The 72,089-nt window shown below is 40.0% G+C and overlaps 1 protein-coding gene across 1 annotated transcript; it reads left to right on the top strand.

Annotated features, from left to right (window-relative positions):
• Positions 1-52,166: 52,166 nt before the first annotated feature.
• On the top strand, positions 52,167-71,102 carry LOC148038120 (subtilisin-like protease SBT2.5). The gene is made up of 10 exons (XM_087669167.1): positions 52,167-52,761; positions 52,920-53,070; positions 54,988-55,385; positions 55,748-55,873; positions 56,976-57,045; positions 59,251-59,530; positions 68,327-68,643; positions 68,951-69,230; positions 69,482-69,763; positions 70,277-71,102. The coding sequence occupies exons 1-10, from the start codon at positions 52,493-52,495 to the stop codon at positions 70,690-70,692; spliced, it is 2,589 nt and encodes an 862-aa protein (XP_087525293.1). The 5' UTR covers positions 52,167-52,492; the 3' UTR covers positions 70,693-71,102.
• Positions 71,103-72,089: the final 987 nt, after the last annotated feature.

Raw genomic sequence — 72,089 nt, 5'->3', positions numbered from 1 at the left:
CACCAAAGCCTGGCTTCACCGGTGAGCTTTAGCTTGGCGAGCATAGCCTGGTTGGCAGGTGCAGGTCCGACTGCTTCAAAGTAATCCTCCATGGATTCAATCCAAATTTCAGTATATGTTTGGATGGACCTGCCTCTCCCATCAAATTCGGGCAGCTTAATCTTCTTGAGAAGAAACTTATTCTCCTGGATTACAGCAGTACTTGATATAGGAGGCAAACTGGGATTCTGTACTTGGGGTTGTGCCTGGATAAAGGTTTCTTTAACGTTATTATATGATAAACGTTGTGATTTACATTTCATCTCCATTTCAGCTATCAACCAAGCAATTTGACCACTTTACTTATTATCAATTCTCATGAACAAAAGAGACATTGATAAAAAGAAGTCTTATTGCATTTATATGGGCATAGCCCTTTCGGAATACAACATCTCTTGGTATGGCAGAGTGGCTGATACATTTAGTTCGGGGAGAATAGTGTTGTATTATATTTATCTATGGGAACTAGATAATAGTATGGTTTCGGGTCATGGATCTTCAGGAATGGGTAAGTCATTGGAAGATCAGGGTATCCTTTCCTTTGGAACCCATTCTTCTCATGGCGCCCCAACACTTTGATCCTGTCGGCGGGGATTACACGGGTCACTTCCTCATAGACATATGAGTTCAGCTCAACCCTTCGACCTTGAATATGTAAAGTTGAGTTTACGTGAGCCTCCACAAAAATGAACAGTTTCACGACTTTCAGGTCTTCCAACCACTTGATCCTCTTTAGGTTGGTTTGAAGGTATGCAAACCGGTGGGCAGCTATATAGTAGATTCCTGAGGCACCATCCATCTTCGTTCCATGTACAAAGGCGATGGATTATAAATACGCTCTAGGATGTTCATCATCCCAACCCTTTGTCGATAATCCGAGGAATGCATCGCAATCATAAACATGACACGAAACACTAAGAACCTATCCCACGCTTCATAATTCTGCAAGACAGCATTGAAAGTAAGGAAATGTTTGGAACAACAACATTTGCTTTACTTCATCTTATCAAGACTTCATAAAAACAAATCCTTCGTTGGCTCACTCTGATACTAACTGTAACATGTCCGCCTGTAATCTTCAGGACACGTCTTAGCAGTCCATTGGAAAGGATGTCTAGAAAGCTTTGCCCGACACTCCTATGGAATGTCACGAGGTTTGTGATCTAGGACTTTCCGCATCTGCCACGTAGCAGAAGTATTTTGGCCGTTCCCACTTAGGACCAACCTGAATCAGGGTTTTTCCCTAATGGTCATTTCCTAAATGGCAACTAGCGCTGAACCCGAGTGAACTACTTTACGCAGAAACGCCAGGTCCGAAGCAGATTCACGCTGCACTTGGTTCAAGGAGAATGGGAAACAAGAGGGCAAAGCTCAACCTCTCTACCATAAGGCATAGTCCCATACCATTCCCCTAAAACAATGTAAATCGGGATCATTATAACTTAGACTCCAGGTCAATGCCCTTTTTCTGTTCATATCCTTTGAAACAATCTTCTTGCTATCCATCGTGATTGAGAAAAGTTCACGGCCAACCAGGACCACCCATTCGTAGGACGGACCCATGGCCACATCCACCGCACTTTCCTCAGGTTGTTTTAGTTATCTAATTACCTACCACATTTAGTTGGACATGCATCAAACAACTTCCTTAATTATTCCGTTAGGCACCGGTTCCTTCATGTAATCATAGCGCTTGACATAGAAAAGCAATGTCAAACAAGTTCCTTTTCAACATGTTATCATATTTATCTTTGAAATACATAAAGTCCAGCCCGTAGGCTTGTTCATAATCCGCCCGAAGGCTATCCAACAATCCACAGGGATTACTAATCCAAGATTCCGCCCATAGACTAGTATGCGAGCCTCGAGATCCAATCCAGAGTCACGTTGGTCTCTTGTGTAGGGCCCAGAAGGTGAGGGATTTATGGCCAAAGCCCCCTCTAGCACCCAAGCATCCTCCTGCTCCAAGTAGCGCTCAATGGAGAGACCTCTCACGGCAGGTTCAGTCCACCTTCCCGGCACGGTTAACAACCCCCTTTGTTAGGGTCAAGCAAGCAGTCGAGGGTAACTGAAGCTGCCTCTCCCTTCAGACCTTCAACCTGAAGCATTAGATATCCATTTATCCTTTAATTCTTTGAGCAAACAAAGCAAAACAGTGCTCTCTAAATTGTCACCAGCACAATCATTTCCAGTGGTCGTTATTTTTTGCCAACTCCTAAGGAGCGAATCCTTCTTTCCGAATACATCCAGCACTCGATCCGGGATCAATTGTGACTTGGCAAGATCCCCAAGGGTTTGTTTGTTAATCCTATATCCTTGGGTTAGGGTTATATCCTATTAATCCGATTTAATCAATACCTTAAATTCAATTAGCAGTACATATGTTATTCCAATTTACTGATTGGTCCTTTGCTTCCAAGCAAATATCTAATCCCCGTATCTTGGTTACTTTACCCAAGAAAGGTATTATATCAGGACAATTATTCATCCTCTTGTAAGATAAACTTGCGTAAGAATCTGCCAATCTCATTCCGAGGAATTGGCCATTCCCTTGTGATCAAATCACAAGATCATGCGATACTGCAACTTGTTGCACGAGTGTCGCATCTAATCCATGGGCTAATTTACCCTTCAACGGCATCTTCTAATCACGGTATCATGATTAGATAGGAAACAGGGTTAGGGTGTTTTCATAACAATCAAATCCTGATTGCACTAGGCTGACATTGTTGGTCCTAAAGTTCCAAATTCAAACTGAGTTTCATCCTGTTAGCGAGTGATCCTTAGGGTAAAAAACCCTAGATCGTTTCTCACAAGTATGTTCTATTGTCCCTACATTCCGTGAATGTGGGAAAGTTTTTAGGGTATAAGGGTTTCAGCTTTGGCAACAAGAGCAATTAGGTCATGTCCTCAACGTGCTAAATCCCAGTTAGCACTTGGGATATGTTGCATTGATTTATCCATTCCTAAACGAGTCCCTCGAGGTTTAGGTGTTTAGGTTAAACCAATTTACTTGTCTATTCTTGAATATATTTATGATACCATTTTCATAACCACATGATTCATTGCCTACGTATAAGTTGATTTACAAACCCTAATTTTTTGGGTTAAGATAAAAGCATATGTTAAGTTATAGCATAATTCCAATTGATGCTTTTATAACATGCATTCAAGATTCATGTTACTAAACTTTAGGGTTTTATGATTGAACCATGCAGCTTTTTCTAACTTCTTTTCTAAATGAGATATTCGTACGCTGAATGAGCATCACACAACCTCTCATAACTATTTACTTAGTTGATTGAGATTTAAGTCAATTGTCTAGGGTTTAATCTACTTCATGCAGCTCAAGAACTATTTCCATGCCTTCCAAGTTCCTATGGATTATTAGCAATCTTCTTTTAATGAATCATTCGAAGAAAAGATGCCTAATAATGTGACATGCAATTTATTCTTTCCATACACAATTGAAGTGTACAGTAATAATTTTGACTTTATAAAGATGATCTTTAATTGATCTAAATTCGTTACTTGTAATACCTATAATTAAATTGTTAAGAATGCATAGACGTCTTAGGTCCTTACATTTGTTCCATACAAATGACCAATTCCTTGATTGTAAGCTATTTCCTTTTAATTTATCCAAAGTATTTCAATCGAAAAAGTGCATCCTAATTTTTGTAAATGATCCATGAACAATCGAAATATTACGACATTTAATCAAATTTAGGAAGAAAAACTTGGACTTGTGTTGAAATGTCCACATGGATGCTAGGAGATGATCCTCTTGCGTTTGCGCCTTGTGCCTTCTTAGGAGCCATCATGAATTCGGTCTTTTCGTCTTGGACGCAGATTTATGATCTTGGCTGATCTTCTTGGAACGCGAAACTCCCTTTGTGACCGCTTGCACCATCTTTCGGAGTCGGCTTTAGAAGGCTTTATAGGTTTCCTCCTTAAACTCGGCTAATGGGAACTTGTGGGGAACCTAAGGGGGGAAAGGGGTTATTTCTTGGAGTAAATGGGCTTTTAAACCCACTAGAGAGGGCAATAACAAAGGCCCATGGGAAGGGTTTTTGAAATGGGGCTAGTGGAAGCTTGTGGGGACCTAAGGGGGAAAAGGGTTTAATGAGCCTTTTTAAAGGCTTCAGATAGGACTTCGCGGAAAAGGGGGTGCTAAATGGACTTTAGGGGATTGAAAAAAAAGGGCAAAGGGTGTAAAAGACCTTCTAGATGGATTTTTGTGGGGGAGGGAAGAAACCCACAGGGAGGAGTTTAAAATCACGGGGAGTGGAAAAGAGGTTATAAAAACCTTCAAAAGGAAGGCTTAATAAAGCCACAGGAAGGGAGGCTTAGCTCCTCCCCCTAGAAGCTTCCAAGAAGCTTCTTGGAAGCTTCCAAGAAGCTTCTTGGAAGCTTCTGTGGTCTCAGAAGCCACGTGGGGAAAGAGGATGGAGGCGGCAGATGGGTTTGTTGGCGGCAGTTGACGGTTTCGACGGTGCTAAGTGACTCCTCCCTCCTCCAGCAATCACACGGCCCTCCTTCAACGACAGCAAGCATTGCCTTCAGCTCTTCCTCTCTCACAGCATCGATTATCACAGCCTCCCCTCCTCACAATCCAGCCTTACGCCCTCTCTCATAGCCCTCGACTGCAACCTCAGGCGGCGTTACGTTGTTTCCTTCTACTTTAACGGCGGCATCTCATCCTGTCTCACAGTCTCCCCTCCTTCCTCTAAACTTCACGCAGAGTTATGCTCCGTTCTCCCCCACTCCCATGGCACAAGGCTTATATAGGTGAGGGGAGGGGAACCTCCCTCCCCCACGCGGCCTTACGCATGCCTTCACCCCCTCCATGGCATCCAGCAAGGATGCTTAGTCATCCCGCCTTCCCTCCCTCTCCTCCAGCACGACAATCGGCTGGGGGAAGGAGGGGATAAATTTTTTTTTAAAAATCCATAAATTTTAAATTATTATCCTCATGGCCTCCTATTAAGAGGAGGTTCTTATGAAGAATGTGGGAGGAATCGGAAATATTACAATAAGGGTCTCGAAATTGGTCTTGAATACACGTGATAGTATTGTTTTAATATAGTAACCTCATGTTTGCAAATTCAAGTATAAATTGAGCCTCTAAGAAGTCTTAGGCTTTAGTTTAAGATTGAGCCTTAAGAAAGGGGCATGAGTCGGCCTCTTAAAATCTAATTTCTTGAAACTAAGCCTAAGGAGATATGACCTACAATCCATGGAGAGACTCAATTTTGGAATTGAAGCTTAGGAAAAAGGAATTACAAACGACCTACACTATTCTTAAATTTAACCTAACAAAGGAGATATTTGCTAACTCGGAGAGAATTGCTAACTCAATCTTCAATAGTAACTAATAACTCTATCTAAAATTTGAGCCCAAGAAGAGGAAAGTCAGATGTTGAATTTAGAAATTGAGCTTCAAAAGGGAGGATTACAAAGCCCAATTTTGACGTTGAACTTCTTAGAGACTCAATTTAAAAATGGAGCTTGAGCGCAAAGATAGGCTAGGTGCTCCCTTAGAGGCTCAATTTCAAAATTCAGCCTTAGGATTTGGGATCTTTGACAAGCTTTCTTAAGCTAGAGGAGTCACAAATTGTTTGTACTAAATTTTATAATTTGGGCTAGCAAAGAAGAGATTTTCTTGCTCAATCATAAAATTGAGTACAAAGAAGAGTAACTAGAGCTTAATCCCAAAGTTGAGCCGCTTAAGAAGAGGAAAGTTGGAGGATCAATTATGAAATTGAGCTTTAGGAGGGAATTAGAGAGTGCAATTTTTAAATTGAGCCTAATATTCTTAGAGAATCAATTTTGAAATTGAGCTTGAGGAGAGATAGGTTAGATACCTCTTAGAGGCTCTTGAAATAGATCATGAGGCTTCTTAGAGGCTCAATTTGAAAGTTGAGCCTAAGGAGTGATAGGTTAGATGCCTTAGGAGTTGGAGACCTTAGAGAGGCTTTCCTCACATAAGAGAAGCACAAATTTATTATACTAAATTTTAGAATTCAACCTACCAAAGGAGAGACATTAGCTCAATCACAAAATTGAGCAGAAGAAGAGTAACTAGAGCTCAATCTCAAAGTTGAGCTTAATACAAGGAAAGTTTCAAACTCAATTTCAAAATTGATCTTTAGGAGGGAGGAGTGGAGAGCCCAAATTTGAAATTCTATATGAGGAGTTATAGGTTGGATGCCTCTTAGTTTATCAATTTCAAAATTGAGCATAAGGAGATAGAGATCTTTGAGAGGCTCTCCTCAAGCTCAATTTTGAAATAGATCTTAAGGAATTAGAGATATTTAGAGGTTTTTATTAGTCTAAATTAAGCCTCCAACAAGATTCTAGTCTCTTGTTCTTGAAGCTTAATTTTGAATTTGAGGCTACAAGAGGGTATGTGCGCATATTTTGCATTGTTTTGCTAACCCTTCTATCATATTTAGGATTATAATATTTAAATTTTAAATGTTATAAATGTGACAAACTTTCATGTTCTATGATTTATATATGACTTTTCTTGTATATTTCATTAGTGTAATAGAAACTTTATATTCTAGGTGTATAAATATTTACATACATGTATATGGTCTCATTAAGGTTATGATGACATCTTATATGCATGGAGATATACAAATGTGCATGTAATACTTGTGTATCATGGATAGGATGTCACACACACACACACACATGTAGAAAGGGTAGAAATGAACCTTATATTCCATAGGAAACACATGGACTTGATGTTCTTCATGTATGCTACTAAGGTTGCTACAAAGGAAAGAAGATTCAATGCAAAAAAACCAAACTATGAGGGTCTCAGGCTCACTTTTGAAATTGAGGTGTCAAAAGCTCTTTTTGAGAAATGGATTTTGGAGGACTCAATTTCAAACATGATCCCCAATTGAGATTGAGAGAGATAAATATGAAACTACTTTGGAGTCCTTAGTTTGATCCCAAGCTAAAGATATACCTTGGTTGACCTTATTTATGTATCTTGTCAATAATGAGTTACAAACTAGTAATGAAAGTGTTGCTATGTTGTTTGAAGATTTTCATGGCTTTTTTTATTTTCTTCTTATAAACATTTCCATGAGTACATAACTATATCTAGACTAGATTTGGTCCAATGATTTATAACTTGATGTCACCCATCAAGTTTATCTCATCAAAATTTGAAGATGGACATGGATGCCTCACCCTAAAAAGCAAGCCGCAATTATGAAATTTGGATGAGCCTCGAAGACCATGTTTAGGAATTGGATAACCCTAAGAGCTAATAGCCCTCATCTTGCACACTTGGAAAGATAGTAAACATTATCAATAAAATTTGCAAATGTAGTCCAAGAAATTAGTCATTTAAAGTGAATGTTTTTCCCCATTGTTCCAATAGACTCACTCTAATGGTGCCTCCTTGTACTATGCAAATGTTATATAAGATTGAGTCTCATACCAAAATAACCTTGCACTTACAATGTACCGTCATACTATACAATCTAGGCCACATGAAGTAATTAGCATGTGATTATATAGTAGTGCCTATGAATCCCAAGTACTTTCCATATTCTAGATCACAATGAAGTGATATTCTTGTCCTCACTATCTTCACTTATGACCTCTTGGGGACCTTTAGAAGAAGTTCCAAGATCACCATCTTGGTGAAAGACTCAAGATAGAGACTTGAGAATTGTCATCTCTTGAGTATGACATGCAACCTTTTGAGATGTCAAGTTCATTCGAAACAAATTCTATATTATATAGATATATATATATATATATATTGAAACCCAAGCTTAACATTTCATGAAGAGAGTTGATCACACTAAAGTTCCACTCAATCTCACTAAAAAGAATGGTATCAAAATCTTGAATTTATGCCAATATTTTAATATTGATTTTTTAGTGCAAACTTGGTCAAATTGATCCATGAATCCCATGCATGTTGCACATCATGAGAGAAGTGTCTTAAGTAGGTCTCAAGCCACTTATTCACCCTCTCTATTTACCCATTAATTTGGGGATGATATGATGTCATTGGAGCTAATTTTGTCCCCATCAGTGAAAAACCACTTGTCCAAATTTGCTCATAGATTGTCATGAACTATGACCTATGGTAGCCCATGTAACATAAACTCATACTCATAAATAGATTGTCTACTTGGGATGTTGCAAAGTGGATCTTTGTGAGGAAAAACTCAAATGCTTTAGTGAGTCTATCCATCACCACATAAATATTATTCCATCCCTTCTTGGTTGTAGGCAAGTCAATAACGCCATATTGAGGAATATGGAAATTTCCCATAAGTTTGGGACATGTGGTCAAATCTTTGGATTTGTCATAACTTGAACATTATAACTCCAAATCGAGCGCTTTATAGCTCAATAGATTCCATTTTTCAAGTGTTTTCCAATGATAGGTCACATCATATGGTTTTGAGAAACTTATGGGCATGTTATCTGTGTGCCACCTTTTCAATATTCAAAAAATGAGAATTGGGAGATTCCCAAACTCACTAATATTGTGCTCAATGATAAAATCCATTGTTATATGCATCCATTTGCCCCCACATATAGGTAATGGGTCTAATAAACCTCATGGCTTAAGAGTTATGTCCTTATTTTGCTAGCATGGCATACATCTAGAAAAAACATACTTGACATCCTTTTATAAGTGTTTCTAGTTTAACAAATTTGGAGATTTTGTTATAGTTGCTAAACATATCTAGATGGCAATAGGCAAAGAATGCATCTTCTCCATTATCTTTTGCTTGAAGTAGATAGCATTGGGATTACAATCTTACCATAAAACCAAATAATATTATTATTGAGCTAAAATTGAGAGTTTTCCTCCATTCATTCTTACTGTACTTTTTGGAATATATGACTCAATTCTTCATCTAACAAATAGGCCTCTTGGATCTCTTCAATCCAATCATTATGAAGCTCAATTATAGATGAAACCTTGCATGTCTACATTCTTGAAAGAAAATCATCCATAATATTATACTTACTCATAGTATGAGTAATATCAAAATGATAATTTTGCAAAGTAGCCATCTAGCTTTATTGCTTAGGAGTAAGACTAGATTGTGAGAGAAAGTACTTAAGAACTCTATGATGACTATTCAACCTAAATGCTATTATAAAGGTAGTAGTGTCATTTCTTGATCACATGAAGAATAACAAACATTTCTTGGTCATACACATTCATTTCCATCTTCTTTTTTGTAAGTTGTGACTGTCGAATGACTCCATACTCCTGAAGTAAAAGTGCACCTATGTCCCATCTAGTTGCATTGTACTAAATACTGAACTCATTTGAAAAGTCAAACTTTTATTTACTAGTTGAAATGGCACTCTTTCCATATGTTCTTATGGTTTCTCTGTATTTTTCTTTTTCTTCATTTAAATTTATTTTTTTCATTTAAATTTATTTTCCTTCATTTGAAGTTCTATCCATTTGGCAAATTGATCTACATGTCTATCGATAGATGATTGAGTTTAATTTATTGCATCCATCAATTGTTCATTCCTTGAGGAGTGTCAAGTTTCATGCTCACATTAAGTAGTATTCAATTGACTAATCTTCCTATACATTTGGGCATCATACATGGATCCTTGGGTATCATTCTCCAAAAGGGAATCACTAAATTGAAGTGCATGCTCTTAGGAATCCTTATTTTTACCATTATGCCATATCACTATGGTGCAATCCTACAATATATGTTGTCACTAAAACAGTAATAGCTTTTTCTCTAAAACTCTAATTAACAAAGTTATTCATTCAAATTGAAGCCTACTTTTCCTTGTTTGAAAAAAATACTTAAGCTTGCAATTTGGTTTTTAAAAAAATTTAAATCTAGCTACTCAAAGTTGGCTAATAGATATTGTCCTAGACATGTCCCTATCTGAATAAACCTGTGGGTAATCTGTATACTTGATTTCAACCATGTCTAACTCGTAAGATCACTATATGGATTGTAGGCACATTATAGAATAGTAAAATACCTATATATTACCTATAGTAAGCTCAAAATGACCTATAACAACTAACATGCCCTATTTCTCACTATGACATTTGTAATAACTCGTATAAACTCATAATGATCTAAGAAATGCCCTATAGATCATTATAGGAGTTAAGAACTCCCTTTATTTCTCAATTATGACTCTATTTTTAGCCCTCCATAGCACAGCACATGTGTGAGGGATGAAATGGTATTCTTGGCTCCCTACATGGGCTTCGAGACTTCAGGGGTGTGTAGAGTTTTTTGTAAAGATGGGTTGTGCACCCTTTCGAGATTGTCAATAGAGGGGAGGGTCACCTCTCTTTTGCTCCATATCTCACTCGATATCCACTTTTTCCCTGTGGGTATTTCAATATGGTAGCTCAATTCTAGGTGAATCAGATAGTGATTATATCTATGGATTGAATCCACGGCTTTTAGCTTTCCATGAGGTGCATAAAAATAGATGATTCAATGAGTAGAGATAGAGATTACCTTCAGCAATCAATGATCATTGAGAATTTCCTACTTATACATCACACTTTTTGGATTAATAGTGATCAAGTAGATACCCAAGATTAGGAATTAAGCAATCTATGAAGTTAAACTAATTTAAAGTATGCATTTAGGTAGATGCTACTATGAATAGTTCTATGAGTTCATGATATCAATCAATATAGCTATTTCAACTCATGAAGAATCAAGAACAAGGTTTAAAATGGATTAATCTCTTTGAAACCAAGTGGATTTAGGCTTGAACAAGTGGATTAAGAGAGATTAGAATGGAAATGTCAAAGATTTCCTTTGATTTGATGAGTTGAAATATTAAATGTAACAAATAGAGCCAATGCTTAAGTCTCCTAGGTATATTGCTTGAAGAATACTTCCAAAGAACTCCTACAATCATCATTGACAAGAAAGTTTATCTTTGTATGAAAGAATGGGCTGAAATCAATATTTCCTCAAATCTATAGCTTGATGTAGTCAATCTTGAATCAATAATTCTAGGTGTGAAAGAATGGGCTGAAATTAGTATTTTCTCAAATCTACAACTCTATGTAGTCAACTCAATCTTGAATCAATAATTCCAAGTGAACTTGCAATCTTGAAGGTGTCCCCTTCAATGTCCACTAGAAATGGTTCCTTTGCCCAAATTTGAAGGTCTTCTTGATTAATCTTCAAGACTTCGTGATGAAGAATTCACAAACACCTTGCTATTTATAGAATATTTGGAAAAGAATGGAGTTCAAAAGAAGGGACAAATAGCTCAATCTTTGTATGAATGGATGCCACATGAGTATTAGATTAACCTTGGAGCCTTGGAACATATACTTCCCCTTCAAATCCTTGAGATTTCAACCATCAAACAAGGCTACCAAGATGCTACCATATCTAGGATGTATGAGATATAATATCCAAGAAAGACATGAGGTTTGAGGTTTGCATTATTCATAGCCTAGTGCAATGCTTGTGGCTTCGCCTTCCTAAGCTTAAGCTCGACTAGAATCATGGATATTTCATTTGTTGTCCAAGCTTGTGAGCTAGTGCAAACACCTTACTGTTTATAGAGCATTTGGAAAAGAATTGAGTTCAAAAGAAGGGACAAATGGCTCAATCTTTGCATGAATGGATGCCATATGAGTATTAGATTAACTTTGGAGCCTTTGAGCATATAATTCCCCTTCAAAACCTTGAGATTTCGACCATGAAACAAGGCTATCAAGATGCTACCATTTCTAGGATGTATGAGATATTATATCCAAGAAAGAGATGAAGTTTGAGGCAGCTAGTGCAAACAACATTGAAACATCTTGAAGTTCTATGAGACTATGTGTAGTATATACCATTCATAGTGGTAGTCTTCTTGCTCCATACACCATGTAGAGCCAAGCTAGAGGGGCTATAAAAGCTATGAAAGCTAAAATCAATCAGGTCTCCTAACAGCCATCTAGCGTCAGTAATTTGAGTTCCCACTTCTTCTAGGATCACTCGAACTGAAGTGGACTTGTCATTGCACTTGGTTCAAAAAGAATGGGAGACAAAGGGGAGTGTGGTACTTCAACCCTCCTGCCCATAAGGCAAAATCTTCCGGCCCCCTAAAACAATGCAAGTCAGTTCTACCTAGCAATAGTTGGTCAATTTATCATTTCCCTATTTCTATCACCAATTTAGAAAAGCTCCCAGCTAACTGAGACCAACCTACCATTGGATAACCCATCGAGGGTCACACCCACCCGCTTTCCTTCAGTGACGGTATCATCTTTAGTTTTTTAATTGCCTATAGTACATTTATTGAAACATATATAACCAGATTTCTTGATTAGTCTGTTAAATCATAGGTTCCTTCACGTAACACACATACAATTTAAATAAACCTTTAGTAAAATAAATTTCTTTATTATATTGGAAGTTTTTTAAAATTTTCCATCTTTTTGACCTTGCTACGGAAGATATACAAAATTCCACGAGGGTATTCTGCCTACCAAAATTCCACCCTTGTAACAACTATTAGGATTCTAGGATCCTATCCTGGGTCATGAAGGGGCTCATCAAATTATAGGAGTAATGTAGAATTTATAGTCAGAACCCCCCTTGGCATCCATATTTCCTATTCCCTGAGACTATCCATATGAACAAACCTTTCTACTACAGGGCTGCTGGTCTAAGCCTCTCGAACCAATAACCATGACCCCCTTAGAGTAGGGTTTCACAACTAGCTTGGGGATAGCCTAGCACAATCTTTCCTTTTATCCTATTTTTCAATGTTTTTAATCAGAGATCTAGATTCCAGCAAACACAAACAATCCTTTCAAACATATATCAATTATGCAATGACAATCACACCATCATGCAACTCACAACTTCACATAGCCAAGACCATCATGCAACTTGCAGCTTCACATAGCCAAGGTAGACCTTAACCTAAGGTAACCTTACAATCTAATGAGGATTCTCCTCCCCATAAAGAAGTGTTGAGGACATCTCTTTCAACTTTGTTATGCAAGGCATGAATTTCCGACTTAGGGCTAACATACCCAACATAAGAAATACCGTTACATAAATTATTTTTTACTCTAACTAATCTCTAGTGTGCATATAGTCCTTTACTCATTTTATGCAATGCAACTAGAAATTCTTTTTGTGTGCTAACTAATGCATAGCTTGTAGTTCTATTCTTTCTCATAGATCGTTTCATAATACTAAGTTCTTTGTTTATGCAACCATCTACACAACTACCTAATAGTTTAGTATCTAATGTAGTTTTTCTACTTCATAACCTATGCAATATCCACCTACAACTATTTCTATCATGATTCTATGGATTATAATCTTAACTAATCTAACTACAAATCCTGGGTAGCAGTTATCAATTTATGCATGTACTAATACACATTCTAGACAAAAGCTATCATTTCGTGTAAGTATAAATATGGAAGCTAATATTTTATGTAATTAATTTTTATATGGATGATGTCCATGCAATCTAACAAGTTAATGCCCAGGGTTCACCACACCCGATATTCCATTGGTAGTGGCAACTCTAGCAACCTCGGGCACTCTCGTATCTCTAGCAATGCCCAATCATTGGCCGGTTGCGGTAGTTCTCATTGTCTTTACACCTTGTTGCTTTGGAGCCATCGTCAAGAGTGGGTTTGAGAGATAAAGAAGGAGAATAAACTCGAGATGGGAGAGCATGAGAGAAGATTTCCTAGTTGATGATCGAGAGGGGGGTTGAGTTAACTCTCTCTATCACTAACTCTCTATTCCCACTAACTCCTCTCTCTCTCTCTCTCTCTCTCTCTCTCTCTCTCTCTCTCTCTCTCTCAGTAACTTCCTACTTCATTTTTTAGTATAGGACATGCCTTTATATAGGCAGAAGAGAGTGTATGCTACCTCTCCCTTCCCTTCTCTTTCTCCTTTTTCTTTTGCCACAATAGCTCCTTCACTCTTACTTTTAGAGTGGGAGCTTTTTTCTTTTTTTCTTTAACATGTCATAGATGATGACATTGATGATGATGCTGCTAATGATGATGATGATGATGATCACAGCCTGATCATTCAGGAGGTGGCACCCTTTTATGAAAACAATGGCCAGTCAGTTCAATGATTTTCTTCTGTTTAACATTAGTTATAACATTAATAAGTAACTTATATATTATATAAGCTATATAATGTTAATAGTAACTTTACTAACTTATTAAAACTACTAACTAGCGTATAAACTAACTAACTTGTAACCTTATAAACTAACTATCTTATTAACTAGCTTACTAACTTATAAACTAACTCACTAACTTAGTACCAACTAACATTTTTGTCTTAACTAACCAAAAATTATTCGTGTGGAGGTGTGGGACTATTACAAGCTAGTATTTTTTTTCAGATTATTATTTCGCTAAACTAGTGTCTTTGTTTTTGTCCTAGAGAGAGCCACTTGCTCAACCATTTGATCTATCTTAGATATTAGTTCATGATGTCGAACTACATGATAGGTTTCATGGTTTCAAAGAGTAGCATTTAGCGCATTATGTGTTCCATGTTTTTGTAAATCTTATTATTGATCCTCTTGAGTGTTTTCAAGTAGCATTGAGTCCTTGATTTGTTACTATAGGTCCTCATTTAGGGTTTGTGCCCTTTTTAATTTTAGGGTTTCCATAACTATATATCAGGGTTTGCATCCTCTTTTGGATATCCTACCCACTTTGTGGGATCTAGGTTGGTCCATGTTTGAAGTATGCTTTCATGGTATGCTTGATAGACCTACCCTACACTATTGCAATTATATTTCCATATGTACCACCCACACAATAGTTAGTGTCAAGTTTATTTGGACTCTTGAATGTGAAGAAGCTTTCAACACCCTAAAACGGTGCTTGATTAAAGCATGAAGCTTGCATTTCATTGACTAGACTAAGGAATTCCATGTGCACATTGATGCATCAATAGAAGGGCTAGGCATATTTTTATGTGAGAAAGGGTCTTCAAAGCTGATCAACCAATCTATTATGAAAGATACAAAATCATTGCTAGAGAAAGAAATTATACAATTAGATTATTAGAGCTTTTGTCTATAGTATTTAGATTAGAGAAGTATTGGCATTGCCTTCTATCAACCCATTTCAAGTTCTATGTGGATCATGAGGCTGGCTAAGAAGGCTCTCCTTGCATGGTACTAGTGGCATACATTGCATAAAGATACCCTTGATTACTCCAAGCTTTGTGATGTATGCCAACAAATGGCAAAGCCTACTAAAACCAATGACATGCTATTGCAAGCCATCCTTCCTTTAAAGTTGTTTAAGAAGTGGAGCATAAACCTTGTAGGGGCCATCAATGCTACAAAAATTATATGGCACAGTGGACAAAATTTGAGTAAGAAGTAGTGAACACGCATTAAATATGAGAAGAACCAAAACTGCTTTAATTTCAAATGCATTCATACAAAGATGGCTCTATCCACCCATTCAATTCCACTATGAAGCTTAGATGGCGATCGAGACAGATGATAAGGGAAGAGCTTAAGGATAGTTGGAAGAACTCTGACTGGGTGAAAGATAGATTGATGATGGCATTGGAAGAGTCTTCTTTTTATAGCTCAAAAAGGTAGTCTAGTCAACCTATACAACCATATTATGAGTCTTCCCTAGTTGGCAAGGGAATATTCTAGATAATATTCCTTTTACCGTCGGGCCAGAGGCGTTGCCCCAAGACCCTCGTCAAGGGGGGCCCCTTGAGACTCCCAAGTCGGGAGGGCTACAAAATTTCATAGTGCTTGGACCTCAAAATAGAGGCCCCTAGTAAATCCCACACTACGCAACTTGATGCATTGTGTCTCGAGTTGCTACCAACATAATAGTTTATCTAACCCAAGGTTGGAGTGGATCCACAAAGCTCACCTTTTGCCATCAAATCAAATAGACCTCATCTGACATACAAGTCAGGACCCAACACTCACATAGGGCTTCTCCTCATAATGGGAGCCTTACAACTTAGAGCACCATGGATCATTAATAGCACCTTAGAAGGGTGGAGCATTGAGCATATCTAACAAACCCCCTCAATGTCCACCCATATGTGAACTACATCCTCAGCCCAATGTTGAGTCTCTAAAGATGAACTCAAAATAGATCCTTCATAAGAGCCTTGGTGAAGATATCTGCTCCATTCTCCTCCGTTGATCATCTCTAATATCCCATCCTTGATCAAGTCACACACATAGTGATACTTGATCTCAATGTGTTCAGTACATACATGAAAAACTAGATTTTTTGCAATGGTGATGCAACTCTATTGAGAGATAAACATGTGAACCCTATGTATGCAAGGGTGGATAAGGGTAGATAGGTGTGAATGAATTGGAAGGTAGGGGAAAGCCTAACCCTAGCCATCCACGGGATATTTAAATAGCCTAGAGGTCACTCTCAAAGAGTGAGAGAGTGTACCAATGGTACTTGTGAACAACTCATTAAGCAAGATCTTCTTCTTGTACTTGATCTCTCTCTCCCTCTTGTGCACACCTTCTCATACTCTCACTCTAATATTGCAACATGGTATCATATCCATCTCTGATCCAAAAAGTTTTCTTCAACTTTAGATTTCACTAAGTGCACATGAGCATGTCATTTTCTCAACCTATCCCTTTTTTCACCATAGCCAACAGTCCAAACCCACCTCCATTATTGGAGAAGCTAGTGTGATCAAAGGAAGCCATATCTTCCTTTTGGAGATATCTTCCTCAACTTGTAACATAGCATCATGGCACATAAAACCCTGACATTGTTGGCACAGTAGCAAGCATGCGGTTTATCCCAAATCTGGTGCAGTTTTGATAGCAACATGGTTCCAAGAGCAGCAGGTCAGCAATTTTAGCAACGACATGGTTTCAACAATAGCGTGGATAACAGTTTTAGCAATGACATGGTTCTAGCAACAGCCCGGGCAGCATAGGGTATAATTCCTAGTACTTTCATGGGGCATTTGTAGCCCCATAAGTGAGCTATCTATATCTAAGAGGGTTCAAAGAAATTCATTCTCTATTTCCCATAATAAACAAAATTCTAACCGTGATTTTCTATGGCAACCATAGCCCAAGCTTTAAAGCTTGGTTTTTTGAAATTTTCCACTCACACTAAAGTTATCAATTGTGATTTTAATCACTGATTTAAGTCCTGTGGAGTTTGTTGCAAAGCTAAAAGCTCTAAACTCAAAGCATCCTCAACCAAAGGTGACTTCTCAAGCTAGTTACAATTGGGTTAATAATAAGTACTTCACCTATGCTTCTGGCAATGAGTGCTTCTTAGCACTAATGATAAATTTGTCTAGTACTTCCTACTAATTATTTTCAATAATTTGAAAAGTTCTAGACCTTAAGCATGAATCAATAAGTGCTTAAGTATCATTATATTTTTTATCATTGTAAGGCTATGTGTAGGTTATAAATACATAGACCATTGTCTACATCCCTTATCTCATCTTGTAGAACATCACATTTGAGCCTACTACACTTATTAATCATTTCATTTGCTTCTACACTTATTGTATGTTATGTAAAGGACTAGACACTACCATTGTCTAATGCAATCGGTGAGATCTTCTTATCATGGCCATGGCCTATATTGATGTTAGACATTAGGTCCATAAGTTCAATGGAAAATAATTTCATCCATGGTAGGTATTAGATAGTGAAGTACAAGATGATGGAGTGGGGCTACTGGCCCTTCATCAAAGGGACCAAATTTCTTTATCCATCATACCCACTTGATGTAGAAGATGATGAAAGAGCCCAAGCCATAATCATGCTTCATATAGATGATCTTTGATTCATCACATTGAATTGACTAACTCTCCATTGGCGAGAAATGGGATGAGCTTGAAAAGCTTTATGGGGCTAGAGGAAAGAAGTCTAAAATTTTCTCTTGAATTATGGGGCTATTGCAATTCAAGCTCTAATTCATGATGAAGATGCTATTGCAATTCTCTTGAAAGTTATAAAAAAGGTATTTCCAACCCTTGCAACTACTCTTACAAATATCCCAAATCCAACCTTAAAAAGCACCATCCAATATTGTTTGGACGAGGAAAAAAGAAATCAAAACGAATGTAGTACTAGTGATGTCAGTCATCTACTTCAATTGCCCATGAGCATTTCTTGGTTCATACTGTCTCTACTAAATGCTCCTTTTGCAACAATAAAAAGGGATATCTTGTAAGCAATTGTTCGAAAAATTTATCATGACAAGAAGTGCAACAAATATAAGAAGACAGGACATATCACTAGTAAATGCCCTACCACCCCTAAAGTACCAAAAGAATTAGAGGTCAACTTTATCTCCAAAACACCTAATGATCGACTCTTCTAAATCTATAAATCATCTACCTGTAAGCACTCTTGTAGCCTGATTTATAAAGGCATCCCATTTGGTTGGGGAAGGGGGGTGTTGAGAGATAGGCACATGAACCCTATGTATGCAAGGGTGGATAAGGATAGATGGGTGTGAATAGACTGGAGGAGGGTAGGGAGAAACCCTAACTTGGGTGGTCCCGATTAGCCGGGAACTTTTCTTAAAAATCTCAAAGAACAGCGGGATGATCATCATCATCAAAACGAATAACGAGAGGGATGACCTAGAGTTACGTCTTACCCGATTTACGTTGTTTTAGGGGAACGGAATGGGAGTATGCCTTATGGCAGAGAGGTTGAGCCTTGCATCCCTCTCGTTTCCCATTCTCCTTGAACCAAGTGCAGCGTGAATCCACTTCGGACCTAGTGTTTCTGCTTAAAGTAGTTCGCTCGGGTCTGACGCTAGTTGCTGTTAGCTAATGACCAATCAGGAAAACCCTAATTCCGGTCGATCCTAAGTGGGAACGGCCAGGATACTTCCGCTACGTGGCAGACGCGGGAAGACCTAGATCGCAAAACCCGTAACATTCCATGGGAGTGCCGGGCGGAGTTTTCTAGACATCGTTTCCGATGGACTGCTAAGACGTGTCCTGGATGATACTAGTGGACACGTTACAGTTGGTATCAGAGCCGACCAACAACGGAATTGTTTTTATGAGATCTCAATAAAATGAAGTAAAGAAATTGTTGCTGTCCAAACATTTTCTCACCTTCAATGCTGTCTTGCAGAATTATGAAGCGTGGAACAAGTTTTTAGTATTTCGGGTCATGTTTATGACTGCAATGCATTCTCCCCTTTATAGACAAAGAATTGGGATGATGAACATCCTGGAGCAGATTTATAATCCATCACCTTTATACATAGAACGAAGATGGACGGGGTCTTCAGGAATCTACTATATAGCCGCCCACCGGTTTGCTTATCTACAGACCAACCTAAAGAGGATCAAGTGGTTGGAAGACTTGAAAGTCGTGAAGCTGTTCATTTTTGTGGAAGCTCACGTAAATTTGACTTTACATATTCAAGGTCGGAGGGTTGAAATAAACTCATATGTATATGAGGAAGTAACCCGTGTAATCCCAGCCGACAGGATTAAAGTGTTGGGCCACCATGAGAAGTATGGATTCCAACGGAAAGGGTATCCTGAACTTCCAATGAACTATCGATTCCTAAAGATCCATGACCCAAAACCCTACTATTACACAATTCCTGTAGACAAATGCAATACAATGTTGTTCTCCCCAGACTGAATGTAATGATTGGCTTATCATCACACGAAACGTTGTATTCAAAAAGGCTATGCCCATGTAAATACAAATAAAGACTTCTTTTTATCAATATCTGGCTGTGCATAAGAGTTGTTAAAAAAATTAAGTAGCTACATTGTTTACGAGATAGCTGAACTAAAAATGAAAGATAAGCTAACGTCGATTATCATATAATAATACCAGGCACAACCCTAGGTATAGGTTCCAAATTCGCCTCCTACATCAAGTACTGCTATGACCCAGGAGAAGAAGTTCCTCCTCAAGGAGATAAAGCCACCCGAATTTGACGGAAGAGGCAGATTTGTCCAGGCTGATGCTGAAATTTGGATTGAATCCATGGAGGATTACTTTGAAGCAGCTGATACTACACCTACCAATCAGGCCATGCTCGCCAAGTTAAAGCTCACCGGCGAAGCCAAACTTTGGTGGAAGCAATGGTGCAGGGATCAAGGGATTTCAGAGGGGTCTGTTACCTGGGAGAAGTTGAAGAAAGCCGTGCAGGGAAGATATTTACCACCTGCATATCGTACGCAGAAAATGAATGAGTTCTATGAGCAAAAACAGCTAGGACTCACTCTTGGCGCATACTACTCTAAATTCGTCTCACTTTTAAAGTATGCGCCATAGATGGACATGACACAGCAGGTGTCCAAATTTTGTGCGGGCTTAAATCCACCCGTAAATACCCGTCTCGAATCTATGCGTCCATCAGATCTTCAGGATGCACTCATTCGAGCGGCGCCTATAATTCAGGAGGTGCAAGCTAGACCAAGGGGTAATAAAACTTGGTCCTATAGTGACCCAAACAGAGGAGCATTCAGACCTCAAATGAAGAGAGTTCAAGGTCATAATCAGGGACGAAGAAAGAAAGCAAGGACAAATAACGTCAACAACTTTGTTCCTACTCAAAGTAATGGCCGAAACCTCCGTTGTTTCCACTGTAACGAACCCAGTCACTTCAAGAGGCAATGTCCCAAGCTCAGTGGAGGACATTGTCAAACGCCTTTCCAAGGAGCAGGCCGCGGTCAAGGAGCCGTTACCCGTGGAAGAGGAAGAACCGCTTGCATTGCCAATAGGCAAAGATGCGAAGAAGAAGAAGAGGAAGATCCGACTATGGAAGCTGAATTCGAAAAAGTGACAATCCATGCCGCTTTACACAAGAAAAGGCCGAATCGCCAGTTCTCGGTGATTCAGACACCGTCTGACTATCAAGGTAAAGGTTTCAAAACCTTGATTGATTGTGGCAGTACACATTCCTTTATCTCACCAGCATGTGCAAAAAGTTTAGGAATAACCACAGTAGAAGCACCTACCCTGCTTGTGGAGTTGGCAAACGGTCGTGAGGTAACTTGTACCAGGCAAACTGCTAAGGTGGAATTATTTCTGGGAGGAAAGAAAACTTCAGTCAAATTCAGAGTCATGAATTTAGGTATCAATGAGTGTCTACTCGGGATGGATTGGCTTAAACCCAACGACGCCCACATCCACTGTGGAAAGAGTCAAGTTTCCTTTCGAAACTCTGAAAGGGAATTTGTCACAACTCAAGGTGAGGCAGGAGTGCCAAGAATCCAATTAGCCAAAGTATCTCGGATCATAAAAGGAGTTAGAAAAGGATTACCCGTTTACCTGATCAAACTCAACAAGTTAGATCAAAAGCAAGAGTCTCATGAAGGACCTTCTTGGCTAAAGGAATACGCTGACGTATTCCCTGAGGAATTGATTGAACTTTCGCCTCAAAGAGAACTAGATCATGAGATTAGGCTAGTGCCTGGAGCTGCACCAATTGCAAAGAGACCTTATAGAATGTCCATACCTGAAGCAATTGAGTTGAAGGAACAACTCAAGCAACTATTAGATCAGGGTTACATCCGGCCTAGCAACTCACCGTGGGGAGCTCCAGTACTATTCCAGAAAAAGAAAGATGGGACACTTTGACTATGTATTGATTACCGAGGGTTGAATTAATCAACAGTCAAGAACAAGTATCCTATTCCTAGAATAGATGAGCTTCTTGATTGCCTTCAAGGTGCAAAGATCTTCTCCAAGATTGATCTCAGGTCAGGTTACTATCAGATAAGGATCAAGGAAGAAGATATTCTAAAGATGGCCTTCAATACAAGATATGGGCACTTTGAGTTCCTGGTTATGTCATTCGGGCTTACAAATGCACCTGCCACCTTCAATAGATTAATGCAAGATATCTTTAGACCATATCTTGATGATTTCGTACTTGTCTTCTTCGATAACACTTTAGTCTATTCTAAACAGGAAGAAGATCATGAACCTCAACTTCGGATTGTCCTTGAGACAATGAGGTCTCATAAGTTGTATGCAAAAATGAAGAAGTGTGCATTCTTCAAGCGTCAGATTGAATATCTGGGATTCATAGTATCATCAGAAGGAATATCAGTAGACCCAGCCAAGGTCAGAGATGTGCTTGAATGGCCAATACCAGTATTCGTCAAAGAGATACGTAGCTTTCTTGGATTGACAGGATGGTATAGGGTCTTCATAAAAAACTATGCTTTGATTGCAGCACCTCTTACAGACTTACTAAAGAAGCAGACTTCCATTACATGGTCAACTTCCGAACAAAATAGCTTCGACAAATTGAAGCAAAGTTTGGTATCAGCACCTATCCTAAAACTTCCTGACCTCAATAAGGAGTTCGAGGTAGTAACTGATGCTAGCATTCTTGCCTTGGGGTGTGTACTTATGCAGGAAGGTCATCCAGTAGCATACTCTTCAAGGAAATTGAAGAGTCATGAAAAGAATTATGCCACGCATGATCTGGAATTACTAGCTGTCATCCATGCTCTAAAGCTTTGGAGACACTACCTGTTGGGTAACAAGTTTACTCTAGTAACCGATCATAAGAGTCTCAAATGGATTTTTACCCAGAACGAGCTCAACATGAGGCAACGTCGGTGGATTGAAGTATTGGAGGAATATGATTTTGAAATCAAGTACCGACCAGGGAAAGAGAATGTAGTTGCCGATGCACTCAGTCGCAAGGCATTCCTAAACTCCCTAATCTTGCAGAATCCATCAACAGCCAGATCTCTGGCTACAAAAGTATCTATGCCAAACAACCCTATACTTGAACTAGCTAGAGAGGAAGCATGCCATGATTTGGCCTACCAAACAATGATAAAGGAAATATCTACCAAGGAGCAGAATCAGAAGTTGCAAGCTAAGTATCAGGAATTTTCCATTGATAATGGACTTGTCTACTACAGAACAAGGCTGTGTATACTAGCAAGCCAGTCACTTAAGCAGAAGATATTATGGGAAGCTCATGATTCTCCTTTCGCAGGACATCCTGGCTATACTAAGACTCTTAATGCAGTTAGGAAGAGCTACCATTGGGAGAGGCTTAAAGGTGACATTCTCAAATATGTCACTGAGTGTTTGTCTTGCCAACGTATCAAAGCCGAACATGTCATGATGCCAGGGAAACTGCAACCGCTTGACATTCCCCAAATGAAATGGGAATTCATCAGTATGGATTTTGTTGTGGACCTACCCCAAGTCCAAGGAGGATACAATTCCATTATGGTTGTGGTTGACATGCTTACCAAGGTTGCACACCTGATTCCAGTAAAGACAAACTATAAAGCCTCCGACATTGCAAGATTGTTTATCAAGGAGATATTCAAGCTACATGGGTTACCTAGAAGAATCATTAGTGATCGAGATTCTCTCTTCACATCACACTTCTGGAGAGCTATCTTTGAAGCTATTGGGACTCAACTCTGTTTTAGCACCGCTTACCATCCCCAAACGGATGGCCAAACAGAGCGAGTAAATCAAATCATCGAAGATATGCTTAGGGCATACTGCTGTCGAGAGCCAAAGAGGTGGATTCTATACTTTCCATTAGTTGAATTTGCCTACAATGCTTCTTACCAGCAGAGCATTCTGATGACTCCTTTCCAGGCATTGTATGGTCATGATTGTCGAAGTCCCCTAAACTTTTCTGATCCAACCCTAAGAGTTGAAGCGTCAAGACAGATGTTGGAAGACATGGATAATCAAATAAAGTCAATAAGACAAGACATACAAGCGGCCAAGGATAGACAAAAAGCATACGCGGATTTGAAGCGTCAAGATAGAATCTTCGAAGAAGGAGACATGGTCTTCATTCTCATACGCCCTAAAAAGAGTTCCCTATCCTTAGGAGATTGCAAGAAGCTAAGTCCAAGGTATTGTGGACCGTACAAAATCCTCAAGTGCCTAGGACCTAATGCTTATAAATTGCAACTCCCAGAAAACCTAAAGGTTCACAATGTATTCCATATCAGCCTATTGAAAAAGTATGTACCAAATCCTAACCATGTACTTGATTATCAACAAGTTGTAATGCCTAGTCAAGGAGTCCTTGAACTAAGGCCTGACAGGATCTTAGATGCTAGAGAGAGACAATTAAAATCCAGGACCCTGAGAGAATGCCTCGTCCAGTGGAAAGATTATCCCGAAGAGGATGCCACTTGGGTAGATGAAGGCACTCTCAACCATCAATATCCCCAGTTTATCTCGAGATGAGGACATCTCGATTCCTCCAAGGGGGAGAGAATGTAATATTCCGATTTGCTAAAAAAACACACGCATGAACCACCTCTAGAAGGGGAGGCCAAAAGGATAAGTCATGAGGATGATTAATGACAAAAAAATTTTCATAATCCCTCTCTCCTCCAGCCGACTGTCATGTTGGAGGAGAAGGGAATAGCAAGGGGTGAGCAAGCTCCTTGCTGGAGCTTGCTAAAGGAAGGAGGCCATGCACTATGGCCGAATGGGGGCGGGAAGAATCCCCTCCCTCAGCTATAAATGCCATGAAAGGAAGCGCCAGGGGAGACACGGCCGTCGAGAGAGAAGCCGACACACTAATATTGCTATTGAGGAGTGTGAGAGGGCCAGATTGCTGTCGTGTGTGTGAAGTAAAGCGAGGAGGGTGGTCCCGGCCGTGGAGCGAGAGTGGGAAGCCATCAAACTATCTATACGTTGCCATAGAAGAGGAGAGGGCCGTGAGAGAGGAAGAGTGGAAGCCAGACTTGCTGCCGTGAAGGAGCAGGCCGTCGGACTGTCAACACTGCCGTCGAGAGGGAGGGGCCAAGCATTACTGTCTTCCTTCAGCCGTCGCCACAGGGAGAAATGCCGTCGTGATTTGTTGCCATTCCTTTTCACCACGTGGGCTTCCACGTTTCTTTTCAGAAGATTTAGAGCTTCTTAGGAAGCTTCTAAAGCCTCCTAAGAAGCCCCCCTTCATGTGGGCTCTTTAAGCCCCTTCCCCCCCCCCCCCCCCACACACACACACACACAACAACTCCTCTTTAAGCCCCTTTGCCCACCCACATAAAATCCCCTTTTTAAGGGCTTATACACCCTTGTTTCCCCCCTTTTTCCCGTAGGGTCTCGGCAGACCTTGTAAAAGGCCATTAAGCCCTTTCCCATGGCTTTACTAAGCCTCACCCCTCGAAAGGGTTAAAACCCCCCCACCCCCGAGATTTAAAATCCTCCTCGTGGGTTTTTCCCAACCTTGGAATTCAAAGCCCCTTTTCCTGTTGTCCCATCTAAGTTTTTATAAGCCCCATTAAGTTTTTTTTCCCCTCACATTCTTACACAAGGTTTCATCTTAACCTCGGGGTCCCTTAGAACCCCCTTCCTATTGACCTTCGAAAAACACCCTCTTTTCCCCCTTTTTGGCATACCACAAATGTACTTTCTTTTTTCTCTTTCTGTGTATACAATTTGCACCGGAGCTTCTACGAAAGGAATGAGAAAATTTCATAAAGATCAGTGGAATTCCTAGGAGGAGTTGTAGAGCTGCTTCCACATTCGAAAAACTACAATTGCGATGCCTCCTAAGAAAGTCCAAGGCCTAGCCACGGGAGGGTCATCTCCCGGTATCCATGTGGATATCTCACCCCAAAACCAGGTTTTTCTTCTTGGCTTTAATTCGGTTTTAAGTCGATCATGCAAATAGAAATTGTTAGGGATAGGATATATTTGTCCGAGTTATTTGTAATGAAGGAGTTTAGCTTATTTGAATGAATGATAATGTATAGAACTTAGTTTCCTTCGAATTGCATCAAGCATTATAAATTACGAGCAAGATTATCCATTTACTATAGTAGTATATTTTAGTTAAATCCTAAAGGTATAGAAATTATATCTTGCACCATTAGTCTTATTCCTTTCGCAACGAATCATTGTAAATGATTAAATTCATGAAAGGTTTCTCTCGTTGCTCAAATTACTAGGAAGTTATCATTGCTAATTGTACATCTTAGCAAGGGAAATGTTTGTTATTTGGCATGAGTTCATCTCCAAGGAAAAAGGAAGTTTAAATTGGACTATATTGACTGAAAAGTAAATTGTCACAAGGGTAGCAAAACTGTGACAAGACGATTAATATTACCTTCCAAAAGATATCCAAACCAATCTAAACATAGAAATATTCATACCCTAAGCACTTGACTACTTTCCTTATTGTAGGGTCAAAAAAATTCGTAAAGATAAAGAACTAGGGTTGTCCTCGAGATCCTTAAAAAGAAACCCTAGGCCCGACATACGTCAGCTTAAAGGATCTAAAACGGATTATTCCATCGCAGGACTTGCGCAGCAAGTACGAAATCATTTAGTCTTGAGATTGATTCACAAGGAGGAAGGGTAAAAACCCTCAATAAGGATGGCAGATCCCTACGCAAGTTATCTTGCAAAAGGACGTATTTTTGGATATCCTTCTAAATAAGGAAAGTTGTAAACCAGAAACTAGCATATCTAAGGAACTTTAGGGTTGACCAAGTTGGGTTAATAAGGTACGCCCTACACCGGAATGTAAAGGATCTTGCCAATTTACAAGACACCTTGGGAACGAGTGCTGATACACTCAAAAAGGAAAGAACACTTCCTTAGCAGTTTGCCAAACAACATGGTTGATTAATGGAAATGTTTGTGCTTGCTAGAGATTTTAGGGCTCTGTTTGAATTATGAATTACAAATTAAATGAGTACCTATACTTCAGGTTAAAGGCTGAAGGAAGAGGCAGTTTCAGTTACCCCCGACTACCTGCCTAACCCTAACCAAGGGGGTTGTTCACCGCGCCGGGAACGTGGACCGAACCCCCCGTGAGAGGTCTTTCCGTTGAGCTCTACTTGGAGTAGGAGGACGCTTGGGTGCCAAGGGGGGCTCTGGCCATAAATCCCTCGCCTTCCGGGTCCTGCACAAGAGGCTAACGTGACTCGGGATTGGATCTCGAGGCCCACATACTAGTTTACGGGCGAAAGCTTGGAATAGTGAGGGATCACTGGATAGTCTTCGGGCGGATTATGGACAAGCCTACGGGCGGAACTCCTTGTATTTCAAAGATAAAATGATGAAATGTTAAAAAAAGAGAGAACTTGCTTGATATTGTTTTTCTATGTCACGTGATAAGATTACGTGAAGGAACTAGTGCTTAACAGGATTAATTAAAGAAGCTGATTGTTATATGTCAAATTAATGTGTTAGATAATTACATAACTAAAACAAACCGAGGAAAGTGCGGAGGATGGGCCATGGGTCCGTCCTACGGTTGGGTAGTCCCGGTTAGCCGGGAACTTTTCTCAAAGATCTCGAAGAACAGCGGGATGATCATTATCATCAAAACGAATAACGAGAGGGATGACCTAGAGTTACGTCTTACCCGATTTACGCTCTTTTAGGGGAACGGAATGGGACTATGCCTTATGGCAGAGAGGTTGAGCCTTGCATCCCTCTCGTTTCCCATTCTCCTTGAACCAAGTGCAGCGTGAATCCGCTTCGGACCTGGCGTTTCTGCGTAAAGTAGTTCGCTCGGGTCTGACGCTAGTTACTGTTAGCTAATGACCAATCAGGAAAACCCTAATTCCGGTCGATCCTAAGTGGGAACGGCCAGGATACTTCCGCTACGTGGCAGACGCGGGAAGACCTAGATCGCAAAACCCATAACATTCCATGGGAGTGCCGGGCGGAGTTTTCTAGACATCCTTTCCGATGGACTGCTAAGACGTATCCTGGATGATACTAGTGGACACGTTACACCTAAGGGGGGTTAGTTAGAGTAAGGTTAGGTTAAGGAGACTAGGGTTAGTTTAACTAGACTAGGGTTAGTTTAACTAGGGTAGGGTTAGGGTAACTGAACTAGGGTTAGTTTAACTAACTAACCTAGGGTTAACTAACTCAACTAGGGTTAGTGTAACTAACTTAGGGTTAGATTAACCGAAGTAGGGTTAGGTTAACTGAATTAAAGTTAGTTAACTTAAGTGTGGTTAGTGAACTTAATAGTGGTTAATTAACCTAATAGTGGTTAGTTAACTAACCTGTAGACACAGTTAGGAGGAGGAGGAGGATACATCTACAGTTAGTCCTTGGTCTTGTAGACAAAGGAGTAGCCCCATATCTTCAAGTGGATATACACATATTGTAAGTAAATAAAAAGAGAAGTAAAAATTATTGGATGATAATAATGCATCTACTAGTCATTTAGGATTTGATGGAGATTCTAGTGGTTCAAAGAGTTTGGTAAAGGCTCCACTAAGTGAGCTAATGTTATGTAGGTCTAGTAGGGTCAGATGCCCTATTAGAAGATTTGGTTTTGAAGGTTATGCAGCTCACCATTATGCTTATATAATAAAGGTGATTAAGGATATCAACCCCACTTGTTTTGAGGATGCTCTTGGTCAGGGGAGGAGGAGGAGGAGGGAGGAAGGAGAGGGGGGAAACGGCGAGGGCGGCGGCGCGGCTGGGGAGCAGCGACGCGTGGAGCGGCGGCGCAGAAGGACCTGGCGGGGAGGACGCCCGGTGGCGCAAGAGGACCTGGCGGGGATGACGACCGGTGGCGTAGGAGGGGCAGAGGAGGCGCCGACGATGGAGGGTGAGAGGGAGGAGAAATAGGGGGGAGGGTGCAGGAGGAGGATGAATGGGGGGGCAGGAGGAGCAGAAGGAGGAGGAGCAATGGGGGGGCAGGAGGAGCAGAAGGAGGAAGAATGGGGGAAGGGTGGAGGGAGGAGGTGAGAGGGTGGGGGAGATGGTGGGGGAGGATCAGGGAGAGAGAAAGAGGGGTAGGAGAGAGAAAGAAGAAAGAAGAAGAAGACAGGGGGGGTTGGTTGGGACGCGGGCAAGTCCCCTGGGATTTTTTTGAAAAAAAAAATAAAATTAATTAATTAATTAATTAAGAGAAAGAAAAGAGAGGGAAAGTGTGCACGCCCCCGTCCCGCGCACATGCGCGGGGCAGGGGTAAAAAAATTTGCGTTGGTGGGACCTGACGGGGCGGGGACGTCAACACACAAGTCCCGGACGTGACGGGGGCGTCTCGAGATAAGGAAAAACGAAAATGCGTGCGTTCACGCGCAAGGCGAGGCACGCGAGAACACGAAAAAACAAAGAAAAATTAATAACTCAGAAACCGTTCGTCGAAACGAAAATTCGTAAAAGGAAAAAATGGGCCGAGAGAGGAGGGGAAAATGAGGGAAAAGTAAGATGGGGTGTCCGGAGGAAAATGAGGGCGTTCACATGGGAAAAATGAAAGAAAAACAGGCCCGAAAACACATACAGGGATTAATATCGAAAAATCCGCTTGCTAGAATGCAAGGCGTAAAGAAGGAAAAAGGTGCAAAAGAACGTGTCCAACAACCTTATCGCATCAAAACACAGTTTCGACCGAGATAGGACGCGTTCACATGGGGAAAACGGAAAAATTGCATCAAAAAATGAGATCGAAAATTAATAACAAAAAATAGATTCACCGGAACATAGGGTAGAAAAAAGGAAAAATGTGTGAGGAAAGGGGTGGCACAAGGCTGTCACATCAAAACTGAGTTCTGGGAGAATGAGAAGGGGTTCACATGCAAAAAACACGAAAAATAGACCCGAAAACACATGGAAAAAGTAATAACTAAAAATCCGGCGAGAAAAATAGGGGGGAAAAAGAAGGAAAAATGTGAGAAAAGGTGGATAAAACACGACCGTCACATCAAACGGGAATTCCGATGAAAATGCGATATGTTCACATGGAAAAATATAAAAAAGACGCACAAAAATGGTCCCGAAAACTCGGAAAAATTAATAACGGATGAACTGTGCATCAGAATGATAAGGACTAAAAAGGAAAAGTGTTAAGGGGAAGGTGTAGGTCAGGGCTATCACATCATATCACCGTTCCGAAGCAATAAAGGTGCGTGCATATGGAAAACCGGCCAAGTTACGCAAAATACTTCAACAATTAATAACTTTAGAACCATTTGTTAGAACAAGGGTCGGTAAAAAGGAAAAATGATCAGTTCAAATGGATGAACAAGGTTATAAGTTTGGATTGGGATTTCGGGAAATGTAGGGTGCGTTCACATGGAAGGACAACAAAATCAGGGAATGAAGGAAAACTGCAAGGAAATGGCCCCAAGGGTGGGTTAAAAATGGACGGGTGGGTGGGGAAGGGACCCCATCAGGGTAAAAGCAGGGCAGGCATAGATGCATTATCATGTTAAGGCAAATGTAGGGGGTATGCAATGTAGACGCGCAGGGACGTGTCCCCACACTTAAAATCTTAACGGATAGGGTTGACCGAGCAACAGGGACCTAGTACCACAAAACAAACCAACCGCTAATGTCCCCACACTTAAAACATAACCGTCACTGACAACAGAAGGTGTAGGGTTAGAAAAACTTGGCCCATATTGTCGAGAATCAAGGTTGACTGTCGATGGCACGTCCACTGTCGTTGTTGGCTGCAGGAGGTACCAAGGTATCTTCACAGTACACATTCTTCGTGGCAGGGACCACGCGGCAGTACCCAGGGAGGTAGCTGGTTGAAGGAATTGCAGGAAATTCGTCGATGGCGAGGGATATTACACTCAACTCACAATCACTCATATGGAATGAAAGAGCAGTCACTCGCCCCATGACTAATATCACTCGAGGAAATCAGGATGAAAACCCATATCTCACACCCGATTTAGGAATCGACAAAGGAATGGTGCAGAGGGAGTATGCCAGGGTGCACAATTGATGGTGCATTGGTGCGTTCAACCCATCTGGCATAGGTGCAAAGAGAAAGGCCAGGAAGCCTTGTAGTGCAGTGTATAGTACAGAATGATGTGTCATGTGTTGATGGCAGAAACCCAGCCCATGGGTGCATAGGGAAATGGGAACGTACCTGACTCCAAAGATCGTAACGTCCCTCAATCCTCACCTCTTGATAATTGATTGAAAAAACTCCAGTTACACTCAGCCCACCCTCTATCTCACGCTCTATTGAAAGATACAGAGGGTAGCCATGTCCTGAAACCCATTGATGTAATCCTCACGGTCACTTGTACAAAGCTTGTATGCCTTGTGCGCATTTGATGGTGCAACTGTACATCCCACCCTGTGTCGGCATACAGTGCAAGAAGAAAGGCCAGGGAGCCTTATGGTGCAGTGCACAGGAACAGATCGTGCTTTGTGCATTGAGAGGCCCATCCTGTGCATGCAACACTCCATTCACACATCTCACCTCTCATTTGATTTAAAGGGAAAGACTAGCACTGACCCCACCCTCTGTCTCACTCTCTAATAGATACAGAGGGCAGCCCATGCTCACATCCCCATCCTGTTAGGATGAAAGCTCACATCACTCAAGGGGTTGGTGATGAAGATCATGTCGACTGTTGGTGTCATCAGGATCGTGAGGACGAGGCATACCCAAGGAGACAGCCTACAAATCCTGTACTTCAATGATTTGTAAGAAGAATCGTCTGTTAAGAAGGGCAAACGGATTGATATTGTAGAGACAGCGCACCAAGGGAGGTGCCGTCAAATTGCTTACTGAAGAGGTTCTGCTGGTAAATCAGCTATCCTGAACTGTGGGGTGTTACCACCTTTTCCACAGTCAGCTTCTCTCCCAAGGGTGTTTCCACCTTTTCTTGAAACGAGGCCTGTTATGACAAGGAATTTCTTCATTTTCTCCCATAACAATTTTGTTTGTTTTGTTTCTTTTTTTTTTCTTTTGTTTTGTTTTGTTTTCTTTTTCATTTAGAAAGAGAATGGCAGAAATACCATATATCAGGACCAACCTCGCCACCGTTGTTGGATCAGACGAGAAGAGGACAATGTCGGATTGAGATGTTTCTACGAGGGGGTAGTAGAACGAGACTGCCTCATGAGGAGAATCATAAGGGCTATCAGAAGCACAATAACAAGGACAGTGCGACGCCCAAAAGGGAAAGGGTAGGTCGACTATGATTGTCAAGATCCCTAGGGAGAAAAGTACTTCTTCAGGCGATATCCATTAATCAGGAAAGGATCATCAGAGGCATCAACAGTCTGCACCTGAACAGAGCCATTAGGATTGACGGCCAGTACCTCATACGGGCCTATCCACCATTATTGGAGCTTGCCAGGAAACTTGCCAAATCTCGAATCATAGGCTAGAACAAGATCACCTTCTTTGAACTCCTTGTGCTTGATGAAATTGTCATGATAGGCCTTGCGTCGCGCTTGAGTGGTTTCCATGCACTGTAGGGCTATCCGCCGTATCTCGTCCAAGCATTCCAAGTGCAAGAGACGACGTTGCAGTGACTCACTATTTCCCAAGCGTTCTTCAACTACCACTCGCAAAGAGGGCAATTCCAGCTCAACAGGAAAGACAGCTTCTGTACCATACACTAGTTGGAAAGGGGTCTGTTGTTGCCTTATAAGAAGTTCTGTACGCCTAGAGGGCCTTTGTAAGCCAATCGTCCCAATCGCGACGATGTGCGGCAATCGTTCTTGTCAGAATCGAGCAAATGATGCGATTGGTGATTTCAACTTGGCCATTGGCTCTAGGGTAATAGGGAGTGGACTTACGATGGCGGATCTTATACAGTTCAATCAACTCCTCCATGATTTTGTTAAGGAAATGAGTACCTCTGTCACTTACCAGCTCGAGGGGACTGCCAAAACAGGTGATAATATTCTCGTACATGAACAGTGCGACACTATTACCATCGTCCCACTTTAGGGCTTTAGCTTCACACCACTTTGTGACATAATCCATACATACTAGGATGTATCTGTTCTGCTTCCATCTGGTAGGTGGATCAATGGGACCCACGAAATCAATCCCCCCAAACGGCTTTAGGGGAAGAATGGGTTGCAATGGCATGGCACTTGTTTTGGTGGGTTTCCCCATTCGTTGACAAGCATCACATCTTTTACAATAATCATATGCATCCTTGTGGAGGGTCGGCCACCAGTATCCTGCTAATAGAGCCTTCCTGGATGTCGCTTCTCCTGCGAAGTGTCCACCACATAGTTCGTCATGGCATGCTTTCAATACTATGCCGATTTCATCCCCTACAACACATCTTCGCAGCACTTCATCTTTGCCTTTCTTGTATAGTGTACCACCTAGCAAAGTGTAGGGGGCTGATTCTAACAAAAGCTTCTTCCTCTCACGACTTGAGATGCTAGGAGGATATCATTGAGTTGCCAAGAGGTTGGCTATGTCTGCATACCAAGGAGTAACTGTTTCAACTAGAAACAAGGAAGCATCAGGAAGGTCTGTATCATCCTGTTCCTCTTTTTATGTTTGAGGGATCCGTGATAGATGATCAACTAGGACATGGGAGCAGCCAAGCTTAGTGACTACTTCAAAGTCGAACTCCTGGAATAGGAGCGACCATCTCATCAGTCGTCCTTTAACATCTGCTTTGTTCATCAAGAAGGACAGGGCTTCATGATCCACATAGAACTTGAAATGTGTGGACAATAGGTAGTGTTGAAACTTCTCTAGTACAAATACCATTGCCAAGCACTCAAGCTCTGTCACTGTATAGTTCCATTCCCTATCAGTGATCTTTTGGCTTGCATAATATATCGGTTGATCTAATCTAGAGGGGCCCTTTTGACATAGGACAGTACCTAGCCCTTCAACGGATGCATCAATGTGCACGTGGAACTCCTTCGTCCAATCAGGAGGCTGTAAAATAGGTGCTTGGATCAGGCACTTTTTTAGGGTATTAAAGGCCTCTTCACAGTCATTAGTCCAAAGGAAATCACCTTCTTTCCTTAGGAGCTTGTACAGAGGGGCTACCTTAGTTGCAAAATGTGCAATAAGTCTTCTGTAATAGCCCACGTGGCCAAGAAATCCTCTCAATTGCTTGAGATTTTTTGGTGCTGTTAAGGCGGCAATCTTTTCAATCTTTGCTGGGTCTGTTTCAATTCCTTGTGCAGAGACAATATGACCTAAAAGAACTCCTGAGGAGACGCCAAAGACACATTTGTCGGGATTGAGAGAAATCCCATACTCTCGGCATCTGTCAAAACATTGCTCTAGGTGTCCCCAGTGCTCACGGATCAAACTATAGACGCAGAAGTCATCAAGATACACCTCAATGAAATCATGTAGATGATTCTGGAAGGCAACCATCATTACTCGTTGAAAGGTGGCAGGAGCATTACAGAGTCCGAATGGCATCACTCTGTAAGCATAGGTTCCCCATTCTGTGGTGAAGGTTGTTTTAGATTGGTCCTCTTCTGCGATTTGGACTTGGTTATATCCGTTGAATCCATCCAAGAGGAAATAAAGCTCATGGCCTGCCACTGTGTCCAACAGTTGGTCTGTAAAAGGGATAGGGAAATGATCCTTCTTCATCTTCGAATTGAGCTTTTGAAAGTCGACACATATTCGAAGTTTCTTGTTCTTCTTGGATACTACCACAATGGGCGAAACCCATTCACTATTAGCCACGGGATAAATGAACTCAGCTTCAAGCAGTTTCAATAATTCGGCCTTCACTAGAGCAGAATAATTAGGAATCTGTCTTTGTCTTTGCCTTACAGGTTTGGCATCGAGCTCTAGGTCAATGTGATGTTGACATACTATGGGATCAATCCCCTTTAGGTCTTTATATGACCAAGCAAACATATCTAAGTTCTCCTTGAGTAGGTCTCGCAGGACCCCACTAGTTCTTCTTTTGGAAGATTGAGACCCACTTTCAGGTGACGTTCGGTTCCTTCAGCATCAAGGAACGTTACTTGTCTTTCACCTTCCACTTCGCGGATAAATATCCCACGGATTGCTTCTGGGTAGAGGTTTGACTCTTTCAAGAGAGTCGTATCCTCGTCTGATGCCCCACTAGAACCAGTGTCCTCCTTCTGAACAGATGACTCATTCATCTGTTTAGGTTGCTGGAAGGGTATCAGAGCTTTATTTGTTTCGATGGGAGTGGTGATTTCTTCAGGACTCAGGGATTCATCTTCAGAGGATGCATCCAGAAATGCACATAGCACGGACCTAGTAGAGGCCGGGGCTCTGAGGGATCTAGCTTCTATTGGTAGGGGGCATCATCATCATCTTTTCTTTGAACTGAATAGTCAGGGCGACAGGAACCATTGGTGAACTTAATCTTTATACTTTTTCCAATGCTTATACAAAGTCTGCATACTTTTGGTCCATTGATCAACCCAAATGGAACCATAGTCATTCCATCCAATACCCTGAGATATTCGGCCTCTGAGGTCTCTATAGGGACATCAACAAGATCATCCTCTATCAGAGGAAATTCTTCATCTGCACTTTCATAGCCTACTTCATTTTCTTTCTCATCAATTTCATCCTTTTCCTATGAAGGCTCTGTCTCTGCTTCTGTAGAGGCTCTATAGGAGAAGAACAGATCTTCTGCCTCTACATGCGCTTCTGCTTATGTCACCAGCTCTGACTCTGCTTCTGCCTCTGGCTCTGGCTCTGGCTCTGGCTCTGTATTTGTTACTGTCTCTGTAACTGTCTCTGTATCCGCTCTGTCTCTATTCTGTATCCGCTCTGTATCTGCTCTGCCTTTGTACTGTCTCTGCTCTGTAATTGTACTGTCTCTGTATTGACTCTGCTCTGTCTCTGTAACTGTCATGTAACAGGGAAAACAATACATCCATGCTTCTATTTCACTATCAGAGGTGATTTCAGAAGTTAATTCTAATTGAGGTAGGAGATATTCTCCCATGGACAAGGATTTTACTTCCCTTGGCAGTTGGCTTACAGTGCCCACTGTTAGGGACTGTGCCTCTGTTTTCTTAGGAAAGATTTGCTTAACAGCTTCTTCATCTCCTAATGTATCTGTTGCCTCGTTAGAGGAGTCAGTTATGACTTCAATGGATGTGGATCCATTGCCTTTTTGCGATCCATACAGCTTTAACACCGCTTTATTGGGTCCTCTTCCTAGGGTTAGGGTTCCTTTGAACTAGTCCATCCTGGCTCTTGCCTCAAAAAGCCAAGGTCTTCCCAACAGCAGAGGGTATGAAGTCCCATAAGAATTTAGTTTGACCACCAAATATGTCAGCCAATAATCTCTTCCTACAAGGGTTGTTTTTACATATGGGAGGATGCCCAACAGTTTGACTCTACTTTGGTCTGCCAATCTAATAAGCCACTATGTAGGTTGAATTCCTTGCAACCCTAAGTCCTTCATTGTGACATCCGTCATTATGTTCACTGACGATCCTCCATCAATCAATGCATTTGAAATGAAGCATCCTTCTATCCATACACTAATCTCTAGGGTTCCAGGATCTAGAAAGGCATTAGCTACATCTACTTCCTTTACAGGCTCCGGGGCCTTATTGGTCTTGGCTACTGTTGAAGGAGCGATCCTTAGTCCATGCCTTCTTGTCAATATGCTTTTGAATCTCTTTTGACAGCTGGGAGACAGCATCAGTAATTGCCGAAATGTTAAGTTTGGTTTAAAAGTGTCTAGGTCCTTGACCAAGTCATAATCTTTAATAGGATCCACAGGCTTCTCTGGCTGGCTGGGGAATGGGACTACACCCATTTTCATCCTTCCTTTTTTTGCTAACAATTACTGCATCGACACTTCTTCTATTTCTGGAAGTGCTTCTGTATCATCTATCTCTTGGGCCTCTAGTCCTATCTCTGGGATTGTCTCTGTAGCCTTCTATGGCACTGTAGTGCTTTGTACTGTACTATTCTATTCTGTACTGCTCTGTCTCTCTATAGGTAGGTTGAACTTCACAGTCTTGGCAGGAGAGTCATTTCCATTCTGAACCACTGGTTCCTTCTTCTTAGTGTGTATAACAGTGGCAACTTCCAACTCGACCAAATTGGAAGCAGGTTCTTGTACATTCTGTTGGCTATCAATGGCATTGGCCTTTACAGGGGCTGCAGTCCTTTGCAGTATGGCCTTCTCCTTTGCATCGGCTGCATAAGGGCTTGTAATCCACTGTTCTTCTAGGGTTTGGACAATTTGGGGAGATATGTCCCTTTTCTCCACACCTATAACATTCCACCTCTGATCTCTGACCACCGTCGGACTATCGTCCTCTGTAACTTTGAGAGGGAAACCTCCTTGGACCGAAATTAGAACCAAATTCCCTAGGCTTTAATCCAATATCCTGTGTTGTCATTTTGGATTCTAGCAAGTTGAATCTTGCATTTTCATCCTTTTGTCTTCGTTCATGCATCTCTTTCAGAGAGCAAATATCCTTTGTATGGTTCTTCCGCAAATAGTAAGAACAGAAGGCTCCAGGAATGGTTGGTTTTCGGGTACATTCAGTGGCTAAATGTCCCGCTTGATGACGCTTCCCACACCATGTATTAGAGCGCATCACATCTCTTCCAGCTCCCGCAGGAGTGGATATATTGGCGGTATTCACCTTCAGCGTCTGTAGCTGCTCTGTAATCACATCCAGAAGCTCTTTCTTGATACTTGCAACTGAGTTGGATAAGTAGTCCTTTAGATTTTCACCTCCTGAAGTGCTTGTTGTGGAATTTTGGAAAGTGTCTGTAATTACTGCATAAACTGGTTGTGTTGATCCAGAAGGTCCTCTGTTCTGGCTCTGATTCAGAGCTCCTGTTGAGACTTGGGGTTGTTGATTGCAGTTGGTAGGGTTCCACTGTTGTTGAGTCGCCATTGGAGGGACTGTTTGAGGCCACTATTGTTGTGGTTGAATCATCATTTGAGGCACTGTCGTCTATGATGACCACACTGGATTAGGTGCATTATACTGCGGCATTGTTTGCATCTGGGGATAAGGGTAGGGAACTGTCCCTAGGATTGCATTTGGTGGATACAGCATTCCAAGCATAGGAGGTGGTAAGACTCCCCTTCTTGGATTCATTGACATCCTTGGTTCAACTTCGTCATACAATCTTGCACCTTCCACTGCAGCTTGCAGATTGACTGGTCTTCTCAATTCCATGAACTTGTGAATTTCTAGTTGTAGGCCTCTGAGAAACACTCATTTCTGGATTCCTTCATCCAAATGATGGTTGGTCCATCTCTTCAGGATGGATTCCATTCGCGAGACATAAGCTTCTACTCTTTCTCCAGAGGATTGACTTAGGGTCATGAACTCCTCTCGCATCCGCTCTTCAAAACTTTCACGCCTAAATTTAGGGAGGAAGGCCAACTTCAAGTCGTCCCATGTGCCAAAAGTTCCTGCTGCTTGTCTCTCATACCACTGAAATGCTATGCCCTTGAAAGTGGTGGGGAAGATTGCTAACCAATACTCAAGGGTTTTGGAATTGTTAGCCACACATGCTACCATAAACTCTGCTACATGAAGATCAGGGTCTTCATTGTATTCTCCCTTAAAAACTGGCAATGGGACTACATTTGCTGGTCTGTCATCAATATTTCCAGGAAGAATTTGACTAGGAAGGGACCTTGAGTCGCCATAGGGACTTCTGTAAAGAGTGCTTTTAGGGCGTCAAAGGAGTCCTCAGCTTTGATTTTTTCCTTCTCTCTTCTCACGTACCTCTGGACTCGTTCCAATGCTTGCCTCTTTATTGCATCATTCATCAGGGGGTTGGCTTCAACCAGTTGGTCTGGACTCAACAGGATGGCTTTAGTCTCTGATGGATTCTCTGGCCAAAATCTCCTCTACTTCCTTCTTTTCAACATCTCTGAATTTAGCTTTCAAACCACTACAGAGGGGGAGATATTCTGCTGAAAGTATCAAAACTCATTCTCCTTAGGATTTTGTTGCATCATTATAATAATGCCAGCTTCTGAGGGTTTCAACAGTGTATGTTGTGAAAAACACTCTGTCTACCAACTTCCAGTGGGTTACTAATTGAACAAACAGAAGATTATCAGTGTACCAAGCATCCCATGTATCTTGTTGTTGAGCATCCACGAACAAATTCCAACTCATTTCCTGCTTGTCTTCGTGAACCTCCACAGACCAAGACTCTTGAAGCTTCTTCACAATCTCCCACTTGATGATGTCTAGAAACTTCTCAATGAATGCCAAATCTTCCATGGATGGTCATTCTCTTTGTTTCTGCTCTTCAATTTGTTTCCAAACAGTTTGCCATGAAGATGCAAGTTTCTGTTGCTTCAACAGGAAGAGGAAACAGTCCACCACATAGAGCATGCATCATGATGGTGATATGCTTCCGCCATTGTGGGATGAAATTCTTGTGGAAAGTGGCTTTGATTATGAGAAATTCCAACTCTTCAATGGAAGAAGGAACTTTACAAACATCCATTGAATTCTTCTCTTCTTGGCAATGCTATTTCCTTCATTTTCAACCTCTTCTAGTGCTTGTTGATGGCAAGTTTTCCTAGCTGCGCACCAAAAACATGGAGCCCCAAGAGGAACACCAAGGAAAAGGGAATTCTCTTGCAAGAAAATCTATCTTGTAATATCAACAAGCTTTTATTTCATTCTTTTGATCATCAAAACAAAGAAAACACCAATTCTTCACGCAGCATCATAGTAGATTTCTCCCACGGATTTAATAGAATCAACCGTATTCTTCAATATCTTTACAAAATCCATCAATAGAACAAAGAACACAAAAGAATACACCATCTTTTAATGGAAATCAATCACATATTATCCATCTTCAATGTCTTCATAGTTCTCTCTCTCAATCTCTCATATATACAGTTACAGTATTTTGATAGAATTTAACTATCTCTGACTCTCTCTCTCTCTCCATCAATAGTACATCATATCCTTACTACAATACTCTCATAATAACCCTCAATAATCCTTCTTAGGTCGTGGATGAACCTCCCAAGAGGTATGTCTGATATGAAGAGTCACTAGAGACACTACAGTGTCTTTTCACAGCTCACTACTGTCACTGTCACTTAGTCTTCTCTTCAGTCTTCAGCAGCTACTTCTTCCACTTGTTTTAGCTCTTTTGAACTTAGATTCATCATTTCCAAAGGTTAGAAAACTTTCCCAAAGTCACACATACATTCTACAGAACACCTACAGAAGGTCTACAGAACAGTCACAGTATAGCACCAGAACAGCTAGAGTACACTTACAGTACAGAGACAGAGCAGAGAGACAGAGGCTCTACAGAGGGTCTACAGAGGGTTACAGAAGGTCATCAAAACCTCATAACTCATACTCAAACCATTCTAAACTCTCAAAAACTATTCAATAAGCTTTCAAAAGATCTCAATCTTCATCGATCATCAATCTATGCTTCATACAGAAGACAATCAGAACAAAACAGAAGAATTACAGAAGGTATATAGAACCAATCAAAAGCTCAACAAAACCTATCAAATCATCTCAAAACTTCATATCTCCACTGAGAATCATCATGAACTTCTAAAACATAATCAATATCATCCAAAACACTCTCAAATACTCCCCTTACAACCATACATCACTCTAAATCCATCAAAAATCAATCATTCAGACCTCAAAAACAACAAAAATCAGTCAAAAATTCACCATTTTTCCACTCTCAACACTCAAGTACAGGATTATCAGGTATGGATATGGTTCTTAAGCTTTGAACTTCTACAATACTATTAAGAAAGAATTTTGGGCTTAAGGCATTTGCAACAACATTGTCCTTCCCTGGACGATATTTGATTTTAAAATCAAATTATCGCAGTATCTCTATCCATCTTCTTTGCCTCGTCTTTAGATCAACTTGTGTAAAGATCCACTTAAGACTTTTATGATTTGTCATTAAAGTGAATTCCCTTCCCAATAGATAGTGTCTCCATAGTTTCAAGGCATGGATTACTGCAAGTAAATCAAGGTCATGAGTGGCATAGTTGGACTTGTAGGGTTTCAATTTTCTGAAAGTATAGGCCACTGGTCTTTCTTCTTGTACTAGCACCCCACCAATCACAAGTCCACTTGTATCAGTGATCACCTCAAATGGTTGATTAAAGTCAAGGAGTTTTAATACATATGCAGTGGTTACAGCTTCTTTAAGCTTATCAAAGCTTTCTTGATGCTCATTTGTCCAAATGATTAATGTATTTTTCTTTAAAAGATTTGTCAAGGGTATAGCAATGAGGGAATAATCCTTGATGAAGATTCGGTACCATCCTGTTAGTCCCAAAAAACCTCGGATTTCTTTTACTATCTTGGGTATTGACCATTCTAGGATATCTTTCACTTTGGTAGGGTCTACAAAGATTCCATTAGCGAAAACAATGTATCCAAGATATTCAATCCTGTCAGTGAGAAATACACATTTACTCGTCTTGGCATAGAGCTGATTTTCACAGAGTGTTACTTGGGCAATCTTTAAGTAACCTTCATGTTCCTCTATTGATTTGGAGTATACTAGTATATTGTCAAAGAATACTAGCACAAAAGCATCTAGATATGGTTGAAAGATGTCTTGCATTAGACGATTGAATGTAGCTGGGGCATTAGTCAATCCGAATGGCATGACTAAAAATTCATAATGACCATACCTAGTGCTGAAGGCAGTCTTTGGGATATCTTGTTCCTTGATTCAAATTTGATAGTATTCGGACATTAGATCAATCTTGGAAAAATCCTTGGCTCTGTGTGGGCAATCTAGAAGTTCATCTATCCTAGATATGGGGTACTTGTTTTTTACCGTGACCTGATTTAGTCCTCTAAAGTCAATGCAGAGTCTAAGTGTTCTGTCCTTTTTCTGGAAGAGGACAGGCGCTCCCCAAGGTGAGTTACTTGGGCGGATAAATCCTTGCTCTATCAGTTGCCTTAGTTGTTTCTTAAGCTCAGTAGCTTCAGGAATAGACATTTGTAAGGTCCTTTTGACACTGGCTCGACTCCAGGAATCAATTTTATTTCATAATCAACCTCACAATTTGGAGGCAGTTGAGTCAGTTCCTCTGAAAAGACATCCTCGAAGTCATTGATCCAGGAAGGTAGAGTGCCTTCATTAGTCTTTTCAACCTTATTCAACAGGATCATGTAGATTGGTTGACCTTTCTTCAATCCCTTCCTTAGTCGACTTGCCTTGGCTAGCTGACACTAGTTCTTCCAGCTTTCCTGTATGCCTTTATGGTTTCTCTTTCCAAGTCGTGAAAGATTATTTCTTCTTCAGCATATAGAATATAGGCTTTGTTCTTCTTGAGCCAATCCATTCCCAGAATGCAATCGTAGCATCCTAGTGGTAGGATTTGAAATTCTGCTTTAATTATATGGATATCTAACTCAAATTGAAGTTTCCCTACAGTTTCAATTGAGGCGATTTCCTTCCCACTAGCCAATTCTACTATAATTTTCCTTGTCCCCCTGGATTCTAGATGCAATATTTTAACTGTATTGGGTGCAAGAAAGGAATGTGTGCTACTACAATAAATTAAGATTATAAATGACGTACCCTTGTAAATAGTTGGAGATTGAATTACTGAACATTGGTGGTCCGCTCCTTTCCTTTCCATGGCAGCATGAATGGACCCTCTTTCAATTTTTTCACCTAACGTGCATTCCTCGAGTTATCCAATCATGGTGTTTATTGGGGCACCAATTATTCTTCCACGTCCACGGCCTGGGTTGTTGTTGCTGTTCCCTTGGCCTCTTTCACCAACCTAATTTGGGCTAGGATTTTGAGGACGATTAGGACAATTTGCCCTTAGGTGTCCAATTCTTCTGCACTGGTACCAATGTTTGATTCCTAGGTGATTGCATTAGCTCTACCATTCCCTCTGGCATTGGCCATGTCAACACCACGATTTGGGTAGCCCTTTACAGTTGTTTATTTGATGGTTCATTTGGCCATTTCGAGCAATTTCCTTGGCCATAGGTTTTGCTCGCATAAGAGCATCTTCGAGAGTCGCTAGTCTCATTGATTCAAGGTGAGTATCCAAAGGTGGATTTACTTTGGTAGAACCTTGCAATCTGTTGAGACGTTGTCATTGGGGGTGCATATTTGCATAGACTCACAAACTTAGAATAGTATCCTTCCAAGGTTAGGCTTAATTTTCGTAAGTTGTAGAATTCATTCATCTTGATTGATTCAAAAGATAGGGGAAGATAACATTCTTTCACAGCTTCTTTGATCTCCTCCCAAGTTTGGGAAGCTTTTGTTACCCCTTTATCTTGGCAAAAATGTTTCCACCAAAGCTTAGCTTCACCAGTAAAATGAAGACGAGTAGTCATGGACTGATTTGCAGCAGTAGTTTCAGCAGTTAGGAAATAGTCGTCCAAAGCCTCAATCCATACTTCTACATCTTTCTCCACCTTGGGTCCTTCACCCCTAAACCTAGGTGGTGGTATTTGCTTGAGAATAAACTTCTTCTCTTGGAGTTCCTTGTATGTTTCATCAATTTGCACTACTTGGCGATTCTAATTATCACACAAGTTGAATGTTAGATTTGATTTTCCAAGAGTTAAAGTACCTGCTCTCTCTTAGTCAACTATAGAAATTAAGGTAATCTTTATTTATCAAAAGAGTAATACAATGGAGATCAGTCATGGACTTCGTGTAATGATATATTTACAAAGTAAGGGGGTTTCTTATTTATCTCTAAGGCTCTATAAACTGAGGGTAAAGGAGGGAATCCTATGATAGAATAGCCATTTCGAGCATGTCTCCTGTGGACTATTATACGGTCAGGAGGTATAATTTGGATGACTTGTTCAGACACCCAACGATGTAGGGTCATTATCTCGCCATTAATTGTCATAGTATCATTAACCCTCTACCCTTCAAATAAGAAGCATCGAACTAGTTTTAGTTCTTCAAGCCACTGAATTATCTTAAGATCGACCTTGAGATTCCCGTATGATCAGGGTTGATCGTGAAGAAGTTCCAAGCTATTCTCCATGGCATTCTTCTAAACCAACCCTGTTGGATTCGAGTGTAATGAGGGTCTACCATATTCTCAAGAATTGTCATCATGGATTCTCGAAACTCAATGTTGAGTTTTGGCAGGAAGTGGAATACATTATCTCAAAAATCAATCGCATAAAGTGTACTTTACCGTTTATCTATCAAAACAACTCAATTATCATCATAAGCTCATAACTCATGCTCTTCAAAAAGTAATAATGAGACTTTATATTTATAAAAAGTATTTACAAAGATATATTGATCATATTTATGATCTACCAATACACCATCTCATGGATCCTTTCCTCATGAAAAGTATCAGGGTCTATGCTCTCATATCTTGGGGGACTCTCATGTACATGGCAAACAACATAAGATGGTGGTTCCTGGGGATAACCAGAACATCCCGTACTAAAATAAGGCCTTCTTGGTACTACAACTACTCTCTCGTATGGTACTATTTGTAGCACTTTTCGATATATCCACAAGTTTTTAGGTATAGGCTCATTCCCAATGTCTAGTAACTGTTCAATAAAGGCACTGAACAAAGGGTATATTTTAACTATCCTTAATCGTTCAGAACATCGAATCCTCCATAGTTCGTAATGAAGAAGGATGTTACGCCCACAATGTATCCCCATATGTAACCTATTCCTTGGCCAGAAATCTCTCATGTACCATGAGTTAGGATGAGGTTGCAATATAATTGGAGGAATAAAGATCATCTCCATTATCTCAAATATAACCTCGTGGTATGAGAAATTATTCGACCCTGAGGCTACTTGATACATGATGGAAAAAATATCCCGCAAACGTGTAGCTTCCTCATCGCTAAGTTCCTATGGGCACAATGTGTATGCTAGTGTTAATACAAGATAGTTAACAACAGTTTTCTTCATACAAGTGTGATCATTTTATTAATTACTTTTATACATTGACTTCTTAACCTTACACTAAAAGCTCATTTGAAACCTAGGCTCTGATACCATGTGTGAGGTGCCTCCTCCAACAAACCCGGAGGAGTCCTCTTAGTAGTCACTGAAATTCATATCCATGCACATCACCATCCCGTCTCCCCATGGGAATCCTTGGACTTAGTTGAACATGGGAATCTCAGTTCTACTTCACAAGGGAAGCGTGGATAAGTCACCCCTAACAGCAATCTAATGCCCACATAAGAAAGACCACTTTGTAATCAATCAACAACAAAAGTGAGGTTAACACCGCACTTGGTTCAAAGAGAGTGAGAGATGGGGGAGAGTGTAACTCGATCTCCCTACCCATAAGGTAATTATCTTAGCTTCGGCCCCCTAAAACGGTGTTAAACCTAGTAACTAATCCTACCGATATTGGAAGAGTTACGATTTAATCAGTTCTATCTAGTGTCGAAAAGTTACTTGACTTATTGGGTCCACCCAACCATAGGCGTGTCAAGATTGTGGGAGAGAAGGAAGGAGTCTCACTTGTAGCTTTCTTGCTTGCACAATGGGGGAATACACACAGAGGTGGAGGCTGAAAACAGTTTTCCTCTTCTTAGTTGTGTAAGCCAAAAAGAACTCTAGTACATAGAAATAGAAGAACCCTATATATGGGTCTCAAACCAAACTCAACTAACTAAGGTGGCATACTAACTGAGCCACGAACTAGAGTAGATAAGGATAGCTGTCATCTAGCTATTATTCATGGGCGGTGTACCAACCGCATTTGCAACTAACACGTCGGTGACATAAATGCACAACGGTCACCCTGGCATATCACGAGTGGAGCTCGATATCTCAACACTCCCCCTCGAGCTCAATCCCAATTCCTGCACACCAAGCAGGTCTCTGAACTTGCGCAGTTTCTCTGTACCCAATGCCTTCGTAAATATGTCAGCTACCTGATCCTCTGTGCTGACATAAACTAGATCAATAAGACCTAGTAAAACCCTCTCCCGCACATAGTGATAATGCACCTCAATGTGCTTTGTTCTAGCATGATAAACTGGGTTATTTGCCAAGTTTATACTGCTCATGTTGTCACAATAAATGACAACTGGCCCATCTGTAGGCTGATGCATATCATAAAGTAGCTTATGCAACCAAGCTACCTCACATGCAGCCATTGCTGTGCCCCTGTACTCAGCTTCTGTGCTCGACAAGGCAACTGTAGGCTGTTTCTTGCTGCTCCAAGTGACTGCAGCACTCCCAAAAGAGAACATATATCCATTAATAGATCGTCTATCAGAAATACTACCAGCCCAATCAGCATCAGTGTATCCATGCAACTGTATTTGAACCTCAATCTCATAAAATAGTCCATACTGCAATGTGGACTTCACATACCTGAGTATGCGTCTAGCTGCATCCAAATGCGGTTTCCTTGGAGCCTGCATAAACTGACTTACCAATCCAACAGAAAAGCTCAAATCTGGCCTGGTAATAGTCATATAAATCAAACTTCCTACTATGCATCTGTACATAGTAGGGTCTTCCAAAAGCTCACTTGCATCTGCGGTCAGCTTCACATTCTGCTCCAAAGGAACTGAAATAGGCTTATAGCCTGTCATCCCATATTTGGACAGCATGTCCAATCCATACTACCTCTGCAAGAGTTGTATCCCACTTGGTGATCTAATCACCTCAATGCCCAAGAAATAACGCAACTCTTCCAAATCCTTGATCTCAAACTTCTGCTTCAATAGCATTTTTACATGAAGGATATCTTCATCACTGTCACCTGTCATAATCAAATCATCAACATAAATGACAAGTAGCATAATACATTTCTCTGTTTTTCTCACATAAAGTGAGAAATCTGCCTTGGAAATTTGAAAGCCAATAGTGACAAGATATTGTCCTATCTTGTCAGACCATGCTCTAGGTGCTTGCTTCAAGCCATACAATGCTTTCTTCAACCTGCAAACAAACTCAGGATGAACAACATGCACATAACCTGGTGGCTTCTCTATATATACCTCTTCTTGCAAATCACCATGCAAGAAGGCATTCTTTACATCCATCTGATGTAAAGACCATTCCTTTGATGCAGCCATAGCAATGACTGCTCTTACGGTTGCCATCCTTGCAACCGGACTGAATGTTTCTTCATAGTCAATGCCATATGTTTGTGCATACCCCTTGACTACTAATCTTACCTTGTATCTGTTCACAGAACCATCTGCATTGTGCTTCACCTTATAAACCCACTTACAGCCAATTGCATTCTTACCTTTAGGCAAAGGTACCAATTCCCATGTAGCATTTGTTTCCAAGGCATCCATTTCTTCATCCATGGCTTTCTCCCATTTTTCTTTTCCCATGGCTTGCTCAAAAGAAGTGGGTTCTGGTTCTTGTATCACTTTGACCATATATGCATAGTGAATGGCTGTAAATCCATCATATTTCAACCTATCCACAGGATACCTAACTCTGGTTGACCTGCGCAAAGTAGGTTCACTCCCAGGTGCTCTCAAAACATCCCTGGTCTTCCTTACTCTAGGTGTAACAATAGAAGGAATACCCAACTCATCATCAATGCTCTGTTCTGAGCCACTGGATTCACTATCCACATAAGAGTGACCTGCATTCACATCAAACATGGGCTGATCTACCTTCTCTTTTCCTTTTCGTGACACCTGCATACCACTATTTGCACTGCCTTGAGAAGATTCTCCTGATCTCAATCTGCCTGTCCATGGCGAAGAATGTGAACCACTGCTAGAGGACGCTCCAGGTCTACTAATATCTTGTGACTGCTGTTGAGAATTTTGTACAACATTACCATTTTGTGTATCTACATTATCAATCACATTTACTGGTTTATACCAGCTACTCATCTCATCAAAAACAACATCTCTGCTCACTGTAAACTTACGAGTAGAAGGGTTATAGCATCTATACCCTTTTTGTTGTAGAGAATAACCAATAAAGATACACTTCTCAGCTTTTGGATCCAACTTGGATCTCAACTCATCTGGCACATGAACATAGGCAATGCAGCCAAAAATTTTCAAATGAGAAATATCTGGTTTCCTATCAGTATACCTCTCCTCTGGAGTCATGCCATGTATTGCTGCAGTGGGAGTCATGTTCATTATGTAGACTGCTGTAGCAACTGCCTCAGCCCAATAAAAATCTGGCAAGTCTTTTTCATTGAGCATGGCACGAGATACCTCTCCAATATGCATGTTTTTCCTTTCTGCAATTCTATTTTGTTGTGGGGTATGACTGCATGAATATTGCTGCTTTATGCCATGCTCCTGCAGGAACCTTGCAAACTCATTTGAGAGGTACTCTCCCCCTCCATCTGACCTTAGGCCTTTTATTCGCAGACCTGTTTCTTTTTCAACCATAGCTTTAAGAGTTTTGAAATGCCCAAAAACTTCACTTTTCTTTTTCATAAAATACACCCAAACTTTTCTGCTATAGTCATCAATAAAAGTGACAAAATAATAACAGCCTCCAAGAGATGCAGCTTTAGTAGTCTACACATCAGAGTGGATTAATTCCAATGGCTTCTTACTCTCTTGAACATGTCTAAGAAATGATTTCCTTGCTTGTTTTCCAAATTGGCAGGCTTCACATACCTTATACATTTCTGCAACCTTGAATTTAGGCAATCCTGTAACAATATTTTGGGCCTGCATTGATTTAAGTCGTTGTACATTAACATGACCAATGCGTTTATACCAGATATCAATATCTGCAACTACACCAGTCCCATGTGCAAACATTGCTGCACTCAATTCAGACATGTCTGCATCCAATGTAAACATTCTGCCCTTCTTCTTTCCTTTTGCTATCAAGCGACCTTTATTTTTCATATCCTCAACAAAGCATCCATGAGGATTAAATCTGACCTGCAAGCCCTGTTCAACCATTTGACCAACAGAAACTAGATTCTTGGTGATATTCGGGACATGAAATACATCAGACAGGTATTTCTTTTTCCCATCCTGCATAGACAAAGGAATTTTTCCAATCTGCACAATAGGATGTGCAGTATCATCACCAGTCTCCACAAATCCTGGTTTTTCCATTTTCCTTGCATCCTCCATCCATTCTGCATGACCTGTCATGTGGTTTGATGCACCTGAGTCAACATACCATACATAGTTGCTTTCTTCTGCACTTGTCACAGAATTGTTCGTGTGCTGCACCATAAACAAATGCTCATTTCTGTCATCACCCTGTCTACTAGAAGATGCACAATTCCCTTGTTGCAATTTACCATTCATGATGTGATTCTGCTTTTTATAGCAGTCCTTAGCCATATGACCCATTTTACCACAGTAGTAGCATTCCACGTCCTCCTCCATAAGATTGGTTTTCTTGAGTTTGCTGCATATTCTGATTCCTACCACGGCCTCCAAATCGGCCTCCTCTACCTCTGCCTCTACCTCTTCCAGCATTTGAGTAGAAGACAGTTTCTTTCGAACTTCCTCCTGAAGAAGATGCACCACCATTTCTCTACTCCTTAGAAATTAGAAGAGCAATCAACTCCTCAAAATCAGAAAACTTTCACGAACTGAAATGGATGTCCAAAACTGTGCATAATCCTTTCCTAGACCATTCAAGGTCACAGAAACTAAATCATCATCTTCCACTGGCGACCCAATGGAAGCAAGTGCATCTGCAATCTTCTTCACCTTCATGTGGTAGTCATTGATGCTCATACTTTCTCTTTGCACATTGTGCAACTCTTGCTTGAGCTGCATTTTCCTGGCTTGCGTATTTGTGCTATACATTTTTGACAAAGTATCCCATGCCTCCTTTGGCGTACTTGCATCCTGAATATGCACGATCATAGAGTCTGAAATACTGATAGACAGCCAGTACATAACTTTCCTGGCTCTCTCATGCCATGCTTTGAATGCCTGCATTTGCTGTTGATTGGGAATATCAGGAAGAACTGGTTTTTCTTCATTTCCTGCAACAAATTCCCAATATCCTTTTCCCATAAGGAAATTCGTCATTCTAAACTTCTATGCTTGGAAGTTGTTCTTGTCAAGCTTTTCAGTGACAATCTGTGAAAGAGAATCAGACGCCATTACAGAATACTGCAAAAAATTCTGTCACTGCAAAAAACACAGCTTCACCCTCACAAGGGCAAATCTGCAAAACTGGCGAAAGTGGTATTTGACCACACAGTCACTTCCTAGTGACGATTTTGCATCAACAGGCCACAAGGATGATTCTGTAACTCCCAATGTCTCTGCGCACAGGCATACGATGCAATTTCTACAGTAACTTTTCATCGACCTGTAGAACAGTGGTCGCACAGCATAAAACAGGGATTTTTCCTGAGTGCGTGCAGAAAACTTCCGCCTCCAAAACAGGCCCGGAAATGGCCTCAAATAAAAAAAACAGGGTCGCCAAGGGCTAAAGCCCTGTCCCGCAATATATATTGCCCTCTTGCTTCACCGCGAAGGGCGTCTCAACCTGAGACAATGCACTCTTGCAATTTTCGGCTGTGCTGCCTGCAGAGATCTGCTCCCAAAACAGAAAATGAAAGCAACACTGCTTCTCTTACCAGAACACCGCGAGCTTGGCTTGCTTTCTTGAGCTCCTTACTACGAACAAGGCTCTAATACCATGTCAAGATTGTGGGAGAGAAGGAAGGAGTCTCACTTGTAGCTTTCTTGCTTGCACAATGGGGGAATACACACAGAGGTGGAGGCTGAAAACAGTTTTCCTCTTCTTAGTTGTGTAAGCCAAAAAGAACTCTAGTACATAGAAATAGAAGAACCCTATATATGGGTCTCAAACCAAACTCAACTAACTAAGGTGGCATACTAACTGAGCCACGAGCTAGAGTAGATAAGGATAGCTGTCATCTAGCTATTATTTATGGGCGGTGTACCAACCGCATCTGCAAACTGACACATCGGTGACATAAATGCACAACGGTCACCCTGGCATATCACGAGTGGAGCTCGATATCTCAACAAGGCGTCTAATCATCAGGATCGAAGCCTCCCACTTTCCTCGATGGGGTTTGCTTAGTTTTCTAATTAGCAAAGCATACTACCACATTGTTTGGACATATAAAACCAGCTTTCTTTTATTACTCCGTTAAACTTGGTTCCTTAAACTCAATCTTTAGCACATAACAAACAATTCAAAAAATCAGATACTTTATTTCATAATAACATCCACACTTCGCAAAGTGGTACAAAACCATCTTTCCGCAGAAAGACACCGACCTAGGACCTTCAAATCCATCGGGATTAGGCTGTATGTGATCCCACTCTATTCATGGTCAACCGGGAATTTATTGATTCAAAGTCCCTCTAAGCTTCCTTGAGCCTTCGAAGCCATCCTACATAACACGGGCACTTACCACTCGGCCCTTTGCCCTCTCAGGTGCTCAAATGATTAAAAAATCTCCCTCGAGAGCATAGGACCCCCACTTGCATGTGAGTTATTCCACACTCCGCAGAGTGTTAAGGAGCATTGGGTTGGGGACCCCAATGTCCTGAACCACCTCTGTCTGATTATCTTTGTTTGGCCATCCATCGTGATTACGATTTATTGCTACATTGTCGATTTTTTATGGGGCGGCTGGTTCTTCGATTTGAATGGGCTCGGGATAACCTCCACTTGCGCTTCAATATCGTGTTGAGTTTCCTTAGCAACACCCAGTTCTTTGTATTGGGGAGCTCTTTGAGCGTGACCTCACTCAGCATCTCGACGTTTCTTAGGAGCCATGAAAGAAGTTGATGGATTCGAGCAGTGCTCACACGTAGATATGGAGAGAGAGAGAGAGAGAAAGAGAGAGAGAGAGAGAGATTTGACTAGTTGCAACAGAGCTTCATCACATCAACCATCAGAGAGACTTTTGCACGGGTCGTTGTTGTGTCTGTGTGTGTTCTTGACATGACGCTCTACGCATGTTTATATAGTAATTGGGGGGGGGGGGGGGGGGGGGGGCGGGCTAGGGGAGGGGATAAAGAGATGATGTTTGTTTTTTAACGTTTTTTATGATGTTATCGACGATAAAGAGAGAACGCCTTCTTTTAGTGTTTTTGGCAACGTCATTAACGATGTCTAGGAGAGGCTCCATTTTCATAGTACGAGGATACCAATTTAATGAATATATGGGCGAGCACCACACATCTTGTCGTCGGACGGCATCACTCCAAGGCTCACGACTAAAGCGACGATCAAGGCATAGACCTTGGCATCTTGACCTTGGCATACTTAGTAACAGATTACGAAAGCTTCATTTACACCTTTGGATGCGCATGAGAAGCTCTTACTAGTTTAGAGACGGTTGGATGCGCATGAGAAGCTCATACTAGCTTGTAGGACCGCTGGGAGTTACTAAGAAGGCTAGTCGCTTCAAAAATAATTCAAAAAGTAGAACTGGTGTGATTCAGTTTCAAGCTCTCCGAAACAGCGTCTCGAGGGTCAAAGGCTGCCCTCAATATCTCTTTATGGTGAGAGACGATGGGCGAGGGTATGGGATGCACGTCGTGGACGTTTCTCGCAATACTGAATACGATTCGGAAATGCGAGCTATATACCTAGGTTGAGATTGTGTCAGAAAAGAGGATCTCTCTCTCTCTCTGTGTCTGTGTCCGATATTGGGTTTGTGGGAGACGAGAAACCTGTTGGGGACATGCTAACTAGCATAAGGCGGCCTTACTAGCAGAAAATTGGGAGAGACGCAGGTAGAGATCGTTTACGAAATACAAGAAAGATCCTGCTCAATCGTGCTGAAACAGCATACACTGAGCGATTCTGGTGGACAATGCAAGTAATTAGGTCGTTTAGAATTAGAACATGTGCAGGCGCACCAATGATGTGGCTGAATCAGCTAGTGTCATTGACCACGATCGTAGTAATTATATTGGTAGTTTTATCGACGATACAGCAAGCGCGGGCCATTGGATTGAGTAGCAATGACGGCGCGCTCCTCCCCTCTAAAGGCGATGTCTACATCGTCCGATTCAGGGATCCCTCGGCCGTGGCCACTTATGGGAGCAGCGCTTCTGATCGATCCTCTCGCAATCGTGCCAGGTAATTTGATTACCATGGTTTAGCTTCATCAAGGCGTATTTTGAGTAACCAAAGCCACTGCATAGATTTGAACAAAAGTGCGCGAATCTCCATCTTAACTAGTTTCCTCCTCGTTGGATTGTATTTGCTACTTATTACGAAAGCTCACCTTCTCACAGGTATGCGGCTGCAAGAAACTATTCGGACCATCTGCGGGCAAGGCATGACCAGTTCCTTCAGCAGCGCCTTCAACCGGGCTCCTACCAAAAGCTTTACAGTCTCACCAATGTCATCAATGGAGCAATCATAAGCTTGAGCGATCTTAACCTTGTAAGTATATGCACGTTCACTTCTAATAACCGAAAAAGTTGCAACCTAATGATTACAGATACCTTTCTTTGACTCTTTTTAAAAATAAAAAGGCGAATGGGTGTATTTCCATTAATAAGTAAGAAAAAGTTGCAGCACACGTAAATGCATCGACTAAAATACAAGCCTTCCACTCCTTACAGAACAACTAGAAGATCCAATGACAATCTTTGAGCTTTCCTAGAAGGGCAAGTAACTAGTATGTAAGCCCAAGGATGCCATAGCAAGGGCATGATTTTTTCAAGTGCCAAAAACAAATTGATTCATACAACATACATGCTTAAGAGTCATATCCCTTACAAGATTGAGTAGCATCAAAGTGGATTCATCTTTCCCTCCTTGATCTCCAAATAGAGCAGTTTTTGTGGAGATAGAGTCCTTAAGATTAGCAACCCTCATCCAATGTTTGACCCTAGTCCCAAACATGTCTAACTTCTAGGCAGTCCCAAACAAGATGGGTGATGGACTCTTCCTTACTTTTGCATCAAATATAGAAAGGGGTTATCTTAAAGAACTTAGATAATCGGTCTTTAACATGGACTTGTTGAGAATCAACCTCCACATGAAGGAATTTTACTTCCTATGGCCATTAGATCCCTTTGAGGTATATATTCCAATTTTCATCTAGATCTTGTGCAACCTAGAATTGTCATATTTTAACCTATAGATCACCTTCGATCATGCCTACAATCAAGTGCCTCCACGCATCCAAGAATTGCTCAGCCAACTCCTCAATAGGAAGGCCCATGTTTGACTTTCCTAAACAGACTTGATCAATGATGAGTTGTTTCTCCACTACTATCACATCGACATCATGGTGTTTCATAGCATGTCAGTAATCCATACACTCCTCTACATCAGCATGCCCAAATGAATGAATTAGACCATTGTTCTCTACTCTCTAGCATTTACCCCACTTGCTCCCTCTTGCATTTATGTAGGTTGGGGAAGGATATGTGTCACTTTTGTCAGTGATGTGTAAGAGTTAAAGCTCCTGACAACTTTAAATGCACTTAACTTGCCACTCTCAGCACATTCAACTTGCCATAGTTATGTGGGTCAAACTATGGTGACTTGCAGGAACTACCTCTCTTTGACTTCTAAAAGAAAGGCTTCTCATTCACAAAGCCAACTAATACTTGTCAAACTTTCTTCTAATAAACACCATACCATGTAAGCCTTACCTTACTAGACCTACTATGCTTAGGGAAGTAATTAGGCTTATTATTCACAAAGACAACTAGTACTTGTTAAATCTTCTTTTAATAAACACCATACCATGTAAGCCTCACCTTACTAGACCTTCTATGCTTAAGGAAGTCATGAGGCTTTCTTTCTTTCTTAGAGTCAAAATTGTGTCATGCTAGGACCTCAGTTGCTAGAATTTAGGAAAGTCTTACAAAGTATATGGTCTTGCAATTCTCTTAGTACCTTAACTTCAGGGCATATTAATCATCCCCCTTCTTCTCTTGCTTAATGCAAAAACGAAGGTTCCAATTTTGTCACAACTCATAGGACCTTGACAAAGGTGTACAAGGAGAGGAAGGAGCTTGAGTTATTCTAGCCCACTATTATGGGGATCTTGAACTCAATTTATTGATGTCCTTCCATTTACTCTTGTACAAACACAAGGTATTTGTTACTAAGTTAACCAAATGGCATAAAAGAAGTAATTGCTTGTACATGATGACCCAAACAACTCAACAAAAAATTGCGCAAGATTTGAGGATACTTTGTGCTGAAGGATGCAAGTGTTTGAGCTTAAACAATAATCTACATATTTGGCTCAAAAGAATTTCCAAGTTTCGCACTATATGTTTGATGATATCATAGGAGACTAGAACATTGAAAATATTCTAACTAGTTACTTGTCAACAGGTCTCCTTATTGTTACAACAACCAAACATAGTTAGTGTTGAAAAAGATGTTCAAATGAAATCTCAAACAACATACTCCTATAACTTCATGAAACTTCCAAGCACCTTATGGTCCAAATCTGGTGGACAAAGCAATGCTGGAGAAGGAATCATCATTGGAGTCATTGATAGTGGTGTTGATCCCACACATCCAAGTTTCTCGTCAAATGTTACACCACGATATGGTCCTATACCAACAACGTTCAATGGCACTTGCGTGGCTACACCCAACTTCCCTCTTGGATCATGCAATCAAAAACTTATCGGTGCACAATACTTCATAAATGGTGCTATGGGTGCTGGTATATTCAATGCATCTTTTGACTTTGCTTCACCTCTAGATGGTGATGGGCATGGATGGTATGCGCTCTTTCATCTATATAGAGTTCATGTAAGCCAAGGCACAACTTTATGTTGTTAGTGTATTTGTTTATGAAGTTGATAACATATAAGTGGTAGGAAAAAGGTGAAATTACATAGAGATATTGAATTGAAATGTAAGAGTGCCTAATAGTGAATATGAACTTAAAGTGTGAAACTTTTAACTTTTCTAAATAATGTTTACATGGGAAACTCACTTGTTGATCAACTAATGCATAAATATTCATGTGCATTGTCAGAACTTGCATGTAATGAGCGCGCGCACACACACACACACAATGTGTATGTGTGTGTGTGTGATGTTCTTTAAAATTGGCCAAAATTTTTAGATTCATGTGCAGCCATGTTACATCGATTGCTGGTGGCAACAATGGTGTGCAACTGGCATTCCAATCAACAAATTCCATTACTAACTTCTCTGCCTACATGACTGGTCAAACCATTTCTGGTGCAGCACCTCGCGCGAGGTAGGCTTGTTCTCTCTCTCTCTCTCTCTCTCTCTCTCTCTCTCTCTCTCTCTCTCTCTCTCTCTCTCTCTCTCTCTCTCTCTCTCTCTCTCTCTCTCTCTCTCTCTCTCTCTCTCTCTCTCTCTCTCTCTCTCTCTCTCTCTCTCTCTCTCTCTTCCCCCCAACATATGTTGATATGAACAAGGATTAGTTACAAGGCGCATCATCATCTAATTGTTTATTCGATGAACTTCCTTCAATGTTAATACTTATATTACTATCTTTGAGATCTTACATAAGAGCTAGTAAGAGTTGTTTTGACATTGATTTTGACCCACATCAAGGATGATTTTAACATACGTGCACATTTCAAATGCACTTACGTTTGTGAATTCTTATTAAACCTCATATAGACAAGAATAGACGCATTGCAAAATTTCTTGACTCCCATGTCATGTCGATTTATTTCAAAGAATTAGTGAGATAAAAATTGTACAAGTTGTAGAAATAATAGATTCTAGACAATATGTGAGCTATCGTGCCAATGATGGACTTACGACACTTGTCTACCTATACATAGAATAAGTATGACACATATTTAGTGATGAATATTGCTTATATGGAAGTCACTTTTCTGATAATGTTTCAAGATGAGGCAAGGGATTTTAGGCATCAAGCATGGAAAAGCAAGTCTTCATTACCTCGAAATCAAAGCACTTTTTTGCAAATGTGTTCCAATAAGGCATGGATTAGGCCTCAAAGTTGATATAGTCTTAACTCAATGTGTTCTAAGTTCTTCTAGTTTCAAATAAGACATGGATTAGGCCTCAAATTGATATATAGTCTCAACTTAATTTGTTTTAAGTTCTTCTAAACACTCATTTTGTTAATTACGTCTTTAGAAATGTGAAAGAAAAGGCCAAGCCCAAACATGATCTGTCACAAATAAAGATCATGAAGTGCATGACTACATTTTGTTCATTGTGTCTTTAGAAAGACAACAGAAATCCCCAAAGCCAAATTAAAATTATGAAGGCCAATAAGTTGATTCAAAAAGAACATTGCATTTGTTTAGCATTGCCCTATCTCACAAAGGCATTTTCTTACTTTTTTGTTTACTTAGGCTTTCAATATACAAGACTATGTACAGAGAGGGTGGGACATTGTCGGATGTTCTTGCTGCAATAGAGCAGGTACAAATGATTAGACCCACTATGGGGCCTTTGAATAAATCTTCAAGTTCAAAGTTATAATTCTTGTTGATTATGTCATGTGTTTCTAAGTTTTGGTTAACTAAATGCCTTATAATCTTTAAATTGAAAATTCTTTTTACTTAGACATTAAACAAGTGCACAAGAAGAATAGAAGGCTAGAGTCTTAGTGGTTGAGAACGAATTAAAAATACCTAAAACAATGAATCCAATGGTATGCCCTTAGATCTATTACTCTTTACTTGATGGTTTTGCATGTTCAAGTAAGATATTTGCGTATTATCTCATCAAACCAACCATGTGTTGCAAGTGAAAAACTAGCTAATCTCTAAGCTTTACTTTTTTAGCATTACTTGTAAGGCCATGATATAGTAATAGTTAGGATGATCCAGCAATTCTTTAAGTGAAAATCACCTCTAGTCAATTGGCACATTATAAACTCTTTTATTTTCACTCTCTTTTTTTCAAGGTCTTGATCTCTCTTGCTTACCAATGATTAACAAAATTCAATTTATCATGGTGACTAGTTTTATCGTTGAAATGTGTAAAATTTCTCTAAGATCTCATGAAAATATTAGATTATTGTAAGATCTATTAAAATGTATCAAAATATTCTAAGATCTGATGACTAGTGGGTGAAAATATGGTGACTAGTTTTATATATTAAATTGTATAAGATTCCTCTTAAGGTATCATTATCAACCATGAATTTTTTTTAAAAAAACTTATACTATACATATTCATTTAGATACATAAAAATAATGCTTAGGAAAAGGATGCAAAGATACAAGCTTAGTGTAATCTAGTTCATACTATTGGTATGCAATGTGCTCAAATTTCAATCATTGGTTTTAGGTCGATTTCATAACACATAAATATGTACTCTAGATCTAGGGTTGTTATGGAAAAGAGTAAGAGGAAAGTCTTAAGCTTGGCTTAGACTAAATCCTTAATGTGTAAGTATTAACATACATTAGTTAAATTGTAGTCCTGGAGTCCTCTTTCCTTCAGATACTATGCTAGGAGCTTTGAGCTTACTTACTACTATAGACCAAAAGACTACTCTTAAGTGAGCACTTTCTGTGTGCGTGCTTAATATTTCATTGCATTACCTGCAATATCAATGTTCTCTACTTCCATCGGTTCCATCGCAACAATCGTCATGTTAAGCCATCTCGGCCAAAACAACCTACACCCTCATTTCTCTCAATCAACCCCTTCTTGTGTTTATGTTTGTGAATTGAGTAGAGAATTGTCTTGTTCACCTTGAAAGAAGGAACGGTTCTCTGTTCATGAAAAAGGTTATGTTAACAAAGCTAAAAAAGAAAAATCTTGCATTGAAAATCCTAAATCCTTAGGAAAAGTTAAATTTGCTTTGTTTAGATTGGTCACTATTTATATATTTCGTAGATGGAAGGCATTGAGAATGGAGGTGATGTCTTGTAGTGGTTGTCTAGAATACCAAGGCCAAAAACCGGGTCCAAGTAGCAAGCCTACTTCTTGGAAGAATGCGCATTTATGTTGATCTTCATGATTTGACACTTTCTTTTTATTGCTTACATATTAGTGAGAGGTATGGACGTGTTCCAGCGCATCATCTGCGGGAAGCAGGCTCGATGGATGGACTGCTCGTCTCTGTAGGTTTTGTCATCATCCTCCCTTCGATATCTTGAATCTGAGCGAAACTTGAGAGCACGTGACCCGGTTTTTGGAGCCAGTTGAGGCTGCTTTTGGTTGCAACCGCCGAGTTTGCCGCTCCTCGTTTGTTTGTTTGCAGCCTGGCTGGCTGGCTATGTTGTCTTTGCTGGAAGAGGCAAAGAACCACCAGGAACAAGAAGAGGGGAAGGGGAGGGCGAGGGCGAGGGCGAAGCAGGAGCAGTTTGGTAAGCTGCAGGATCGTCGTTGTTTGGAGATGAAGGGAGCGTGCGGATAGCTCAAGCTTTCATTCTTTGGTCATTCCCAAAAAAATCCATTTATGCACTCTATAGGAAAAACGAGATCAGAAATCTTAGCCAAAATGCGACAGAGAGAACTGCACGTGCTATTAATAGCAAGACATATACATTGATATCGATAATTATCGGGGTTCCAACCTCTCTTCTCTTCGTTTCAGTTCACTCTAATTACAATGCAATACTGATACCGATACCGATACTAACAATCATCATTTTCTAAATTTTTGCAAAGGCGGTGATAGATGGCGTGCACGTGATAAGCATGTCGATCTGCCCGGCTGCACCGCCGGGCGGGGTGACGCACATTAGCGCGCTGGACGTGGCGATGCTGGCGGCAGTGCAGGCGAACGTGGTGGTGGTGCAGGCGGCCGGCAACTTCGGGCCATCCGCTGGTACTGTGGCTTCCTTCTCCCCCTGGATCATCACTGTCGGATCCGCTTCCACTGACCGAACCTTCAGAGCTTCCGTCACTCTCGGTAACAACAACACCCTGCTTGCCTTCGGTATCACAGGTACGTTGCTTTCTTCTTCCTACCCCGTTACATAAATGGAAGCCCTTAATTGCATTGACCTTCTTACCTAGCTAGATATTAGGTGAATGCTAGCCCGAGGTGCCTCCTTCACAAAAGCTCATGATGTGGTCATAATTCACAACGTGGAAATTATCTGCATATGCATCATTGTTTTTATTCCACCTTAAGGCTTTCATCAAGCATGAATCATGATGGTAGTAGACAAATGTTTTTCATGATAAATGTGAGGACTTTTGAGATGAAGTCTCGTGGTTCAAGTGAAGGCATAACCAAAAGTAAGCTCTTGTACGAGTTTGAAATTGTCAAGCTTGGATTTCATAACTTCATAAATCCCCCAACAAAAAACAAAATTTAAAGGTTTCAAACCTACAACTTTAAAACATTTTTAGTCCCAAAAATAGCAAATACATGTAATTTGATTTCAAATCTCTCCTAAATTTTTGAGTTAACGGTTTTTGTATTTACTACCAAAAATATTTTTTGTGAATGCATGATACTTCTATTTCAACAAAGTATCGAAATTGCTAAAGTAGAGTGTCAAACTTAGGCATGTACCCAAGGGCCTCTACTTCAACAAATCATTTGATGAGCATATCCACCAAAGTCTAGTCCACACAACAAGTTTATGCTTGTGCACACCTTTTTCTTGAATAAGATTACTCACACCTTGATACGTGCATCCACGTGAGTGAATGAAACGTACCTAAGAGTGACAAGGGAATCAATCATTTGCCTTTACTAGGATTAGTGTATGGATCATGAAAGAGGGGGAAAAGGGAGAGGAAGAGACAATTTCCAACATGGAAAAGTGACTTAAAAACTAATGGGGAAGACAAGTGCCCACTAGCGAGATAATCACCATCTTTATGAGCCACCTGCATTGAATGCATGGAGGAAGAGAAAAATAGGAACTAATGGGAAGGATACCCACTAGAGAGCTAATAAACCCACCTCTTAAGCCATCAGCATTGGAGAGAGAAGGAACTTTAGATGCCAAAGAGGATATACTGAGTGCTCCACAACACTTGGCTTCTCCAAAATGGTATCAATGGGAACTAGGGCCCTTCATGCGCTCATGCAAACCATAGCCAAAAGTCAGATATCACAAAACAACATTGCCATGATCTATTTTAGCATTTTTATCCCTAGCTATCATGGTAAGCCTTGAGGGGACAAACTTGTTAGCATATGAACTTTGGAATCCTCTAACCCAATGATACATCAAATTGAGATGGGTATGCAGTACAAGGTTCAACTATTAGTCTAAGGGAAGGTGTCTCTACAACTTCTAATATGAAACTTCGGCTAAGCAACATTCTTTAGCTCTGATATCATACTGTGAAAATCTTGCAAACAGTAAGATATAACAAAAGCAAAACAAAAAATCACAAGGTGAAAATATGAGAAACTATCGAAAGTTAAGATAACTCTAACATAGCTTATGAAACGAACCTTCCTCCTTGAATAGGGTGGTACTTACCTAATTTAACACTAATTAAAGCAAGTAATTAATTCACATAAATTAAAATTAATCTTGGACAATGGATAGCCTGTTGGCCCCAAAACTGGTGCCCCTTGCAATATTTGTCTAGCTTTTATTATAAATGCATGGACTACAATTGAGATTCTCTAATCTCCTCCACCAATCCATGTGCCTCTTGCTATCAAAATAACCAACAAGCATTCAAACTAATTTGCCCCTTAGTTTGCTTGGGGAATTAGCCTTCACCTTACTCCTTGCGATATAAATTTAGCCCCAAATTAATATAGGTTAGTTGGCCTCTTGAATCACCTTGAAATTCTTTAATTTCAACTATTGGAATTCAAGTCCTATGCTCTCAATTCTAAGCATGTATCTTAAGGTGAGTATCCTAATTTCTATTGTAAATTAAGATTTACAATAGAGATTTTCCAATATATTTACCTTTGATATCTTTAACTACTAGAAAATATTGAGGGAGGTTTGAGAAATGCTTATAGGATGAAAGAGAATGTTAAAGGAAAAATTTAGACTTCCACTACAAGAAAATGAAAAAAATCAATTGCATGTGTAAATAACCATGAAAGCCATCTCCATTGATGGAATACACCAAGTATGCTATTTGACTGAAACATCCCTCAAATTGTTGTCAGCTATATTACTATAGTGTTTTATGATATGTTGTCACTAGCTCTTAGAGAATCTCTTATTGGTTGGAAATAGCATGTCAATTGTTGTAGCAGCTATAGTAGTCTTGTCTCTATCTCTCTCAACTTGCACAAGGTTGGAATCTCTCTCTCTCTCTCTCTCTCTCTCTCTCTCTCTCTCTCTCTCTCTCTCTCTCTCTCTCTCTCTCTCTCTCTCTCTCTCTCAACCTCAACCTCAACCTCAAAAACATATTCCCCTATTGCACATGCAAGTTTTGCCAAGTTTGTCTTCTAATCTCATTTTTTAAAATTATCAAATTTATTAAATTAACTTTTAGATATAATAATTATTGTAATACTTCAAAAAATAATTCCAATAGCCAATAATTACATTAGCTAGGTTAATTTTTCTCCCCAAGTATCCCTGAGTAGTTATTGATCCTAAACTAGTATTAATTTATTAATTAATATCTAGCCTTTAAAATAACTTATTATAACTTTTGCCTTTGGCACCAACTGATATATCAAGGTCCTAGGTTTCACACTGTGAAATAATTAACTTGTATCTCATATATCCATCACATTAACACGTTTGATGAAACTAGTCTTTCTTCTTAGATAGGATGGTAAATAATCTAATTTAGCACTAACTACAGCAAGCATAAAATTCACATAAACTAAAAATATTAATTTTATCACTTTAATATTGGACATGAATACCATGTTGGCCCCAAAATTGGCACCTCTTGTGGTATTTCTTTATCGTATATTGCAAATTGAAGGAATATAATTGAGATCCTTTGATTGTTATGAAAGCCCTAGACTGTACTCGAGAGACTAAACTAGATGCAAGATTTGTTACAAGAATTCTGATTACAAGATAATCCCACGTAGGGGCACAAGGTACAATGATAATTTAACAAGGCACGAAAAACCCCACAACTCAGAACCGTAGGTATAGACAATAAGACTTGATAGGATATGAAAGATCCCATAACCCCGGACTGTAGGTATGAATACAAGATATCAAAATTACAAGATCTCTCTCAACGGGGATAAACAAGATGCAAGATAGTACTAGACAAGATCTCGTACTACGAGATTACAAGGTAACGAGACAACAAGAGCATAATTGAAAACAAGACAAAACTAAATACCATGACTAGACAAGAACTAGAACTGGAACTCAAAGTTACTTACTTAGAGGTCTCGACACCTTGAGCTCCCAAGACTGCCATTGGCAAGATTGAGCAGCCCTATGGTGAGCCCCTCCTTTTCTAGGTGTTGAAGGGCATCTAAAGAACTAGAATATTCCATGAATTGTCAATGATGCAAGCAATGACATAGAATATCTTCTAAAAGGCTCTATGATGGCATGGCAAAGGTGGGTTCGCATAGTTGGCTCAAGAATGTCTTATTGAGAGTGTATTTGCATAGGGTGTGGATTCATATGTATGAGCAAGAATTAATATGTATACTTAATCATGGCATGTCCGTGACATTGATCTCCTTCGCTAATCCAAGTATCTCTTACTATCAAAATTGACCAACAAGCCTCCAAACCAATTTACCCCTTAGTTTTCTTAGCGATTAGCCTTCACCCTACTCTTTGAAAGACAAATTTAATCCCAAATCTGATATTGGCTGGTTGGCCTCCTAAATCTCCCTAAAATATCTCAATTTCAAGTACTAGAATTCAAGTCCTACGCTCTCAATTCTAATCACGCATCCCCAAGAAGTTATCAAAATCTTAATTTCTCTTGTAAATTACAGTTTAGAGCAAGATTGGCTAAAATCTCTTTCTTTGATGGCTCAAACTATTGAAATATACTGAGATAACTTGAGAGAAGGATGAGGGATGAGAGAAAATATTGTAAAAAGATAAATTTCAGAGTTTCATCGCAAAAAATGCTTTTAAAATGCTATTGTTCTACTCAAAGAGTCATGGAAGTTATCATCTATAACCTACGATCACTAGAAAGACTGTTGTCACGTCCTATATACTATATCCTCTGCACCAAAAGGACCTTGGAATGTCATCATATATTCTTGGAGAGCTCCAAACTACTATCACATGCTATAGGACTAATCCATGATTGTTGCAAATCACATCAACATCTCCTTACTCTCTAATAGCCTCCTCTCTCACAATGGCTAGAATAGACTTCTATCAATCCCTCAAAATACTTTTCATTTTTCAACATTCTAATCTCATTTTTTAACATTATTCAATTTATAAATTAACTTTTAAAATATTAATTTTAACTTTTACTTTAATAATTATTCTAATACTCAAATTTTATTTTACTTAACTAATAATTATATTGGCTAGGCTAATTTGTCTTCCAAGTATCCATTAGTAGTTATTGATCCTTATATTGATATTAACTAACTAATTAATACCTAATGCCTACTCTCTAATGTCACCACTGACATTAGTCGCCAACAAATTAGTCTCCTAACACCGAGTATCACCTAGTACATGTCATGCATAACTTATTATAACTTTTATCTTTAACACCCATTGCATACTCGAAGTTCTTTGTTTGTTATAATGAAATAACTGTCATCATATGCATCACATATCCTAAACAACCTTGTATATTTGATTAATAACTTAATCAAATGTTATCGATTGGATTGAAGCATCCCAAAATTTTACATCCCCGTGATAGACCTCCCCCTTAAAATTCATACAATTGTCCTCGATTGTACTACATTGTGCCAAAGCAAAAGCATCCTACATTGTAATTTCCACAAGGCATCGCAATCATAACATTGGCCATTATTGTCTAACCATACCACATGCCCTAAACCTTATTGAAAATTTCCAACTAGCATAAACATGATATAAATCTGAAATACAGTCCATAATTGTTGTTAGAAACTTCTTGAATATATCCATAACTCATGTTTCTCAACTATTCTGACTTCAAAACCATAGTAAAGCATATTTTCAACATAAACCATGGTTAAAACTCTCAATGGCATTTACTAACATGTTGTTAGCCACGGAACCTAATGTAAACCATTGAAAACTAAGCATAATCTAATCATAAACAAATGATTTGGTAATCTGAGAACTCATCACTAATCGATTACAAAAATCGACTAGCAATCAATGCAAAAACTAATCCAAAAGTGATCATAAACAGTTCTCAAACAAATCAAAAACTGAGTTGAAACTTATCTTCTTCTTTTTTTTAAACTGAGACAAGAACTCATGCTAAACTAATCATTAACTGATACAAAAGAATAGTTTCAATGCCCGAGTAAAACTCATACTCATCTACATGCATTTCACAATGTCTAGTACATTGAGTAGTGGCCCCATAGCAAACATTTTATTAGCATAGTACCTTAGATATATATTAAATATATCCGAGATCCACTATATACGAGAGATGTCCACAACTAGTGGAGTGGAAGTATTATCTTCCCCTTGAGCATCAGGTAATACTCCGTATCTCTGCTCCATTGAACATGTCTAAGCTCAAACTTAAGTTGACTCTAACTGAAAGGCAAATCAGATGGTCTGCCAAGTCATCCTCTTCCATTCACTTTGCATCTATTGGTGGTGAAACAATGCTAAAGTTTCATCAAAACCTCCACTAGACTATAGGCATTTCTTCCCCTTAAGCATTGCAATGCTTTATACTTTCATATTACTGCAATTTCAACTTAACTAATATACAACATTGCATTGAGTTAACTAGTCCCTTATGTGAACTTCATAAACTAAAAGCACCAAATGCATTTAAAAACATTCGTTTTGGCATACTTTAGACCATTACAATGTGATTATACATATGATTTTGCATACTGCCAACTATACCAAAATACATTTTTCCATACATTGCATATATTACTAGCTATATTTTTCTTCATGATTAACATTGTACGAAGCATTTGTATGACCAACATTACTACCATGAGTCTCAAACACAATAAGCTGTATATATGCATTACCAAACTTGCCACTTTGTGCCCCAACATCGTACCAACATTGTTATATATGGGGTTTTGCATATTACCAATTATACTCAGATACATTTGACCTTGCACACCATGCTTTGGTTACTACATATCATAAATATTTGTGTCATACATCTCTATATGTGGTCGTTGACCCACCATAACATGGAAACTAATACCAGCACCAAAGTATCATGGCTACTCCATCATTGCATGTATGCCTTGCTATTCAAAAAACATTGGATTGATACTTCTAAATTGACCTTGCGTATGCATCAATTGCCCCAATGGCATCATTTACTTATGCTCACTATCCACATTTAAAAACATCATGTTGTATTGGCTCTTCCTTTGATACATTTTGCTGTACTAAAGCTCTTGAAGATGATTTCCTCTTCTTGTCTTTGCTATCCTCTTTTAAGGAGCACAAAAAGCGCATAAACTAAGGATCATTTGCCAATTGCATAAACATTTCAATACTCTTCTTAGCTACTCTTTAAATTGATCATCAAATTCATCTTTCTCTTGCTGATCATCAACTTCTAAAGGCCTAGAAGGACCCACATTTTAGTCTAAACCAACATTATCAAATTACTATCTATATTGTGCGCCTTATCCAAGATCAAGCATTACATTTTTTTTCATTTCCATGTAAATGTTCATATTGAGAGACATCACTGTTTTATTGCATCTTATTATATGAAGACATATCTATAATTTCTCAACTGAGATAAAAAATAAATACTAGCACAAAGCTTTGACTCACAATCAAGTGCCTCGAGCCCACCAAATCAAGGAATTAAGTAGTATCCTAGCAATGGAACCTTGAAACCAACCTTCCTTCTCAAATAGGGTGGTAAATAACTTTGTTTAACACTAATTACAAGCATAAAATTCACATAAATTAAAAACACAAATATTACCACTTTAATATTGGACATGGATATCCTACTGGCCACAAAATTGACACCCTTACAATATTTCTCAATTTCAACTGCTAAAATTTAAAACTAAGCTCTCAAATCTAAGCACGCATCTCAAAGCAACTATTAAAAACCTAATTTATGCTTGTAAATTACAATTAACAACAAAGATTAATTAAAATCTCTTCCTTTGATAGCTCAAACTACTAAGAAATGCTAAGATAACTTAAGACATCGAAAAATGAGAGAGAATCCTATAAAGAGAGAAAGTAGAAAGTTTCATCATAAGAAATGCTTTAAAACCATTTTTTTTCACCTGCATGGTCAAGTTTTATCAAACAAGTAGCGATCTTCTAATCCTATTTTTCAACATTATCTAGCTATTAATTTAATAACCATAAAATAACTTCCATGTGCATCACATGTGCTAAACAACCTTGCACATATTATTAATAAAATAATCAAATGTTATCAATAAAATTAAAGCATCTCAAAATTTCACATCCCCGTGACATTTGAGTAGCTTTTAATCAAATGCTAAGCGTAGCAATAAAATTTCACATCCTTATGACAACTTATATATCCAAAGAATGAAAGGGAAAATACGATGCACCAAGCAAGAGCCTCTTGCTATTTGAGAGCTCTCACAGAGCAAGTTTGGGAGGCAAAATGTGCATTACTTGACCCATGGTGAGTTTGGGAAGGAATTCCATGAAATAAGGGAAGGAACTGTGAACTTTTGCTACATAGTAAAAGTTGAGCAATAAGTGTGGGTTTCACACTCACTACCTATAATAGGATCTCATACTCTTTGTTACCACACACACCACTGGTTGCACTGATCACCCTGGTAACCGTTATCAGCATGGGAAGGTGCTTCCAAACTTTGGTGTAAGTTAACTCTCATGCTCTTTTTATGGTCCTTTTCAAACTTACTCTGGGAAAAACCTCTAAGCAGTAGCTCATAAATGAGGCTAGAGGTTGAAAAGTACAAGAAATGCCTTCTATGAGAATCTGCCATATTTGCATACAAAATATGCAGTCAATTTGTGCACTGGAGTTTGGCCACCTAGAAATCATATCCAATAATCCAACCACAAAAAAATCTGGCCCACCCATAATAAATGCTGTCTGATTGATAGACCACCAAGTTGCAGGGTGTCATTCCCCACTGCCTGTCCTGGCTGCTGTTAGCAGCCGGCCTGTCACATTATTATGGTTGCATCTCCTATATCTAGTAAAATACATTCGTCAAACTGTTCTCAGCAACTTGTTTGCTTAACTGAACAAAATCTCCCAGTGCAATTAGTCACTCTACAATTATCACAAATTGGTATTCTCATAATGGCATAACTTATTCCATGCAACACATTACCTTGCAACGAGCAAATAGGGCTGCAAAATCTATATGGTCCAATTCTTTCCCCAAAGGCTCTACTATGTAGGGTTCCAACATGTGATCAAACCCCACTTAGTATCCCTTTTACAGCAAGCATCAAGGCAAATCTGATTGCAGTCACAATTGATTTCTAGAGAGCCATCCATATCTACTGAAGCAACAGTTTAGAACTGAATGCCCATTTAAAAGACTCCAAGTTTTTCACGCTGCCATGCATCCATTTGAATAATTACAAGATGTCTTGTGAGCATCAGCAACTTACATAGATCATAAACACCATATTGTGTTTAGTGGTTGATTCTTGTTTGTATTGTCTGACAAGTTTTCTTCCTGATTTTTCAAATCCTGCAGGACCAACAGGTGGTTTGGCTCCTTTGATATACTCTGGTGATGTAATAAGTAATTCAACAGCTGCTTCACCTACTACATGTCAAGACCCCACAGTCCTGAATGCCTCGCTGATAGGTGGAAGAATGTTAATGTGCGACTACACAAGTGACTTTGATGTTGGGTTTGCAACTTTATCGATGGTTGGGAAGACAGCAGCAGCATTGAACGCAAGTGGATTTCTGCTCTTACAGACCGAATCCTTTACTACATCATCCTTCTTCAACCCTCCCCTCTTCCCAATCCCAGGGGCCTTCATTCTGTCACTTGCTTCTGCACAGGTAAGCAATAATGTCTTATTGTGCTGTATGTTTTGGGCTTTGCTAATTACCAACCTCACGTATAAGCTTCATAACCCATCGCCCATGTGCTGCCCTTTAGGTGCTCCAATCTATGAGAGGCATTACAGGTCAATTGGCAAGACCAAATAAATAATGATGTAGGGACATCATCCTTGTCACTGCCACGATTGCCCATTTAATGACTTACATGCATGTGCTCTTTAAAGATTTCAAGTATTGCACGTGCTAACTGTAAGAAGATTAGATTCGATGACATTACCCATATTCAAAACTTGATTGTCTGCAGAATGTTATGCAATACTACAACAGTGCAACAAGTAGAGATGTGGCATCTGGGATGTTCATCAAGACTACAGCTGTAGCTTCCATAGGCTATCCATTGACAGGACCAATGCAGTTTGGATCGAAGGCCCCTATAGTCCCCAACTACTCTGGAAGGGGCCCTGCAGTTGGCAACTCAAATCTAGGCCTTGCCTCTGATGTACTCAAACCAGATCTCATTGCTCCTGGAGATCAAATTTTTGCAGCTTGGACACCTTTGGGAATAGATGAGCCATCTTACACTGGTATGATAATGAGTTTTCAACAAAGCGTTGCAACTCTCTGGGCTACTTACAAGAACCTCTACTTAAAGGTTATGTATAACATAGTGCACAAGTTCTGTGAGGGTTCCTCCTGAAGCTAATGTATGGCCTAATGAACAATCTAAATCATTGGACCAATCTAGACATTGTGGAAGCAAAAGCATTCACATACACAGTAAATCTTGAGCTTGAACAGTGCATTCAATGATGTAATTTATTATTATATTTTGCAGGTCAACAATTTGCTATTCTGTCTGGAACCAGCATGGCCACACCTCACACAGCAGGTGTGGTAGCACTTCTAAGGCAATTGCATCCCAACTGGAGCCCTGCTGCCATTCACTCTGCATTGGTCACCAGTGCTTCCACACTAGACAACAAAAACACTACCATCTCAGCTGAGTATCCATTCAATGCACCTTACACACCGATGGGCACAGGTACCCCTTTTGATTTTGGGGGTGGCGAGATCAACCCAGCAGGTGCCAATGATCCTGGTCTCATCTTTGATGCAAGTATGGCATTCTTTTCCTTACCATTTTGAGCAAACAAACTCCATTCTCATACATTAAGACAGCCATACGTGCATGAATTTAGGCATCCATATGAAGGCATACCTTGTTTGGCAACCAAATATTTCGAATTGCAGCACGTATGCCACTCTGCCTTTAAAATTTAACACCATGCATACATCCATCTTGCAACCTATGGGAGTTCCAATTGGTGCCAATCCAAAATCTAGCACAGATACAATCACAATGCACAAGCATGTATATGTTTGCACAGCTTAACACAATATAATTTGACTAGTTATTGGACTCTCACAGCTTGTAGTAAGATTCACTCTGCACGAAATATATCAGATTGTCTAGTCATAAGACCCTTACGGATTAAGGCAAAATGCAGTGTGGATGAATGCCTCAGGGTCCCTGAAGTATCTGCTTAATTTATACAAGTTTTGAACATAGTACCCTGTACCCTGTTTTGAACAAAACAATTCCTGGTTGTGGGTAATACCTTGGCACTAGGATTCCAAGACTACGTGAATTTCCTGTGCTCCTTGGCACCATGGACAACTGCAAGCCAGGTACATAGCGCCACCGGAGGAACCTGCAACATCACGAGCGGTACAAAGCCCTCGGACCTGAACGGACCATCCATCACCATCGCCAGCCTAACGACGTCACGGGCTGTGACGAGGAAGGCAACCTCGGTGGGGAGCACAGTGGAGACGTACACGGCCAAGGTGACTGCACCCGCCGGGGTGTCAGTGACGGTATCGCCCTCTTCGTTCACGATCCAGCCCAACCAGACCCTCATCTTCATCGCCAATATGAAGGTCACCAAAGCGACTCGCAAGTTCGGCTTTGGGATGATCCAATGGAATGGCAACGCCGGGCATGTGGTCCAGATGCCCCTCGCCATCTTTCCACAGTCTCTGTGAAAACACACAAACAGGCGCGAATCCCTTCAATTCTTTTTTCATCAGTTCAATTTCTTGTGATGGCGGATTATCTCTCTCCTCCATCGCCATACTCGCAAATAAAAAACCATCCTCGTCCCCTTTGGTTCGCTCTGCAATGAGAGGAAAGAAGAAATCACAGCAGAGAAGAATCAGTGGGAACCTACAGGCTCATAATGCTGTACCTGCACAGATTCACTTCTGCTTACTGTGGGCTGCCGGTGCTGTCGTTTTATAGAAGTCCAAAAACCGCCCATTCGCGGTGAGGCAAATCCAGACACTGGTCCATCCATGGGTTTAAATTTTGATGCTGTTTTTTTTCACTGTAGTAATTAATTCACTTTCAAATTCTTAAGGAATATAGTTCCTAATTTGTATTAAAGTAAAAAAAGTAGATAGTATATCAAAATTGGGGCACTCTGTCCCTATGCTGAAAATATAGTGCTTGGCAGGTGGATATAACAGTACATTCTTAATCTTTTACTAATATTAACACAAGGTGGGGTGTGGGTGCCATGTGGCACGCACTTGCCCTCTCTCGTGCTTGCCACATGTCAGCATCTCGCAAACCCCCACAAATTGCGCTTACTCACCCATGCTCAGCACTTGCACACACCCACACAATGGAGACCACTCGATTAAAAAAAGGTCACAACCCCATGTATGTCGCATGCCATTCTTACCCTCTATTTATCCCACAGGCATGAACAGCCTTAGAGAGATCTTAAGGATCATATAAGATGAAAGTTTCAGACCTCCAAATTGTAAAAAAATCATGACTCCCCCCATTACATGTATCAGTGAAAGTGTGATGACAGAAAATGTCGAATGTCCGAAGTATTGGAGATATGGATATAAACATAAAATCCTACGTTTATTTGGATTATGTTGAAAATTTTATATATTGTAATATTCACCTTAATTCTTTTAGTATTTACACATTGTAATTTTTATATCATAAAACATATATTTTATATACATTATATAAGTATATATATTAATATTATGATATATATATTTTATGATATATAAATATATAATTTATGATATACATTATGCATATATATATATATATATATATATATATATAAAACGAATATATTTTATGATATATGATGTATAATAATATAAATAATAGTATATAGTAAAAAATATATGTTTATATATAGTGTACTTATAATAATATACTTATATACGATAAAATATATATTAATATTATGACATTTCATGATATACAAATATGTACTTTACAATATACATTATGTATATATATTACATATATATTTTACAACATATTACGTATAACACACACACACACACTCTCTCTCTCTCTCTCTCTCTCTCTCTCTCTCTCTCTCTCTCTCTCTCTCTCTCTCTCT

This window comes from Lygodium microphyllum, chromosome 3 (assembly GCF_053477565.2).
Source record: "Lygodium microphyllum isolate KBCC chromosome 3, Lygodium_microphyllum_v1.1.10, whole genome shotgun sequence".
NCBI classification, from domain to species: Eukaryota; Viridiplantae; Streptophyta; class Polypodiopsida; order Schizaeales; family Lygodiaceae; genus Lygodium; species Lygodium microphyllum.
Note: the sequence above shows the minus strand (reverse complement) of the source record. Positions and strands in the feature narration are given on the sequence as shown.

What these genes read in the sequence shown, in the direction of transcription:
- LOC148038120 (XM_087669167.1), top strand. Translation starts at nt 52,493, where the DNA reads ATGCAAGTAATTAGGTCGTTTAGAATTAGAACATGTGCAGGCGCACCA. An exon ending in TCCTCTCGCAATCGTGCCAG is followed by an intron (nt 52,762 to 52,919) that starts GTAATTTGATTA and finishes ACCTTCTCACAG; the next exon opens with GTATGCGGCTGCAAGAAACT. An exon ending in GCTTGCCTTCGGTATCACAG is followed by an intron (nt 59,531 to 68,326) that starts GTACGTTGCTTT and finishes CAAATCCTGCAG; the next exon opens with GACCAACAGGTGGTTTGGCT.